Genomic DNA, 69,016 nt, shown 5'->3' with positions numbered 1-69,016 from the left:
TAGCATCAGCTAATCTGCTGTCTTTGCCACCCCAAGCTCCTGCCACTTGGTCCTCTTTCAGCAACTTGCTGGCACTTGTCACCTCTGACCTCTGTAGGTACGGTTTCCCTGTATCTTTTTTGTGGCTAATACACTCATTTGTCAGCTTGCTGGAAACATCCCTTAGCACCCGCAAGGTGAACCGCCACAGTGTTGCCTGCAGACATCTGCCTCTCCATCCTCCCTAAATATGCCTTTTTACCTCTTTGAGTCCTGTCTGGGGTTTTTTTCCCCCTCTCCCATCAGGTAGGTGCTGGGGGCGGGACCACCCTGTCCTTTTCTAGTGAGTTTCTCATCTAGGGAGTTTCTCCATCCAGCATAGTACCTCACAGGGTGCTAAGGAACCACAAGTGTGGTGGCTAGTCTTGGCTGCCCCCTTGACACATCCGGAAAGAAGGAACATCAATTGAGAAGTTTCCTCCGCCAGATTAGCCTGCCTACGAGTCTGTGGGCCATTTTCTTGGTTGCTAATTGAAGTAGTAGGGCCCAGCCCTCTGTTGTTGGTACCATCCCTAGGCAGGTGGGCCTGGGCTATGTAAGAAAGGTAGCTGAGCCAGGTGGTGGTGATGAACGAATTTAATCCCAGCACTCAGGAGGCAGAGGCACGTGGATCTTTGTGAGTTTGAGGCCAGGATGGTCTACAAGTGAGTTCCAGGACAGCCAGCGCTAGTAGGGAAACCCGGTCTTGAAAAGAAAAACAAACAAACAAACACAAAAAGAAAGGTAGCCGAGCAAGCCAGTAAGCAGTGTTCCTCTGCAGTTTTGGCTTCAAGTTTCTGCCTTGACTTCCTTCCTTCCTTCCTTCCTTCCTTCCTTCCTTCCTTCCTTCCTTCTTTCCTTCCTTTCTTTTCTCTTTCTCCTTCTTTTCTGGTTTTTCGAGACAGGGTTTCTCTGTGTAACACAGCCTTGGCTGTCTTGGAACCACCTCGATAGTCCAGGCTGGTCTCGAACTCATAGAGATCCACGTCTTGACTTTTGTAGATTAAATACGCCCTTTTATTGGTCATGGTGTTTATTATAGCAACAGAGAGCTGGGACGAGAGGGTTGAGGTCTGGGGAGATGGCTCGATGGATAATGTGCTTGCTGTGCAGGTAGCCACGAGAACCTGAGTCCGAGACTCCAGAATTCATGTAAAAGTGGGACGTAGGCGTGTGTGTCTGACTCCAACCGTGAGATGCGAGGCACAGACAGACTCTCCAGAAGCCCATGGGAAAGCTGGCCTGCGTATGCAGCGGTGAGCAACATGAAACTGTGTCTCAAATAAGATGGAAATTGAGATCTGACATTCAAAGTTATCCTCCACCCTCCACACACATGCATGTGACTACACAGACACATAGACACAGACAGACAGACACACAGGAAGTGGACTGAAAAAACCCAGAATGATTCATGGCCAGATGCGGTGGTGGGGTCGTAGGTCAGCTGACTTCCAAGTGACTTCCGGTAGCTCCTCTGCCTACAGCTTGTGTTCTCTGCTCATTTCCCCAGGAGTTAGAGATTTAGGGCCTCGGGCAGCATTTGTTAAGAGCTTTCTGGCCCTTTCATATGTTTTCTCAACTTTACTTCTGGGTCCTGGCCTGGGGGCTTCCCGTCCTGCGCATTTTTGGTCTGTTATTGACACACCTGACTACACCAGCCAGGTTGCTTGTTTTCATGGACCCTAAGGGAAATTTACACCACTCCCTGCCGTCTCCTAGCTGCGCTTTTCGAAATTACCACCAGGTGGCAGCAGAGGCCAGGAATCCGCGCTCAGACCAGATGCTCGGAGTGCAGGCAGGGGACGCTGCTGCCTTATCGACTGGGACCTGCTGGGACTAAGGGAGGTTGAAGCCAAGTGAACTTTGAGTTCTCCTGCCAGGCCACTGGGTGAGAAGGCGATCCCGTACTGTCCTTATTTGTGCAGAGCGTGGCGACTCCTGCTTTATAGGCCCCACAGACAGACTGTGAAGGGTCAGGGTGGTAAACAATTCAGGCTTCTGAAGCGATGCTCCGCAGGGGTGAAAGATCCCAGGGATGAGCTGTGAGGCTGTGGCCCGATAAGGCTTTGCTTTTGGGTGCCTACATTTGAATTCCATACACTTTTCACGGGTCACATAAATATCTGGAGCTGGGGATGTAGCTTGGTATGGATCACTTGCCCAGCATGCGGAAGGAGAAACAAACATCTGCAAATTGGCAAATGTTGCTCCTTTGATGTTTTAAGAGAACTCCCTTGCCTGTTCTTGGGGTCTTCATGGTGACACTCAATGCTAATCTCTGCGCTCAGGGGTTCAAGGCTAGCCTGAGCTACATAGAACCCTGTTCTCAGCAAACAAACAGCAAAGGGAGGAAAACACAGAAGAACCTAATAAAAGCTGGACTTGGTAATTTCCTGTTGTTGGTAGGACTTGGGAGGCTCAGCCGAAGCAGGGGGATTGTCAGAATTTGAGGCCAGTCTGGGTAATTCCCCCCCCCCCCACCTCCTTTAAAAAAGATAAACTATCTAAAACGTAAAAACCGTTTTGATTTTATTCACTTGTTTTAGGTGTGTGGATGTTTTACCTGCATGCATGTTTGTGCGCCACTTGTGTGTCTGGCACCCTTGGAGGCCAGAAGAGGGCATCAAACACCCTGGAACTGGAGTTACAGACGGTTGTGAGCCACTGTGTGAGTGCTGGGAATTGAACCCCGGTCCTCTGGAAGAGCAGCCAATGCTCTTATCTGCTGAGCCATCTCTCCAGCCCTGTAAACAGTCATTTTTAGCTGTGTAAAAACAGGCAGGGTAACCTTGGACATGTAAAGACTGAAATCAGGGCTGGGCACATAGTAGGGATCCAATTAGGTATTGGCAATGCTGATTGTCCAAGAGCCCAGTAGGGCTCTCTGGGCCCATTGTGGTCAGGATGCTGTTCTCAAAATCAAGTCTGGGGGACACGTGCTATGAGTGTTAGCGACCGTGGCTACCAGCAACATCTCTCTTCCCACCTTGTATTCTGCCTGTGCTTTCCACTCACAGGGAAGCCCTGGTTTTCCTCATTGAGAAGGGCCTGGTTTTACCTCTTTCTAAAAATGCATAAAACAGAAGGCATTTACTTTAAGTATAGTGTTCATGAAGTATTTTATTTTTGTTTAGACTTTTTCCCCCCCCAGATGGGATGTCATACAGGCCAGGCTGGCATTGAACTTCTGATTCTCCTGCCTCTACCTCCCAAGTGCTGGGGTGACAGATATGTCATCATGCATGGCTTTATGTGATGCTGGGGTTCCAAGCCGGGGTTTTGGGTATTGCTGGCACATTCCCAACTCCCCAGTCAGAGTTTATGAGTTTTGATGAATGATCACACCCAGGGAATCATCACTACAGCCCAGACGGAGAACATGGGCATCACCTCCTTCTTCCCAGTCAATCTGGTGTAAAAATATAAATGATCCAGACGGTGGAGGTGCGCGCCTTTAATCCCAGCACCTGGGAGGCAGAGGCAGGCGGATCTCTGTGTGTTCAAGGCCAGCCCGGTTTACAAAGTGAGTTTCCCAGCAACCAGAGCTGTTACACAGAGAAACCCTGTCTCAAAAAGCCAATGTGTGTGTGTGTGTGTGTGTGTATGCGCGAGTGCGTGCACGTGCACACACACACACACACCTAAACCCAATCTTTCAGAGATGAAATGCATGCAGAGTGGGTGCCAGGTCCAGGGCGGTCTAGACAAGTCTGTCACTCACTGAGAGAGGGGGCGGGTGGGCAGTTGTTGAGGCTGTAATGGGATGGAAAATGACAAATGCAGTACATTACAGCTGTGGCTGGAACCCGGGCCTCCGGTCCCCAGCCATGTTCCTTCAGCCCGTCCTGTTCTGCCTGCCTGTCTCCACCCTGTGTCTTCATGGGTCTGCCCTGCTCTCAGCTGCTCCAGATGCAGGCTGAGAGCGCAGCTGCAACATCTCCTGTTTTAATGCAGTCTTGGGTTAACCCCCACGTAAGAGGCTGAGCAGCTTGGGTTTGGCGGCCGCACTCTTCCCCTTCCCTGATGGTCCGGGAGCTCCTGGAAGGCAGAGGGCCTAGTCTCGGGTGACCTCTTTGGTACCTCCATCCTTCTGACCCCAGGAGAGCTGAAGTTGTATTCATAGATGAAGGAAGGACAATGGAGGCTGGAGGGAAAAGGGGACCTATGGGAAGAAGGGGCCAGAGGCAGGATGCTTTAAACTTGGGGTGTTTAGTCCTCTGCTCACTATGATGGCTTCTGGGATCATTTGCATATCATTTGCATCTGTCTTCTATTACCTTCAGTACTCTTCTCTAGGAGGAGTAGGTTGGATCTGGTGGGGGGGGGGGATTGGACCGGGCCAAGGACTGGGGTCATGGGAAGGCAGGGGCACAGCTCTCCATCCTTGTTGCTAAGCTGGTGTTCAGCCCTTCCCCTTTCTGGGTGACTCTCCCAGCTTGGAGCTGCCTAGCTGGCTCTGGGTTGGTCCTTCCTGCCAGAGCGTGTCCCCAACACAGCTATTCTTGTGCCAGGGTCTCTGTAACAAGGCGACAGAATGTTGATCTAGGAGGTGTGAGAGCCCATGGTGTGTGAATCTCTATAAGTTACAAAAGCAGGACCCATGAGCCTAGGTCGTTGGAAGTCACCATCGCCTTTGGGGACTAGGGCCTGGGAAGGGGCAAAGGGAGTTCTTGTTACCAGTTATGTTCATTTGTCCTCTGCATGCTAGTAACATGGGTGGGTTGATTCCGAAGGGTCATTGAGTTGGACAGCAGTTATGAAAGCATTTTTCTGCATAACAATAAATTATGGAGGCTGGAGAGATGACTCAGCCTCTTTTCCAGAGGATCCAAGTTCAGTTCCCAGTACCCACATAAGATATCTCACAACTTGAACTTGATTCGATGTTCATGTCCGGTCTCTGTGGGTGCCCACACACATGTGGCATACATAGACACATAGGCATAATTAGAAATAGAGTAAGAGTGGGCTGGAGGGTTGGCTCAGTGGTTAAGAGTGCTTATCGATCTTGCAGAGGACCCAGGTTCAGGTCCCAGCACCCACATGGTGGTTCCCAACCACCTGTAACTCCAGTTCCAGGGGACCTGATGCCCTCTGACCTCTACAGATTCCAGGCATGTGGGTGGTGTACACACATAGTTGCAGGCAAAACACTCAAACATATAAAATAAAATAAGTCTGGGTTTTTGTTTGTCTTGGCTTTTGCAGGGCAGGGTCTTCCCTATGTAGCTCTTGCTGTCCTGGAACTCACTCTGTAGACCAGGCTGGCCTTGAACACACAGAGACCCACCTGCCTCTGCCAATATGCCTGGCAGGGATAAAATAAGTCTTTAAAAAACAGCAAGCAAGCAAAAAACAAAGAAGGCGTGGAGCCTGAAACCAAGCTTCAAGAGGCGTCCCACCCGTGAAGGCCCTTCCTTCCAGAGCCTTCTGCCTCTCACCTCCCCTTCCCGCTGGCTAACCCACTCCTGCCAGTTCCTGTGGGGTTTTCCCGTGTCTACTCTCTTCTCCAGCTAGATTGTGAGGTGGCCAAGGGCCTGTGTGTACCCCGGTGTTTCCTGGCTTGGCATCTGAACACAGTGACTCCTCAACGTCTTTGGGGGCAGGGACCTCAGCAGCCTAGAAGAGGCCTTCCCTGGCCCTCAGAAGGCCAGCACCAAAACCCAGCTTTGGTGAAGGCCAGGAGAGGGTTAAGGGCTGAGGCGGCAGAGAGTGTCCGAGAATGGAGGGCCAGTTTGGGGTTGCGTGGATGGGGGATCCCTGTATCTGCGCCCTCAGAAGCCAGTTCTTTTCTGTGTTGATGTCCTGGCCTCTCTTCCTGGCCTCGTCTGCCGTGGGTGGCACTTCCTGTGGCCTGTGCGTCCACTGCAGGCTCCACTGATGGCAAACCCTTCTCTTCATACCCGGGGAGGAGGAAGCAGGGGCCTGGCTGTTCTGGACCTCTTTGCCTGGGACCAACATGGCCCTGCCACTACTTACCCTGCAAGTCAGGGCCTCCCTGCTTGCTTCCCTAGACACAGGGTCCTGTCAGCAGGTCCGCAGCCCCTCTCTGTCACTGGGTCTTGTGACAGGAGCACTGGTCTCTGGCCTCTGTGTCACCTTTTTGTGAGTAGAATAATTCAGGCAGGTGTAAGGCCACACAAGCTGATGGGTCCCCAGGGGGGACCTAGGACCTGAGAGATGTGGTTTGTGAGGGGCCAGCAGACTGTCACTTTCAGCTGACAGGTGTGTGGTGGCAATATCCTCCACAGTTCTGTCCCCCAGTTCCCCTGGGAGGCAGCTGAAGTGTTGGGGAGAGCCAGGGGGAGCCCAGAGCCTGAGTTATGACCAACTTGATCCTAACCTGATGCAGGCCTGATGTGCCCCGTGCCTCAGTTTACCCTTTTGTCAATGCACTCTCAACTTGATCGTTGATTGTGGAATCCCACCCCGCCCCCACAGGGGTGGAAACCAAGGACCTCATGAGTACTGTTGGGCTGAGCTACATTCCCTGGAAGTAGTTTACACTTTTGTGAAAGGACCCGTTGGGTTAGAAGATTCCTTGTGCCTCACAAACTGAGGCCTGGAGTCTAAACTTGATGTTGTTTGGCAAGCATGGATGTTGTTTTGGGGTTTTTAAATATCAGGCGAGGTTTTGGCACATCTACAGCTCTAACTCTCATGTGCGGATAGGACCGTCGCACAGCTCTGGAGCCCCAGCCAGCTGCCGGGTCCAGGCTTCATTTTCTATGTCAATCTCCTGGAGGCTCAAACTTGGACATTGGAGTGGGTATCTATTGGCCTCCAGTCTGGGGCTTGTTCTTTTTTTCTTATTTTACATATTGATTCCTCTCCGTCCCTCTCTTCTACCCTCCCTTGCTCCCCGACCACCCTCCTTTCCCATTCCCCCTTCCACTCCACATGTAGGGATCATCTAAATCCTTGCTGGAGGGGTCATCAAAATCTGTCAAGTCATTTGGAGTAGGGACTAGGCCCTCCCTCCTGGCTCTAGGTTAAGGGAGTATCTCTCCATGGGGAACGTGCTCCCAAAGTCCTTTTGTGCACTAGGATACATCCTGGTTCCACTGTCAGAGGTCCCTTAGACTGCTGGGGCCTGTTCTTATCCAGGACTCTTGCTCCTGGCTGCCTGAGCTGGGGCCCAGGATCCTCCCCGTGCAAGGCCCTCTGAGCCCACTTGCGGGCATGCCCAGGTTGTTTCTCTTTTGTTTTGCCAACATGAGGCTTTGCAAGGGCAGGTCTGGATCAGACAGGAATGAGCTCATGTGTTTACTCAAAGCAGAGAACTGGGTCTTGGCATTTCCTGGGGGAGATAAGGGGTACCTGCTTGAGTTGGGGAGAGATCCCTCTTGCCTTCCCTGCGGCAGTGACCGCCATTCACATTGCCTCAGGCTGCCCGCAGGGCCCAGGAGGCTAGACGCCATCCTATCTCTAGAATGCCCATGCTGATGGCACCGCTTGGCCACAGCCTGAATTCCTTGCATTTCTTCTCAACCCTTTGGTTTAAACTGCAGCTTTTCCCCAGCCCCCTAAACCATCCCTGCCCATCAGTGTGGGTGCCTCTATGCTGTCTGGCTATTGGCCACTGGCCTGCGCTAGGTCGTGCGCTCTCAGATGCCAGACAGGGCCTCTGGCTTGATCCTTCACCTCTAGCCTGCCTGTGGCTCAATACCAGGAGTGTAGGTTGGTTTTTGATTAGGAAGTAGGGACTCAGGCTGTGACAGTGACCTTGGTGGGCTGCCTGGGTTATAGCTGGGGTGAGAAGAAAGGGTAGGCCCTGCCTTCAGGGTCAGTGAGGTAACAGCCTGCTAGTCTTTCTGACTATAGCCCGGTCCCTCTGTCCTTAGCTCTGTCACATTTCGGCTGGGCTCAGAGACGTGGAACCGGCCTTTATTCCCAGGGGCTCTGAGGCCAATCACAGTTCCCTGTCTGGAGCCTGCCCTCACCACCCTTAGCACAAACGTGTCCAGCTCATGACAGGAGAGTGGAACATGGGAGCTTCCTCACCAACTACCTAGTTCAGCTCCTGACACTTCACAAATGGCGAAGCTGAGGCTCAGGTAGGGGCAGTGATCTGCCCACGGTCATGGGTCAAGGTCTTGAGTCCGAGTTCTGCCTGCATCCAGGAACCAGGTCTTAGGCAGAGTGGGGACAGGTGTCTGGGAAGCCCAGTCCCTCCAGATCTCTCCAGACCCCTCCAGCCCACCTCAGCAGCAGAGAGCTGCCCCCCCCTTGCACTTGACCGGCTCCAGCTCTCTCTCTCTGTAGCCAGCCAAGGCTAGGAGCAAGTCTGAATCAGCCCTGGGAGCTTCGAGTCCCAGCTGGCCCTCCCTGCCCCGGGGCTCAGGGAGTGGGACGTGAGCACCACACCTCAAATCCTTTTGCCCTTCCCTCCCCACCCACACTTCTGCCTGGGGCCCAAACATGGCAGGGAGCCAGGGAACCAGGGAGCCAGGCCCTCACCCTCTGGCCTTGGTAACCAAGGCACAACACCCAACACTGGAGACTGTTTGTCCTGCCAACACCACACCCAACCAACCTGGGCCTGCAGTTCAGTCAGCTGCGGGAGAGGCCTAGCTAAGGGCGGGATAGGGAGGCGTAGGGTGAAGGGCTCAAGGTCCACGGCCTGAAGACCCTCGCCCTACTACCACACTGTCCAGGAGCTTCCTAGCTTAGGGTCCCTAGCTGTGGCCTCAGCAATGTGGCCCCTACTTCAGCCCCAGCTTCCATCCTGGTAACCCTGGTAGAGCTGAAAGGAGAAGGCACCATATCAGAGTGTCCAAGCATGATCCAAAGCAGAGGAGCAGAGGCCAGAGAGGAGACGCCCCTTGGCCAGTGAGCTACAGCAGGGTCTCAGGGAGTGAAGCCATGGTCTCTCCCTCCACAGTCAGGAGACAGAAGACAGATGGGGCCCTGGCTCCTTCAGCCCTTGAGGGCTCAGCTTTCTGGTGCCCAGGGTGGCAGGGGCTGCTCTAGCTTGGAACCAAGGGTTGCTGGGTGGGCAAGGTGGCGGGATGTGGTACCTGGGGAGGCTGGGATGGCGTAGGGAAGAGGGTGGTGTTTCTGGCCTTTACCGGCTTGTGGTTTTCTGATGTCAGGGCTTGGGATCATAAGGAGAGAGGAAGCCTAATGGCTGTCCTGTCCTGATGATCTCTCTTCTGGAAACATCCAGGGCCTGGCTTCAGGGTATGCTTGGGCTGAGGGAATGGGGCTCCTGGCCTAGGTGACAGAGGATCTTATGCTGTCTATAGCACTGGGGAAGGAGGCCTGAAGGCCTTGGCCTGAGCTCTGTGAGTTAGGGAAACCAGAGAGATGGAGCCTTTCTTTTGTGATTTTCAACTTTTTCTCCAGCTAGCCTCTGACTTAGGGCGATCCTCCTGCCTCAGCCTCAGCCTCCTGAGTCTGGGATTGCAGATGAGAATGATCACACTGCTTGGTAGGCTCTCCTCCGGGTTACCAGGCCCACTCAAAGTCACCAGCAATTGGTGGCTGCCTGTTAAATGATGCTGGGCTGTGTTGGGTATCCAGGTAACACATACCTCAGTCCCACATGGTGGACACTGTGGGCAATATGCACTCCAGCTCCCTGTTCGTAAACTGTGGGACCCAGGCTCCTCAGAGAAGGCTCAGGGTGGGGAGCCAGGGCTCAGTGGCTGTATCTCTCAGGGACCTCTAAGGCTGCTGACGTTGGTGTGTATGTGTGCTTGTGGTGTGTGTATGTGTGCACGTGCTAGCATGAAGCCCAGTATGGTGCAGAAAGGTACACTGGACAGTGTCCTTGCATCTCCCCAGGGTCATGGGCCAGGTGGGTGCTGAGGGATCTCAGTCCCAATCTCAGGTCCTGTTCCCTGCATGCCTCTGGCCAGGGAGGAACTTCAGGCAGGTGTGTGGTGGGAGAGACTCTTGCTGAGGCTGCAGCTTCACAGACCCACCCAGGCTGAGTCAGCGAGCTGGCGGGAGCCAGGGGGGTGGCAGCTTTCCCAGGGCCGGCCTGGGCGAGTCTGCATTCCTTCCCAGCAGAGCGTCTGGGCTTGGCAGAGTCAGGTGTGTTGCTCCTGTCCCAGCCTCGCCTGCTGCCCGCAGCACCTGAGCCAGCTCAGCGCTAGGGCCCTTGTTAGGGACTCACTTGGCAGCTGCCTGGTACGGGGCGTGGGAACTGCTTGCCTTGCATGTCCTTGCTGGGCGAGGTGCAGGCCTAGGGAGGGTAGTCTTCTGGAGCCCCAGTTCCCACAGTGGCTAGGACAATGGTGTGGGCTCACCCTGTTGCCTCTGTTGTTAGTGACAGAAGCTGAGGGTCAACACAGCCCAGTTGGGGGCTTTGCCCTTGCTGGTGGCTAGGTAATAGTGGCAGAGGGCGGGGTGTCCTGCTGTGGTGGTGGGCCTTGCAGAGGCTGTGACGCTCCAGGGAGGCACAGATGTTTGCTGTCCAGCTCTATGAGAAGCCTTTGTTCTAACTAGCTGGCAGTTCCGGGTGCTAGGTGGGGTCCTGGGGCATAGGGCTTGTGCCTTGTAGATTTCCAGCTCTGGGGACTGCCACCGACATCCACCACCCTGGCCCTGCTCCTCCAGGTCCCAGCTGGGCTGTCTGTACTGGCGCCTGGGACTCTGAGGGGATCTACATGGGGCATGGTGCAAGGTTGGCTTTCACCAATCGTTTGTGTTAAGTCTCCCCACAACCTACTTCTTCCTGGCTCGCATTTTCTCTCTTATAGAATGAGTGCAGGAACCCTTTACCTTGCCCATATCAATGGGTGAAATGTGTTTTGTCCATACCTCCTTTCCCATGATGCTATCTATCCATGAACAGACCCTAGGGCCTATCTTTTCTCCACAAGTGTCTACTACTGAGTGACAGTCCCAGCCCAGAAAGTAGCCTTTAACTGAGTGTGTGCCCGGGATCTGATGGTCTGTGCTGAGACGCTCCCCACCCCCACGGGATCCTGGGGAGTTTCCTGTTGCCCTCTGTGGTCAAGACATACTCCCATATGGGGCTGGGCAGGAAACCTCAAGTCTGGGACTTGGGGATCTTTCCTTGTATTCAAGTTTTTTCTTGATGCTTTTGCTGGAACTCACCTTTCAGTCCATCTGCTTCTGGCTGTAGGATGGCCCCTTGCTTTGCTAACATCTTTTTCCTAGACCTCAGAAGGTTTGGTGACAACCTGTGGGGTCTGTGCTGGATCCCCTCCCCCCCCACCAGACTTTCATGTGAGCTGTTTGCTGGGAACCCTGTAGGCCCTGGCCTGGCCTAGGACAGCTTGGGCTACAGAAACTACAGGTCTGGTCCTGGGCTCGGGTGGGTGTGGGAATTCTGTCTGCACGAGAGAGGTCAGGGTAGGTGATGGCAGGGTATGAGGTGGGGAGAGGGGAGGGGTGGCACACTGGGACATTGGTCCAATGTCTAGCACATCCTCTGCTATGAGGACTGCAGGTGGCCTCGCTGGGCCTGGGTGGCTGTGGGGAAACAGAGTAGGTACCATATCTGGGCTCACCCAGCCCATTTTGGGCATGGGAACAGGACTAGTCTGAGATGCCCGAGTTGGGCAGGGAGCCCTCAGCAATTTTGGAGGGCAGCATTCCTTCCCAGCTTTTCTTTGGCTGAGCTTCAGGTGACATTCTGGAGTGACCGTGTTCCTGGGACATGTGTATGACTCTGGCTTCCTCCCCTCTCTCTTGTCCTGTGCTAGTTGGGGTGGAGGGAGGAGAATCTGTCTGGGGTGCCACAGCTCTAACAGCCTCGCTCTGTGTCCTGTCCTGGTGTCCGCAAGCGGAGGCTGAGGATGGTTGAGAGAGAGAGAGAGAGAGAAAGAGAGAGAGAGAGAGAGAGAGAGAGAGAGAGAGAGAGAGAGAGAGAGAGAGAGAGAGAGAGCCAGTAGGGGAAGCCCTTGATTTAGGGCAGGAGGGCTATCTATGGTGCATTCAGACTGTGATCTTTTGTAGTTGGGGTCTGGACTGCAAGGGACTCTGGGAACTGTCCTTGAGAGCTGGGTCCAGGGCAGTCTGGGTAATTGTGGGAACAGGTGAGAACAGGCTGAGGGGAGTGGCAGCTGCTGGAATGTGTGGGCCTGGTGCACCCCGCCCCCTCATTCAGGGCTGGGCCCTCTTGGTAGAGCCAACACTTAGCCCTTCTTCTAGCTGCCCCAGCTGTGCCCGAAGCACCCTTTCTGCTCCCTCTTAGGGCACACTCAGATCCTCTGCCTTTTGCTGGGTTACAATCAATTGGCCTGTCTGGGGAGGAAAGGCTTTGGGGGGACCCTTCTGGAACCCCCAGAAGCTCCTCTGGGGACCCTAGCCCTTTGCACACATAAAACCTCTGTCACCCACAGGGGCCCCGTTCTGAGGAGTTAGGGAAGGCCCAGCTTGTAGGAGGGTTAGTGGGCAGGGTTCTAGGTAAGCCCAGTTCTCCTGGTGATGGTTGAGGGCAACTAGTCAGTCCTGTGGATTCTGGGCCCCTGTTGCCACCTCTGCAGGAGAAGCATGTCCTTCTCTGTCCTGTTCCTATGGCCTTTAGCATCCAGGCCCCTCTTAGCGTGGTATGCAGGGACTCTCACGGATGGGCCCCCTCCCTGCCCACCTAGGCTCAGCTCCCATCTCTGTCTCCTGTCCTCTGGGCTGTGTCATTCTTCCCTGAGGATGCGAGGTCCTTGTGTGCCACTGGCCTTCACACATGACAGTCACACCTGTCTGGACAGTCAGTGTCTACCCGTGACTCATTTGTGCTTCTCAGACTCCCTCCCCTGCCTCCTGGGCTGGCCCAGGGTGTTTAGGGTAGCCCACTCAGGCCTCACGCTACCTCATGAGGTCCAGTGTCTCTCCCATAGTTCTAGCCCCAAGTGTGTCCCTGTTAGTTTTCCTGGCCAGGCCCTGATGCATACACTTCAAAGATGAACTAGCTAAAAGGGAACTGAAGTTTGGAGGTTTTCCTTGAGACCTAGGGACTTGAATGTGCCATCAACAGGCCTGGTCCTGATTCTGCCTGTTCTACTCTGCTGGGGGAGGTGGGGGATGACATCATTCTATCTTGGGATTGGGGTTACCTGGAAAGATTCTAGAAGTCTCTCCTGGGATCATGGACAGTTCAGGCTTGTCCAGAGGTAGCCAGCAATGACAGCTTTGTGTGAGTGTGAGTGAATGAGTGTACAGTGTGAGAGGCTATGGGACTGGAAGTATGGACAGAGTTCCAGTGCAAAGGTATACACGTGTGAGTCTAGTGTGAATGTGTGTTAGTGTGAGGATGTGTGTGCATGTATGATTGTGCATGTCTCTAAGCTGTGAGTGTGACTGTGTGAAGTATGTGTCTGTGTGTGAAGGTGTGCATATGGATTTATGAATACATGCCAGTGCAAGGGCATGTGGTTATATCTGAATGAAGCCGAATGCATGAATACCCAAACGTAAGTGGGTTGTGTGCAAATGTATGTGTGAGCTGTGAAAGTGTGCAAGTGTACGTAAACTGTATGTGTGAGTTGTGTGTGCAAGTATTGAGTGTGTGTGGGCTGAGTATGTGAACAGGAGCTGTGTGTGAACCAGCCACTAGCCTCGTGGAAGAGCAGAACTTGGACCCAGGCTCTCCTCACCTCCAAGGTCGAAGGTCAACTTGAGTGAAACCAGACCCTTTCTATGAATTCTGGGGACTTTCAGGGAACTGTTGCAGGCTCAGTTCTGCCCCAGGGGAGTTTCCACATTCTAGGAAGAGCTTGGAGGTCGTTCTTTCTTCTAAAGCAATACGGAATAAAGCCAAAATAGTACTGACAAAGTATATGTCAGATTTAAGAATAAATACAGAACTACTATGTGCATTCACATGAATATGTGTGCATGTGTCTTTGTGTGGGAATGTGCAAGTGTGTGAGTTACAAGTGCCCACAGAGGCTAGGTATGTTGAATTCCCCGAAACTTCCAGGTGATTGTGAGCTGCTTAACACAGGTGCTAGGAATTAAACTCTGGAAAGACAATACATACTCTTAATGACTAAGCCATCTTTGCAGGACCTTAGGCTCTGGTCTTTTGAGAGGAGTTTTCTCATGCCCCCTTTTGCCCTGGAGTCACCACAGCTCAGAGAGCAGAAGCCATTCCCAGGCCCAGGTGAAACAACTGGAATGTCTGCCCAGGTCTCTCTGAGCAGCTCAGTGCTGCCCTCTGCAGGTGCAGGCTCAGCGCTTCTTGCCTCTCAGCCCCAGCCTGGCTGAAAAAGAGCCTACCTGGTTCACTTAGTGAGACCCTCAGAGAAGTGGACACCCTTGCTGTTCACGAACACATGCAGGACATGTTTGGATTTGCACATAGGCTATCCATACAGGTGCGCACACAGCCGCTTCCGTCATTGGTTTGATCGGGTCCCAAGTCGGGGGTCATACCCCGTGTGGAATGCACACCAGTAGCAGCTACTGTTACTGAAGAGGTCTCAGCAGGAAGGGGGTGCTTCTTGTGATGGACGGTGACAGACTCAGGGACTCCCCAAACTCAGGGCAGGGGAAGAAGCTGGTTTTGGGGTCAGCAGCTTCACAGAGGGACCTGAGGGGGAGGGAGGGAGGAGAAATGTGTGGGAGGCAGGGAAACACTTGTCAGAGATGGCAACTGAAAGAAGAGGGGCAGGTGATGTACGTTCGTGTCTTAATGCACAGACCAGTTTGGGAAGAAAATGTGGCCACTGTGGCTTTGAGTCTGGACAATGGACTCAGTGGCCCAGCTCCCCCCCCCCCAGACTAGGGGACACAGATTAGGGAGGATGTACTGAGGGAGGTGAGATGATCCAGGCTCCAGGAGGAGAAGGGGTCTGAAGGGGCAGTTGGCAGATAGGATTCCAGCATCCCCTTGAATTCCTCCTCCCTAGGAGGAATTAGGCAGCTCCTCAACCTTGTATGCAGAGGTGTATGACCCAAAGTGACCAGCAGAGGGTGCTCTAGCCACAGGATTGAAGCTGAGGTTGAGCCTTGTGGATGCTTTCATTCTTGGAAACAAGCTGGAGCCTAGAACCCATATACAGATGCCGAATGACTTCCCTTTGGTAGAGGACCTCATTGAGGTGAGGTGGGACCCCACCAGGTTCCCTTTGCTTCCTGTCTAGTTTCCATTCTCTTGTGTTTCCTGGTGACTTTGAAACAATCCCCAGGAATGTGAAGATCCCTCTAGCTTCCCTCTAGACTCCGGGGTGGGGGTGGGTGGAGGTGGGGGTGGGGGGGGTGAGGGGTGGAGGGTGGGTGTCTATGGAGAGTCAGTGAGCCTTTTTAGGAAGCTCCTGGGTGTTATGTATGCCTGGGCCACCACTTGCATCTCTTGCTTCCCTGAATGGCCTGCAGGGGGAGGGCTGCCTTGTTGGCATTGTGTTCTGCCTAAAGCTTGTGTTCTCAGGTCTTGCCTTCTGCCACAAAGGGTTAGACTTCCACAGGGCTGGCTGGTGGGTGCAGCCCTCTTGCTAGCCAAGCTAGGGGCTAGGGAACTGTCCATCAACTTGCTGGGGGTGAGGGTGGTGGTTAGGGAGGAGAGCCGTTCAGTTGTGAATGTTTCCTCCTCTCCTGAGGGAAGTGGCTCCTCAAAGTCCGGCGACTTGTTTATTCTTCCGGTCATTTATTTGGCCCAGAGTAGTGTGTGAAACTCTTCACCAGTTGGCAAGGGGAAGACAGGCAAAAGGCATGGAAGGCCAGCTCACAAGGGGTAATTAGGAACTCAAAAAGAGATCCTGAAGGGAAAACCTGTGAAGCATTTTCTTAATTAGGGATTAATTGTGGAAAGTCCAGCCCATGGTGGGTGGGCTGGTGGGTTCTATGAGAAAGCAGGCTGGGCAAGCCATGAGGAGCAAGCCAGTAAGAAGCACCCTCCATGGCCTCTGCAACAGCTCCTGCCTCCAGGATCCGTCCTGCTTGAGTTCCTGTCCTGACTCCCTTCAGTGATGAACAGTGATGTGGAAGTGTGAGCCACATGAACCCTTTCCTCCCCAAGCTGCTTTGGTCATGGTGTTTCACCACAGTGATAGAAACCTTGACAAGCACAGGAAAAGATGCTCTGTGTCACTCATAAGTTAGGAATGAAAACTGAGGTGACCATGGAGCCTTTTCAACCATTGGGAAAGGTAACTATAGAACCTGTAGCAGTGGGAATAGCTAGCTCTCACTGGCTTCCAGGGCTGGCAGAAGTAAGTGAGGGCGCTCATTCCCATTCATGGTTGGGGGAGTGGAGGCAGGGGAATCAGAAGTTCAAAGTCATCTTCCAGTACACAGCAAGTTTGAGGTCATCTTCCCTCCCTCCCTCCCTCCCTCCCTCCTTTCCTCTTTCTTTTTACAAGATGGGTTTCTCTGTATAGCCTTGACTGTCCTGGAACTTGCTCTGTAGACCAGGTTGGCCTAGAACTTGTAGAGATTTATTTGCCCCTGCCTCCCAAATGCTGGGATTAAAGGCACCACACCACCTGGGTGTCTGTCTTAAAAAAAAAGAAATCAAAATCACTGGGTGTGGTGGCCTGTACCTGTAATTCCAACACTCTAGGCAGAGGCAGGAGGATATCTGTGAGTTCCAGGACACCCTGGTCTACATATTGAGTTCCAGGGTAGTACAGTGAGACTCTATCTTAAAAAAGAAAGAAAGAAGGAAAGAAAAAGTCTAGAGGGCGGGAGAGATGGCTCAGTAGGTAAGAGCACTTGTTCATTCCCATCATTCACACTAAATGACTTCCAACGCCTTGTAATCTCAATTTGAGAGCATCTGACACCCTTTGGCTTTTGTGGGCATATGCACACATGTATGTATGCACACACATATGTATGTATACATACAGATACATTAATAAAATAAAAATTATTAAGAAATGAAAAAACAAAACAACAACAACAAAAAAAAAGGATTTGGCAGCCATCTGAATGTTTATCCTCCTTGAAGGCAGGTAGATCATGTGAGCCCAGCAAGGCTAGTCTTGGCAGAACACTGTCTCCACCAAAAACAAACATTACCCTATAGCCCAGTAATTTCACTGCTAAAATCCCCCCTAAAATTTATTTGCAGAAGTTCACAATGCCATATGTTCAGGAATGTGTACTATACCATCTTGTGTAAACAAATGCTGGAGTCCAGGGAAGGAATGGATGAAAAGGACCCCTTCCTTCATCGGTACTGTTGCCTAAGAGACAGGCCTTGAGAGATGGACAGTGTTTCCTTCTGTGGAATTAAAATCTGTAAAGCGTGGGGATGGAGTAGAGTGCTTGTCTAGCATGGACAAAGCTCTGGCTGATTCCCAACACTATATAAACCAGTGTCTGTAACCCCAGCAATGGGGAGACAAGAGGATCAGAAGTTCAAGGCTGTCCTTCTATACATAGGAAGTCAGAAGCCAGCCTGGGCTCTAGGAGAACTTGCCTTCAATAAAGGCATTTTAATAAATGCACAGAGACATATTAAGATTAAGAAAAGGCTGGGAACACGTCTAAGCAGGGGAGTGCATGTACTAGGCCCTGGGTTTGGTTCCCAACATTGCAAGCAAGCAAGCAAACGTGAGAACGAGTGAATGAATGAGCCTAGACACAGCAACGCCCAGATAACATCTAAGATCCCTTCCTTGTGGGCTTCTTATCAGCCTTTGTTCCAGTAATTTCTCACATTTTCTGTGTGCCTGGAGAGTCCCCAAAGGAACTCTCCATCCACAAAGCTCTTCCCGGAAGTAGCCTGTGTCTAAGTGAAGCCTGGAAGCACTTCACACAGAGTCTCATACACCTTCACGTCTGTGGAAAAAGCTAGCCAAAGCTCTCAGCAGATTCTGCCTTGCCCGGCCCAGCAGACTGTGGATCCTGGTTCTAAGGCCTGACACCAGCCGCGCCCCCCTGCCCCTTGGCACCACTCGGCAGTGGTTCTGGACCCCTTTGGGGTTGCATATCTCATATCCTGCATATCAGATATTTACATGATGATTTATAACAATAACAACACTATAGTTATGGGTAGCAACTGAATAACTGTATGGTTGAGAGTCACTATCACAAGAGGAACTGCACTAGAGGCATGCGGTATTACCAAGGCCGAGAACCACTGCTCTAGGCCACCTCGGATTCCGGCCTCTGTCTGGTGGCTCAGCATGACTTTTCCCTACTTAGTCCATCTTCCTGCTCTCTGAGGAAGAGTCCAGCCCAAGGGCCTTTGCACCTGGAATGTTCTTCCCTGCACATTGCTGGCTCCTTCCACAGCTGCCCTTAGCTGTGGAAGAGAGCTTCCTTGGCCTTGGAGAACACGCCACTCTTTGGTTTGTCGATCACCCAACCTTTTCACGAGACTGATTGCTCCATTAGGATAGAGTGTGTATTCCCAGCATCAGGGGCAGTGTGTGGCACAGAACCCATGGTCAGCCAATAGAAGACAAGCGGCATCTCCTTATAAGCCCCGCCCCCATCACTCTGGTTGCTTCATTCTGAGATGCTGATCCAGCTTCCGGGCCTTCAGGTATTCCCCAAACACAGGCATGTTCCCACCTCTGTCTGGCTCATCGCTTCTGCCCAGGCTTTGAAACTCAGTCTCTCAGGCCCTCCCTCAGAAATTGCTCAGTGCCTCAGTATGAGTGACTGGCTCCTTCCTCACCCCGCCAAGGTGCTTGTCCACACATTCCTTTGTCAGGGCACAGTGCTATTGTGTTCGGATGAAACGCATGTCTGTCTCTCGATCTCTGCTGGTTCTCGTGAAGGGCAGGGCTGGGCTGACTCAGGATTGCATTCTGAGCACTCAGCCCAGTGTCCGCCACACAGTGAGTGCAATGAATGGGTGATGACTGAAGTCTAACTCTGGGCTCTCACCACCTGCCTGTATCCATTTGGCTCCTAGGTCAGCACCAGCTGGTCCCTTACCATGTGCGGAGTGCAGGGTTAGGTGGTGGGACCAGAAGCCATGTTTGGCTGTATATGTAGAAGAGGAGCAGATTTCCTTAACACATCTAGTACAAGTGAGAATGGTTAGCGCTCAAGGACTAGAATGGGCTTGAGGAGTGTATTAGTTTCTTTTTGCTGCTAAGACAAGTGATCACTTCAGGGGCCTAAAGATATACAATTACTCCCTTCCAGGACTGGAAGGTAGAAGCCCAAATCAAGGTGTCAAGATGGCTGTCTTTCTCTGGGGTGCCCTGAAAGGATCAGGTGCGCTCGCCTTTTCCAGCTTCAGTGGGCTGTTGGCGTCCTCCACTCAAGTCCCGGAATCACGGACATCTGTTTCTGGATTTGCGCTGCCTGACTCTGCCTCCCATGTCCTCCAGCGTGATGACACTAGCGTCCCATCTGCAGAGTCCCTTTTGCTTTATAAAGTATAGATCCCCAGGTTTTAGGGGTTATGGGTTCACAGACAAGGGGGCTCACCTTCCATGCTCTTGAGCCACGGAACCCACATCACTGTAGAGTGCCTATCTGACATGTTCATCAGACCCTCGTGGGTAATGGGTCCACAAGCCTAGCCTTCTTGTTCTGCACAAGAGGGGGGCTGAGGCAGAAAGAATGACTTACCCGAGGCCACACCGAGTCCAGCTTGGACATCATGTTCTTGGTCTTGGGGTCAAGAGCCTATTTCATGCACAATACAGGCAGGATTATAGATCAGGCCATGTTTGGTCTTGTGTGTGTGTGTGTGTGTGTGTGTGTGTGTGTGTGTGAGGATGATGAGGGACTACTGTTCCTCAGAGCCTTTTTTAGAGAAAGCACATGCCTGTGGCACACTGATGACAGGACCCAGAGCTCTGAGCTGGAGAACTGGGGGAGGCAGCTGGTTCCAGGGTGTGAGTGGTAGGAGTTGGGGGTGAGGGAGGCAGAGTGTTACATGAGTCTAGGACACTGCAAAAGGCTGTCCTGTCCTCACCAAGCTCCTAAAAGCAGGGATGAGGCAGTGGCTTGTGGAGCCAGGGCCAGGCAGCCGTGAGTGCTAGCTCAGGAAAGTATAACTTTTCCTTTTTCTCTTTTGGATCCTGGTCAAAGCCTAAGTGTGTTTTTTTTTTTCTAGCACTTTGTGCTTTCTCACTGTGTCTCTGAAGTGACCCTGCTTTTGGCATATGGCTGACAACAATGGATGGCCTCCATTGTTAAACACACCAGCCAAAGTCAAACAGGCTGGCTTTCTCCTTTTCTTATCTCTGTACCCCTCCTCCCAGCGCTGCTGTGGTCTTCCTGATTGTCTTCCCTTGTTCTCGTCCACTGTCTCCTGTCCCTCAGTGCCTTTCCTAGGCTCTTTGGGTCATTTCAGCCTTCCCTGATTGCTGTCCCTGTCAGTAAGGCTGGTGAGTCACAGTGAGATGGGCTGGGGAGTCAGCAGTGGGTCAATGGCTGCTACCCTGAACTAGCATCCACCTGGGGGTAGAGACGCACCTGACACACCAGCCCTGGACGATACCAGGTCATGAGGTCCAAGGAGCTAGCAAGAACAAACAAACTCATCCATGCTCAAGCAAATTTCTCTTTGCAACAGATGAAGGTCATTACAGAAACCACAACTAGTTAAAATGCAGAGCTGTGGAGTCCAGTCCCAATGAATACATCTAGAACACACCTCCCTCACCTACGGCTCAGGGAACATTGTGGAAGAGGGGCAGAAACATTGTAGAAGCCAGAGGAACAGGGAGTTTGCCGTGAGGCTGTGTCTCCTAGGAATATCAGAGGCTACAGCCAGAAAGTCTCACTAACATTGCTGCCTAAACGTGAGCTAAAAAAGGGCAACAATAGAGATGCTGGTGTTGATGGGGGTCTGGTGGGGGTACAGGGAGGTGGGCCATGAAGAACTAGTTACAGGCAACTAATGAGTGTGGAGAGTGCGAGAAATATTCTTCCCCAGGGGAGAGCATGCCAATCTGTCATCCAATGCCAAATAGTCATCCCTGAAAACATACATACAAGTAACATTATGCAGACCAAGCAGGTTGTGTGTGTGTGTGTGTGTGTGTGTGTGTGTGTGTGTGTATAGGAATATACATTAGTACACATATGCATATACGCATGTAACAACAATTAATGAAAAGTAGAGGCCATGAATTTGAAAGAGAGCAACAAGGGGCAAATGAGAGGATTTAGAGGGAGGGAAGGGAAAGGAAATGATGTAATTATGTTATAATCTCAAAGAAATGAAAAAACATATGGGGGAGGGCCCCTGGTCATCCTTGTCATTTTGGACCACGGGACATAATTCTTGGAAACTGGTTAGAGGAAGATGGTGGTGGTGGGGGGGGAGATTCAGAGTTAGCGGCCCCCACTGGAGGGATCCCCGGTGACTCTGAAGTGTTTAGAGGCCTTAGGGAACCCACTATCCCTGCCTCTTCAAACTGGGAGGCGACACATGGCACATGGCATGTCGTGGGCCCTAAGGAGGTGGAGGGTGTGGCTGCCTCTGGAGCAGCAGACAAATCATTAGTGGGTGGATCTGGGTGGGTACTGAGCCTGGAAACAAAACGGAGGAAGAAGAGGATTCCACCTGAGGGTGTGGCTGGCAGGTGTGGCTGGCTGGAAAGATGTTTTCTGAGGGGTGCCTGACCAGGGGTGGGTGAGTGGGGAGCCTGTGAGTGCCTGGCTGGCCCAGCTCATCTAACACCTGGCAAGATGCCTCCTGGTGAAAGGATCTCAGTGTCTAGGTTGGGTTGGAAGGAGCAGGTGGACCCTAGTGACAAGGGCCTGGGAGTGAAGCGATAGCTTCTAGGTCCTTTTCTCATCTTCCAAGCCAAGGTTGCTGTAGGAGACAAACTAGACGGGACCTTTCTCACTCCCAACCCTCAGTTTTAACCTTCACCCTTGGCCAGTGGAGGTTCCCTCCAGCCCAGTCACCTTCACAGTTCTACAAGCTCTTACTACATACCAGCCTTGATCTAAGATGGGCCTCATCCTAGGGGTTGGCCTTGGGGGCCTACAGGAGCCAAGGTCAGCTGGACAGATGTGGCATGACCTCTGACAACATCCATATGCATTTGTTAAACGTCAAGTGTATCCAGAGCCTGCCATTAACGGAGTGAAGGTGAGCAGGCCCAACGTTAGGAGCCACCCTTCCCCGGACCCCTGTGCTCAAGTCTGAGGCAGGCCTGCCCCGGTTCACTCTGGAGCCTGCTGGCTTTTCAGCGATCTTTGGAATGAGGCTGGGAGCCTTGGGTGGTAGTCCAGCTTGGAGCTGGCTCACAGGGTTCTGGGGGAGCATCCAGAGGTCTCCCATTCCCCCCGGACTTCCCCTTGCCTCTGTCTCCACCTGGACTTGGCCCCAGCTATCCTAGTCTGGTGTGAAGGAACCCCTTGGATTTTGTCCTCCTTCCTGCTCAGCTTCAGTGTGGGCCAGTTGTTGACAGCTGCGGGGGCAGCAGGGGCCTCTCCCTGCTGGGGCGGAAGGCAGGCCCAGGCAGGAGACTCGCTGGGCCACAGGACTTCTATGGCCCTTAGATGCCTGGACGGGCCTCCTCCCCTAGCAGGGAGAGTGGAAGCTGCTAATGCTGTCACTAGGTTGACCCAAATGCTGCCACTCTGCTACCTCAGTTTCCTCCTAGTGTTGTGAGGATCTGAGGAAGATCTTCTCATCCTTGGCCAGGGATTGCAGAGGGTTGTGGAGAACTTCCTGGGACTCAGAGCCATCTTGTGCTGTCTTATTTTTCTTTATATGGATCAGACCTAGGCCTTATACATGCTAGACTAATGTTCTCCCTCCAAGCCACATTCCAAGCCCCTTTGGCATTTATTTTATCTTTTAGTTTTTTTATTTTATGTGCACAAATGCTTTTCCTGCATATATGTCTGTATACCATGCATGTGCTGGTCCTTCAAAGGTCAGAAGAGGGACTGGATCCCCTGGAACCAGAGTTACAGATGGCTGTGAGTCACTGAATAGGTGCTAGGAATTGAACTCAGGTCCTCTGCAAAAGCAACAAGTTCTCTAAACTGCGAAGTCATCTCTCTAGCCCTTCATGTTATTTCCTAAAACTTACATTTATGTTGGACATGTGTATGCATGCCTTTAATCCCAGCACTTGAGAGGCAGAGACAGACTGACCTCAGTGGGTTGGAGGCCAGCCTGGTCTACAGAGTGAGTTATAGGATAGTCTGTACAGGACTGTATAGAGATACCCTGCCTCAAAAAACAAAAAACAAAAAACAAAAAACAAAAAACAAAAAAAAAAAAAAAAAAAAAAAAAACCCAGACAACCCAAAATAAAAAACTAAAAACGAACAAACACTATCAAAACCCCAAAATAAAACAAAAAAATTATTTACTTTGTGTATATGAGTGTGAGTGTATGTGTGTGTGTGAATGAGTGTGAGTGTGTATGAGTGAGTGTATGTGTGTTTGAGTGTGTGTGAGTGTATGTGTGTGTGTATGTGTGTGTGAGTAAGTGTGTGTGAAAGTGGTTTAAGCCTACCACAGCATTTGGAGGTCAGAGGAAGACCTATAGGGGTTGGCTCTCTCCTTCTACCATGCTGGTCAAGGAAACTGAACTCAGGCAGGCCCTCTTGCTTGGTGATAAATGCTTTACCTACTGAGCCCTCCTTCTAGCTCCCTGCTTTATTTATTTATTTATTTATTTTAAAATTTGAGACAGTCTCACTAAGTTGCCCAGACTGGTTGTGCTCACTCTGTAGCCTAGGATAGGTTATGCATCTATTATTCCCCTGTCTCTGCTTCTCAAGGAGCTGAAACATCAGCCATGCTCCACATCTTGCTCATGATGTCATTTTGCCTGTTACATGGGTAGGGAGGCTAGCTAGCCTGTCCTTCAGTGTGTGAGGCCTCCCTGCACTGTGGAATTAGAACAGAAACCAGGAAACAGATGTGGCCTAGAAGAGTGGCCTGAAGCCTGCTGTCAGGGATAAGGGACGCCATGGCACTAGCTGGCAGTTGGTGTGTTGGTGAGGGCTGGGGGTGAGGCTTCGGTTGGGGCTTTTGGAGGGAGACAGGAGGCTGACTCTGTTTTTCCAACTGCATCCTTGAAGCTGAAGTCTGGCATCACTAGAAGTAGAAATGGGGGACCCTTCCTTCCTCCCAAGATCTTTTAAGGAATGTGGAGAGATGGTGATCTTAGCCAGGCTTTGAGAAAGCTGAAGGCTGGGTGTGCTTGGGTCTGGAGCCCGGGTTGGAGGGATACAGTGACCCATTGGGAAGCAGAGGAGCAGGAAGCCTGGGGAGGGGCTGCAGGGACAGGTCTGGTGGGCAAGGTCACCTGTGGCTTGGTAGGCCACTCCCCACAGTAATCCAGAGAGTGGCCAATACAGGGAGACAGTCAGCTCCTAGAGGAGAGGAGGTTCTTGGAAGTGTGGCTCTGGCAGGGATGAGGAAGGGCCTCTACTGTGGGCCTTTTCCTGGGAGGGTGGCTGGAGTAGAAACTGCTTCTGGCCCACTCAGATGGATGCAGGTTCTGTGGGGTTCCTTTCCAACTCCAAGACAATCTAGATTGCCAGGACATCCTTCTCAATATTTAACCCTGTGGCCACTTGACATTCCTCTCTAGTCTTGGTTCCGTGCTTCCTCTACCAATAGCGTCTCAGGATGAAGCCAGTGCCCTACCCTTCCCTCCCACATAGCTTTCACAGCTCTTCCCCTGGTGCCTCAGGTGAGGGGCATTTTCCCACGAGAGCCCACCACTTGTAAGCAAGAAGTCATTGTAGCAGTCTAACCTCTTTCCAGGAGTTCTGGGCCATATGGGAAACCCAGCTCCCTCCCTGTCCCCGAGTGTGGGCAAGGAGCCCAGGCCACCCGTGTGCCTCCTGTCTCTGCCTGAGCCCTGGGCCGTGGCCACCCCTGGAGCTGCATTCAGACAGGCTCTGTTCAGACGCCAGTGTCCTGGCAGCACCTAAATCATTAGCGCCGCGGAGATTAGTCCACTAAGCTTCCTGTTGGGTGGAGTGGGTGCCAGGCTGTGGGACGGTACTACTCCCCTACAGGGTGGCTGCTGGCTCCCAGGACTGGGATGTACCATGGCTCCCACTCAGGGTCACCCTGGCAACAGTCTTGCTTTTCTGTGGTTTGCCCTCCTCTGGTGCTATCTCTGGGAAGCCTCTGGGTTAGCTTTCCTCAGTTGTGGGGCAGATGAACAGGGGTGATACCCTTACTCTCTGGTCTCAGGCCCTGTCTCCATCCTTTATGTCCCCTTCCCATTTTGTCACAGCTTTGCCTATGTCAGAACACCTTGGGAGATAGCAGTGATGATGATGATGATTAATTATTATTGTGTGTGTGTGCACATGCCATGGTGTGCACGTGCAGGTCAGAGGTCAACTTTGTGGAGTCTGTACTAAATCTCCCCTTGGCCAGTGGCCATGTGTCTTCTTTCTTAGTGAGGAGTCCCCAAGTCTGAGACTGTATCTTACCATGAAGGCTTGGAATAGTTTCAAGAGAGCTGGGGGCTCCCCCAACTTAGACTGGGGGGCCCTACCAGGACCATCATATACAGGAACAAGTATCCACATCTTTCTCCCTGAGATCCTGGAATGCCAGGTAGGGGGCCAGATCAGCTTCCTAGCTCCTGGGCCTGTGGAGCCTTGTTTGAGGCCCTTCCCTGCTCTTGGGCTAGATTCTTTGGACTCTCCCCCTCCCCTAAGAATGAGCTCAGCTGCCTAATTGAGGTTGAGGATGGAGGATCACCCTGCCCTGGGGCTATAGTTCTAATACCATCTTTGTTCTGAAACAGAACAATGGACCACTAAGAGGTCACTGATGCCCAGTCCTGGACAGACACAGGAGGGGGCCTCAGGATATGGGGATGTTTTACACAGGTCAAGCCCAAGCCTCAGGCCCTGGGTGACTATCTGGAACAGATACAAATTACAAGGTTGGGGTTTTGGCTTGAACTTCAAGGGCCAGCGTTTCAATGCTCCTTCATCCTGGCTATAAAGGGTAGCCCATGGTCTCTATTATCCACTCCAGACCCTGTTACCAGACTTGGAGATACCATGGCTACCACTACCAGCATCCGCCAATATTCAACCTCCAGCTCCGTTAAGGGCCTTTGTGCTCCTGGCGGGGGATTCTCCCGGATGTCCTCTGTCCGTGTTGGGGGTGCCTGCCGGGCTCCCAGCCTCTTGGGAGGTGGCAGCTGTGGCAATATGTCGGTCACATCCTCCAGATTCTCAGCAGGCTTGGGAGGCAGCTATGGTGGTGGCTACACCTGCAACCTGGGTGGGGGCTTTGGCTCCAGTTCTGGTGTGTCGGATGCTCTTCTAGGGGGCAGTGAGAAGGAGACAATGCAGAACCTCAATGACCGTCTGGCCACCTACTTGGACCGGGTGCATGCCCTGGAGGAGGCCAACACTGACCTGGAGGTGAAGATTCGTGACTGGTACAAGAAGCAGGGCCCTGGACCTGCTCGTGACTACAGCCCCTACTTCAAGACCATAGAGGACCTGCGGAACAAGGTGGGATTCCCCTACCTACCTTCTGCTGTCTGCTCAAGGTCCTGATCAGACTCACTCTGTCTCCATAGCAGAAGACATCCTCTCTATCATAGACCTCCATCACTTGGTCATTCATCTCTCCCGCTCTCACATCTCTGGGGATATCCCTGAACCAGTGGGGTATCTGGGCTGTGTATTCTTTTGGGAACTCTCCAAGGGTTTGGAGGAAAGAGAATTCTTCTCTTCCCAGAGAGTTTATCTGGGGTGGGTGGTGGAGGAAGAGTGGGGGTGACTTCAGGACACATTGAAGGCAGCTGCAGGCATTGCAGCTATAGAGAATAGCCTGGGAAAGGGTCTGGGAGGCGGGTGGTGTTTGGTATGGATGCTGAAACATGAGGCTAGGTACTACCTTTCCTCTGGAGCTATTCTCCTGCCTCCTCACCCTTCTCCAGATAGCCCTCCTCAACGGATGGTTTGTCTTCTCCCCCAGAATTTTGGTGTTTCTTCAATACTTTGTTCAGTTTATGCCTTGATTGTTACGCTGACTTCAGAGTCTGGGTGTTCTCAAGACTGTGTTAATTATAGGTCTCCCTCCTTCCCTCCTCTGATGGCTACTTTGGGGCTTGGCTTCCTTCCTTCCTTCCTTCCTTCCTTCCTTCCTTCCTTCCTTCCTTTCGTTGATTTTTCGAGACAGGGTCTCTCTGTATTGCTTTGGCGTCTGTCCTGGAACTCTTATCAGTAGACCAGGCTGGCCTTGAACTCACAGAGATCCGCTTGCCTCTGCCTCTCGAGTGCTGGGATTAAAGGTGTGAGCCACCAACACCTGGCAGGGTCTGGTTTTCAACTCCGGCTGCAAGCTAGCCTGACTGAAGAGGATCACATCTCTTTCCCCCATGTACTTTCTTGATCTCTAAGAAAATGGCTTCAGCATTCTGTAAATGTGGCTGCTCAGGTCTTAACACAAACATGCTCTTCGAGGGTCTTCCACTGAGTCTTAGTGGAAGGCAGGAACTGAGGGTCACTGAGAGACAGGATGGCCCCACTTTGGTCCAAGGCAGCTGCGAGGCCAAGTCTGGCTCTAGGTTAGAAAGCCTGCCCTACAGCAGCCCAGGGAGGGGCTTTGTCTACTCCTGCCCTACAGCAGCCCAGGGAGGGGCTTTGTCTACTCCTGCCCTACAGCAGCCCAGGGAGGGGCTTTGTCTACTCCTGCCCTACAGCAGCCCAGGGAGGGGCTTTGTCTACTCCTGCCCTACAGCAGCCCAGGGAGGGGCTTTGTCTACTCCTGCCCTAGTCCTCCACCTGGCAGGAGATTTCTGTAATCTCCCTTGGAAGCTGAGCTCTTGGCTGTGCCAGATCAGATTCCAGGCTTTGTTGGGGCAGCGGGGGAACCCAGGGGAGTCCTGATGAGTCACTGCTCTGTGCTTTGGGGTTAACCAGCACCTCCTCCTCCTCCTTACAGTGGAGTCCCCCCTCCCCTGGGGGGTTTCCACACCTTACTCTCAGTGTTCTGGTTAGATTTCTGGGTAGATAGTTTGGGGGTGGGGTTAGGCCTCTGCAGGCCACAGATGGTGAGGCAGGGGAGGGAAGCGACCTGACCCTTAGACTCAGCCTGACCAGGTCACTGCATGAGACTCAGAGCCTTGAGGGTCTTGGAGGGGGCCGAGGTGACCCTAAACACAGGGTGGCTCTGATGGGACATCTTCCTCCTGGGTCAGCCTTAAGCAATTTCCACCTAGCTCCTGCTACCAGGTGAGTTTTTCTCTGTGCCCCTCTCTTCTCCCAACCTCATGACTCCCCCTCACTGGGTACTAGCCTTGGGCATTTCCAACAATATTGATAGCAGCAGTAATAGTAAATGAACTTCCTGTATCTTCTTGGGCTCTGCCTTGGCTTTGAGGAGGGGCTGGTCATAACCTCAGCAATCAATTAATTAGTCACATAATTAATTAGACAAATATACCCTGGGGGCTGACTCTGGGCCAGGCACTGTGCCCAGGCCTGGGTAGTCCGAAGAGAACCAGACAGGTATGGCCTTGTTCCCTGAGTGTAGTGGGGAGAATCTAATAAAAAAATGTTGTGGAAACTGACATAAGGTTGTCTCAGAGATTGAGAAGTGTTGTGAGTGAGATGGGGGAGGGGAGTTGGCAGGGCCGAGCCTGGAAATGAATCAGTTGGGGGTACGGTCCAGGCATCTTAGACCCCATGATGACAGATGGATGCGTGTTTCTCTATGTCATGGTGGTTGTTCTTTCATTGCAGTTATGAGAATAAAAGCTGGAGAAGGGGGTGGGGGTCCTGAGTGAGGGTCCCAAGGTAAGGGACCACTTGGGAGAGCACAGCAGGTTCCGTAGCGGGTGAGGGTGACCGAGGCGGGAGGGAATAACAGGCCAGGCAGATAGAGCTTGAATGAGGAGTTTATTTAGAAACGGGAGTGAGGGAGAAGGGAAGAGACATAGAGGTACTGGGAACAGAAGAGGGAGGGGGGAGAGAGGGGGGAAGAGAAGAAGAAGAGGAGTAGCTGGTGGCCAACCGAAAGCAGGAGAGAGAGGAAAAGAGCGTAAGTGGGCAGGGGCCTGACTTTTAAAGGGGTCCTTTACACCTGCCTGCAGACTAGTACTTACGGAACCATGGGCTGGCCTGAGTGCATTCTGCCAGGTGACAGGGGCAGGCTAGCCTAATGCCTGAATCCTTACCATGGTGTCATGTCCCATCACTAGGTGAGAACTTGGTGGGGGCCGGGAAGCTCCTGAAACCACAGCTGGGTGTTCAAAGGAGGTGGCCACAGGGCCCCTCATTGCCCTTCCTGTGCAAGGCTGCATGCAAGTAAGGTACATCAGAGCCGTGTGGGGGCTCTGTGGTGGGTGCTTGCTTGCTCACAGAGCTCTCTGTCATCTCCAGATCCTGGCAGCCACAATTGATAATGCCAGCATCGTGCTGCAGATCGACAATGCTCGCCTGGCGGCTGATGACTTCCGCACCAAGTGAGTCTGTGCCTACTGGCTGGACCAGGGAGCCGGTGGTGGGTTCCTGCTCTACATAGAGCCCAAACGTGTGTGCGGACATGCCCTCTAACTTCAACCCTGCAGGTACGAGACAGAGCTGAACCTGCGCATGAGTGTGGAGGCTGACATCAATGGCCTGCGTAGGGTGTTGGACGAGCTGACTCTGTCCAGAGCCGACCTTGAGATGCAGATTGAGAGTCTCAAGGAGGAGCTGGCCTATCTGAAGAAGAACCATGAGGAGGTGAGGCCAGCTTTGGAGACATTGGAGAAGCCTGCTGTGGAGCTGGGACCACAGAACTTCTGTGGCTGGGTCTGTGTACTAGGTCCAGTCCATATCACCAGTGGGCTCCTAGCCTGGTGCTGACCCTTAGTGAGCCCTTCCTCCTAAGAGACTTCTGCTCATCCCTGCAGGCTTGGCTGACTGTGCGGGGACAGTTAATTCACTAATGAGTGAATCAGGCTAACACACAGTGCTAATTATTGTAATTAATTATAACAAGGCACGTTTGCCCAGCATTAAAACTGATTCACTGCAGCTACTGACAGTGTGGCTGGGAGGAAGAGTTTCCTGCCCTCTTCTTTTGGCAGCAAAGAAATGGAGGCTCAGAGAGGGTTAGGGACATATTCTGTGCTGCACAGTGGCCCCACCCTGTGCATGATTTGTATCCATCACCCATAGGTCTGACCCCACATCTCTGCTACTCCCAACCTTCTGACTCCTTTTTCTAGAGACTTCTGAGTTTTATGTCTGCAGAGTGCAGTCCAAGGATGGAAGTCTAAGACCCCACTTGGGCTCATGCAGCTGTTAGTCCTGCCTTGGTCGTTTCCTTCCCTGATTTGCAAGTATAGGACACCCAGAAAGGGAATCCCTTAACTTTGAGACTAAGTGCAAAATTGTGTTTTTCCAAGAGACCAGAATTGCTTAATGGGGTCTGGCTTTGATGGATGCCACCAAAAGGTGGCTAACCCCTTGCTTATGCTATAGGGTTGATGGCTAAGGGTCATGTGTCTACAGCTTTACATGGCAGTTGCTGGCCTGGCTGGCTGTTTGTTCCCCTGATGACCAGAGTCTCTTCCCAGAACGGCTTTGGGTGATCTTCCACTGTCCTCTCTGCCCAGGAAATGAATGCCCTTCGTGGCCAAGTAGGCGGGGACGTCAGCGTGGAGATGGATGCGGCCCCGGGTGTGGACCTGAGCCGCATCCTGAATGAGATGCGAGACCAGTATGAGAAGATGGCGGAGAAGAACCGCAAGGATGCCGAGGACTGGTTCTTCACCAAGGTGGGTGGCCATGTGGGGCAGGTGTGCTCATGTGTGGGTGCACATGCAACCTGTTGGCATGGCCTGGGTCACTCTCAGACTCTCTGGAAACCACTTAGACCAATGCTCAGGCTTTAAAGTTAATGTGATGTCTGGAAAAGCTCAGACATCCAAGGTGCTCCCCTGTGGCTATGGCTGCGGCCCGGGGAACTGATCCAGGCCACCCAACCTGGCTCAGGCTCCACCCACCACAGGTGTTAGCCGCATGTGTGTGCTTGGATATGTAGGTCATGCCTTGGATAAACACCTACTGAATGAACAGTGGGTTCTGGAGACAGTCACTAGCACACCAATAGTCTCCAGTGCCTGTGTTGAGCTGTTGCAGTTCAGCAAGGTTCCCTTGCAGGTGCTGAATCCGCAGCACGTGTTCCTTGTGGGCACAGACTCTGGATGCAGGCACCTGTGAGCTCTTCTGAGCCTAAGGAGGGGTAGTTGTGGGAGGACAGGGCTTAGGGACAGCTCCCATCCTCGGTCCCCTCTGAAAGCCTCCTTTAGCCCCTGTGCTCACTCTGCTTTCCAGACAGAGGAGCTGAACCGTGAGGTGGCCACTAACACGGAGGCCCTGCAGAGCAGCCGGACAGAGATCACGGAGCTCCGCCGCTCTGTGCAGAACCTGGAGATTGAACTGCAGTCCCAGCTCAGCATGGTGGGTCACCGTCCCTGTCCTACCTGGTTCTTGTCACTTCTGCTGAGCCTTGCCACATAGAACCCCCACCGGGAGAACCAGAAACAACAGGTTCAGTCCACCCCATGGGACCCTCTGCCCTGGTTACTGCCTAACTGTCCATGAAACACGTATAAGTCACCCAGGTGGGACTGCTTTCCGGGTGTGTCCTGTGGGGAAGGGCCCAGCTCTTGTCTCAGTGTCTACCTGTCCCCTGGGCCACAGAAAGCATCACTGGAGAATAGCCTGGCAGAGACAGAGGCACGCTATGGGGCGCAGCTGGCACAGCTGCAGGGCCTCATTAGCAGTGTGGAGCAGCAGCTGTGTGAGCTGCGATGCGATATGGAAAGGCAGAACCATGAGTACCAGCTGCTGCTGGATGTAAAGACCCGGCTGGAGCAGGAGATCGCCACTTACCGCCGCCTGCTGGAAGGAGAGGATGCCCAGTGAGTGGGGGGGGGGGCCTAGGCACCTACCAGGCTGGGCTGGACACCGCTTTGTTCAAGGGATGTCAACAGTCAGATGTGAATGTGGAGGTGTGTGGGGTGAAACAGAAAGGCGTGGTCCTGACCATGAAGACTGTCATCAAGTGCCAACAGACGGCCTGCAGGCTAGGTCTTGTGGGCCATGGGCAGCCACAGAGTGACACTGAGCAGAAGAGTGGTCACCTAGACCTTCGGGAATATTTGCTTTGGCTATTGCTTTGGCTATGGAGGGAGACATGGGTCAGAGTGGAAGAGGAGAGACATCAGGAGGCTGGGACAGGGAGTCTGGCCAGCGTCTGGAGAGCTAGGGGTGGGGGCTGTGTTGATAGAAGAGAGGTCTCCCTAAAAACAGTGGGATAGGATGCCCGAGTGTGTGTGTGTGTGTGTGTGTGTGTGTGTGTGTGAGCATGGCTCACAGGTTTTTACTCAATAAACGCTGAGGGAGCATGTGGAGGAGTGGGAAGCAATGACCCTGGGGTTCTGGTTTGGATGACTGGTTGGTGCGTTGGTGACATCATTAGCCAGGGCAAGGTGAGGTACAGGGCAAGTGACACGTTGATTTGGAGTTGGGACTGTTGATAAAAGTCTCCGCGGGAAGCCAAGAGTGTCCTGGGGTCTCCATGCTTAGTCACACATTCTAGCCTCAGTTTCCCAATAATGGTGAATTTTGTCTACAGTCTAGACAGTCTCTCTTGTTTAAATGGAGTCTTATTGGGCCCTGCAGGATATGGAAACTCCACGTGTGCAGCGTCTCCTTGTAAATTCTGGTTTAGTAGCCACAATATAGCCACAACGTGCCCTTGGCTACTTCTTTCCCCCCTCCTGCTTTGAGGAGCCTGTGGCATTAGAACCTTGGTTTTCTGTGAACTCTTAGCTATGATTTCCCAATGTGTGTGATCCCTCTCACTCTTGGGGCCTCCCCAGCTGCTGACCCTTCCCAAAGCGCTCCCAGGGCCCTGCTGGCTTGTGGTACCTCTGGGCTGACAGGTCCCCTTTCCCTACAGCCTGGCTAGTCAATACTCTTCATCTGTGACCTCGCAGCCCTCCCGAGAAGGTAAGACTATCCTGCCTTGTGTATGGGACATTGGGGGAGACTAAGGGTGCTACAGGCTAGGTGGCAGGTTTGGTAGGGGCTCCTGCCTGAGGCTCCCTATACCTCCCTCCTCTGCCATCTGTAGCCATGGTGACCAGCCGCCAGGTGCGCACCATTGTGGAAGAAGTCCAGGATGGCAAGGTGGTCTCCTCCCGAGAGCAGGTGCACCGCTCCACCCACTGAGGTCCTATTCTTCATGTGACAGTCCAGCCTCAGGGACGGAGGTTGCAGCTCCCTGCATCTACTGCCATGCCATGCCAGAGCTCCCGTGAGCCTGAGCTCCTGCAGGCCTGAGCTCCCGCGAGCTAACTGTGCTTCCTTGTGTCTGCTTTGCACGGCCCCTTACAGAGGGGCCTCCTGGGTTTACCGCGGGAGCTGCTAATAAAGCTTTAAAGAAGCCGGTCCTTGAACTCATCATTTGTCTGGTCATCAGCTCCAGCAGTGTGGGCTGAGGGGCTGGGGAGGGTTCATTAAGCGTCTGGTATCGCTTGTCACCTGCCTACTTGCTCTGCCCACTCCATCCAGGCCTGGGGTGCCTTGGAAGTCAAGAGGGGAGGAGGTGGAAGGATGGAGGGTGGATGTATGGAGCATCCTGTTTCTAAGAATCTGCCTCTGGGGCTGGCTCTTGGTGCTGGTCCCCAGGAGGGCCTGCAGACTTTATGGGTACCACACCTGTTAGAGGACACCCTCACTAAAACAAAGGAACAGGGGTCTGGCTGGGAAAGGTGACTTTCTCAGAGTGGTCGAGGGCCTTGATGGATGAGGGGGTGGCAGCCCGACAGTCTCAAAGCCAGCCTGAGAAGCCAGACCGGCTCTACCTGGCTCCCTGGGGGTGTGTGTGGGGTGGGGCAGTTGTGTTGTGTTAGTGTGGGGGGCGTCCTGTGTGCTTTGGTGGCTTGGCAGCTCCTGGGCTATTGGGGAAATCTTTCCCAGCTGCTGATGGGGGCTGTCTAGACCTGTCTGGGAGGAGGTACCCACTGGCAGCCTGAAACAAGACCACATTCCGCCCAGCAGGCCTGTCAGGACCCTGGGACCTAGGGCTGGGCTTTGGATGGCAGGCAGGGCTAGGTGGAGCCATGGGGTGGGTCCTGTGGCCCACCCTGGGCAACCATGTTGTGCTCTGTGTCGTGGGGAACCTGGCAGGATTTTAGTTTTTCTCTTGGCTGGGATCTGAGTTGTCCATTCCTCCTCTGGGATGTTTCAGGATACAGAAGAGGGTAAGGGATATGGAAGGAGACAGCCCCTTCATGGTTCCACAGATTCCCTTTAATAAGGTGCCCTTCCCATACTAGCTCTGTTTACTCTTGAACTGTAGCTGAACTCTATTCTGCCCACCTGGTCCTGGAAGCTGTATTGTAGGAAGGAAGTAGGGAAAGGTCTGGAGGAGAAGTCTGGCCTTCCTAGGGGACCCAGGGATGGGGACCGATCCAGAAAACTGGCCAAGGGGAGCCTCTTCCCAGGATGTGTCCCTGGGTGTTGGGGCTGCTTAGAGGCGTGACTTGGGTTGGGGGTGCTGTCGCTGAGTGAAGAGCAAGGAAGCCAGCCCACTCCTTGCGTGAGCTGGGCCTGTTTGGACACCACATTCCTTGTTAAGCTTCAGTTTCCTGCCTGTGTTGGCAACTGGAGTCTTGAGGTAGTTTCTGTGTTGTGTGGTGGGCCTGGTGAGTTTAGTCCCAGATCTCAAGTCAGGATCGGTAACCGGTCTTTCTGATTCTCCAGTTCCCAGACTCAGGCTTTTCACATGTATGGGGTGACATGTTGAGAAGGGCAGCTATTTTAAGTATGTGTGTGTGTGGTGCCTAACTCCCCACTTCATTTTCCCATCAAGGTGGGGTGGCAGCTGCCTGGGAGGGCTGAGTAGAGGTGACGTCGTCACTCCTCTTGTCCGTATTAGGTCATGGGAAAGCGTAGCTGGAGGGCCTGCCTGAATCACAGGTGACAGGCCCGAGACCAGAGACAGACACACGCATACGATCATGACACCCAGCACAGGGTTTGGTGAAATGAGGCAGAGCCCTAGTGGTGGGAGGGGAGGGGGCCCGCAGCCACCTGGGAGCTGGCCGATGGCCAGTGGTGATGAAAGCCCAGGGGAATGGAAACAGCAGAGAATCTGTTGTAATCGCTACGCCCACTGGCTGCCCTATAAAGGAAGCAGGCGAGCCCCAGCGCAGCACGCACCTTGGCGCCTCTCTTCCTCCCAAGCCCTCCAGCTCCACATCCGTTGCCTGCTGCCACCATGACCACCACCATCCGCCAGTTCACCTCCTCCAGCTCCATTAAGGGCTCCTCTGGCCTGGGTGGCGGCTCATCCCGCACCTCCTGCCGACTGTCTGGCAGCCTGGGTGCAGGCTCCTGCAGGCTGGGGTCAGCTAGTGGCCTGGCCAGTGCCCTTGGGAGCAACAGTTACTCCAGCTGCTACAGCTTCGGCACTGGCAGTGGCTATGGAGGCAGCTTTGGGGGTGTCGACGGGCTGCTGGCTGGAGGGGAGAAGGCCACCATGCAGAACCTCAACGACAGACTGGCCTCTTACCTGGACAAGGTGCGCGCCCTGGAGGAGGCCAACACTGAGCTGGAGGTGAAGATCCGTGACTGGTACCAGAAGCAGGCTCCAGGGCCGGCCCGTGACTACAGCTCCTACTACCACACCATTGAGGATCTGAAGAACAAGGTAGGGTTGTTGGCGGGAGGGGCACGGACCACCCACTTCCTGCTCTCATCAAGGCCAGGAGTCCATGGGGGGGGGCGGGGGCTGCCATAGGGCAGCTAGGCTCTGATTTAGATTCTAGGAGCTTGTGGGGGCAACTGGCTGGGCCAGAAACAAGCTGGCATCACAGGGCTCCTTTGGAGTACTGGGCAGTCCTAAGGCCTCGTGTCAATGATACCACGAGGGCATAGGTGAAGGGCTGGTTCCATAGCATGAAGCTGGGTTTGTGAGTGTCCCAGTGAGAAGGCATTTGGATAGTGAGGTCTGAGAGTGTGTTCCACAGCAATCCTAAGAGAGAAACGGGAGGGGGTGGGGCGGGGCTCTAGACTCCCATGGGAAATGATTTAGGGGATTTCTCTTTTCTGGCTTCCTTGGCTCTCCTTTGTTCTTTTGTCCCTCAAGATCTCCAAGGTGGGGCTGAGGAGCAGAGCCCAGATTTACCAGGGTTAGTGATTTCTGGTGTGGAGTTCCTGCAGGATAGGGCTCCTCTAGCCACCTTTTTTAGAGACACGCAAAGTGATGGCTTCTGGGGGGGGGTGTAGGCAAATAGGGGGTTCCTCACAGCCTGTCCACGCTTTCTGGAGTTCAGGGAGAGCTTTTGCCCTGAGGTTAATTCCGACATTCTCTAGCTCTGTCCCCCTCCCCTTCAGGTACCAGGCTTGTGTTTGAGGAGGGTCTGCATGAGCAAGCAAGCACTAGGGACAGCTTTCAAGTTTCAGCTGTCTGGCCTCTGTGTAGAGAATGGCTGGCAGGAGGAGGGGCTTTCTCTGACAGCAGTGAACCCCAGCCTCCAGTCAGGAAGCCCGGTTCAGAACATGGGCCTAGGCCGAGCCACTCTAAACTCAATGACCTAATGGTTCACCATCTCCCCAGATTCTCGTGGCCACTGTGGACAATGCCAGCATCCTGCTGCAGATTGACAATGCCCGTCTGGCAGCTGATGACTTCCGCACCAAGTGAGTCCCAACCAGAGGGTTACAAGCTGGGGGGGACTCTCTGGGGCCCCTTTCTTCATCCTGACTTCCCCGAAGACGGGGGTGAGAAGTCATGGGAGCTGGGAACTGACCCCTTAGTTGGAGGAGCAAAGACAGCAACTTCTGAAGAGGGTTGGGGGAGGGGGAGGCAGAGGAGGGTCAGGAAACCAGTGGGCATGGGGGTCTTGCCTTGCGACAGTCCCTGGGCTCAGGGTTGCAACTTGCTTCCATTCCACCCTCGGATTCTCCCTCATATGTCCTTCCAGCTCTGGCACAGGGAAGGCAGGGGTGACACCAGTCAGAGACCTGTGTGTTAGAGTAGCCTGGCCTGAAGTTTCTGGTTCTCACTGCAGGTTTGAGACAGAGCAGGCCCTGCGCATGAGCGTGGAGGCTGACATCAATGGCCTGCGCCGGGTGCTGGATGAGCTGACCCTGGCCAGAGCCGACCTGGAGATGCAGATCGAGAATCTCAAGGAGGAGCTGGCCTACCTGAAGAAGAACCACGAGGAGGTGAGGGGGCAGGGTCAGCAGGTCAGAGAAGATGAGGAGTGGGTGGCAGAGCCCTGGGGCTGGGCTACAGTCGAGGGCGTGGGAGGGAGTTCTTGTTGGGCTTAGTCATCCTATAGGGATGCCCTTTCTGGGGAGCCCTGGTTCCTGTGGTCCAGAGCTTCCATGCATCCCTGCATCTTAGGGACCTTCTGGGCCTCATAGGGGTCTTCTCCCCTGCCCTTGCCTCATTCACAATGATAGTAGAGGAGGGAGGGAGATGCTCAAATGCTCATTTTGGTTCCAATCCTTAAACCTGGGCTCCTCACAGGCATTTAGAGATTGGAAGGAAAGGCCTAGAATTAGATATTCCTGGAGAGTCTTTAGTCTAATGATGGAGGCACAGACTGATGGTGGGAATAGAGTCCATGCAGAACACACACACACACACACACACACACGCATACACGCATACACGCACACACGCACACTCACAGGAAGGTCAGAGAAAAGATGCTGGGCAGATCAAAAGGTCTTGGAGAAGGGGGTCAGACCTAGTTGTGGGTGTGGAAGGCTTGGGAGTGTAGAGCCAACACTGGTCCAGAGGACCACATCTTCATCCCCTCTTCTCATAGGAGATGAACGCTCTGAGAGGCCAGGTGGGCGGCGAAATCAATGTGGAGATGGATGCAGCTCCTGGTGTGGACCTGAGTCGCATCCTGTCAGAGATGCGTGATCAGTACGAGAAGATGGCAGAGAAGAACCGCAAAGATGCCGAGGACTGGTTCTTTAGCAAGGTGAGAGCTGTTGCAGTCCAGATAGGCTTCAGGCCTGAGCCCTGACAGCAGTATGTCATCTTAGGGATGCCCTACCCTGGTCAAACTGTGTGAACTCTACAGAGTCAGGATCGCTCATTGCATCAACAGAGCTGGTGTAATCCAGTCAGTCATTTGGGGGATGAGTGGGAGGCGCCTGCCTTGTGGAATCAGGGAGAAGGGTAAAGACCTTGGGAATTTCCACCTTCACTTAAGAAGCCAGGGGCTGGGCTACATGTCCTGGCTGGTTGTTTTCTATCACCTCCTGCTTGTAGAGATTAACTATAATGTTTCAGTGAGCATGTTTCAGGGCTTGGGATGTGGGGAGCTTGAGGGCAAGACCCGTACAGGCTCAAGGGAGGTCAGGAAGGTAGTCACAGCTGAGGGGTGGAGTATGAATAGATCCAAGATGCCTGCCTGGTCTCTGGGCTGAACATATGGCATGGGGGCATGGAGCATCTGACTTGGAGGAGGGTCCAGGCTCATCCTTTCAGTCCTGTGTCCTGTTTGTAGACCGAGGAGCTGAACCGTGAGGTGGCCACCAACAGCGAGCTGGTGCAGAGCGGCAAGAGCGAGATCTCTGAGCTCCGACGCACCATGCAGGCCCTGGAGATTGAGCTGCAGTCCCAGCTCAGCATGGTAGGGGTGCTGCTGCTATGCAGAGGGATGGGTGCAGCCCCTGGGAGGCAGACCTGCCAATCTCACTGACCACCACCTACTCTCCTGTAGAAAGCATCCCTGGAGGGCAGCCTGGCTGAGACAGAGAACCGGTACTGCGTGCAGCTGTCCCAAATCCAGGGGCTGATCAGCGGTGTGGAGGAGCAGCTGGCTCAGCTGCGCTGTGAGATGGAGCAGCAGAACCAGGAGTACAAGATCCTGCTGGATGTGAAGACTCGTCTGGAACAGGAAATCGCTACTTACCGCCGTCTGCTGGAGGGAGAGGATGCCCAGTGAGTAGAGGCCACAGGGTGAGGGTTTTAGGGATGAGGAAGGAACTCTCAGACTTCATCTAATCTCTCCAATTTTTTTTTTCAGCCTGACTCAGTACAAGCCAAAAGAACGTAAGTATCTTGGTGAATGAAGGCTGGGGTAGGGGGATTCATGAGGCAGGAAGCTACTAACACATTGCCCAGCCAGAGTCCCTAAGGAGTGTCAGGGAATGATGGCTAATCCTCAGTAGGCATAGGAGGAGTGAACCTGTTAGGGCTCAGAATTGATGCTCAGAAGAAAGATCAAAGGAGAAAGGCTGGTTTGATGAGGGCATGGAGAGAGGACTGGTTGCCCAGGAGATGATAGTGTGATGAGTAGACCTCATCTGATGGAGAGAATCTTTTTCTTCCTGATACCCTGTAGATGGGCCAGAGCTAGGTGGGAGGTAGAGCTATTGTCTCTGACCTCCAGATCTCAGTCTTCTGGGGGGGCTTATTATCTTAATTCTGGGGTGTCTAGTATAACAGAGATGATTAGCGCCTGGAATTTGTCTTGGGCATCTCCATGTGGTGGAGGCGTTGGGAACATAGTCTAAGCACTGGAGGCTACAAAGGAGTGGATATAGGACTCGGTTCATGCAGCACTGTCTACCTAGCTACTCTCTTGAAGGAGAACGTGGGTCAGAACCAAGCAGCCTATCCAGGAGACCACGGCTCACACAGGGATCCCATGGCAGGGAGGCAAGTGAGGGCAGGAGGGTGTATGACAATGTGGTGTTGAGAGATGAACAGAGACTTTGCAGTATTTAGGAGAGGATGGGGTAGGATGCTGGCTTCCATGTAGGGGACTGAGGGCCAAGAGTGGCTTTCTTCACCTGCTCACGGCCCAAGTGTCTGTTTGTCTTGTAGCTGTGACCACTCGTCAGGTGCGTACCATTGTGGAAGAGGTCCAGGATGGCAAAGTCATCTCATCCCGGGAGCAGGTCCACCAGACCACCCGCTAAGGACTCAGCTCCTTCTGGCCAGCTCCTTGAGGCCCGCCAGAGAGGGGCAGCTTCCCTCTCTGCTTGGTAGCCTGTAGCCTTCTCCAGCATCAGTCCCCCGCTTCAGCCTCTTCTTGGCATTCCCCTGCTTGATGCCATTAAAGCTTCTTGACCTGATGTGAACTGTGTCCTTTGTTCTGAACACTGAAATGACCATGGTGACACTGGGGAGGGGCACACTGGTGTGTGTGTGTGTGTGTGTGTGTGTGTGTGTGTGTGTGTGTGTGTGTAGGGTACAAGGGAAGCAGTCTGTGGACATCCAGCATCATTCTTGTAGATAAAGGGCATAGATCATCTTAGACTAGGTATAGAGAGCTTAGTATCACCTGAAGTCATCTCCCCCTGGTGGGATGGATGGTCCAGGCCAAGCCAGCCTTGGAGTAGAGTCAGTGCATCATGGGTGGCTTCTAGGTAGCCTCTCTCTTGTGATGTGTGCAGTCTCATGACCTCAGGCAGTCACACAGTTCCTTCCTTCCGAGCAGTTTCATTTCTCACCCATAAATGGACCGGAAGATCTCAGGTGCAGGAGCCGGATTCCCTAGGGATGACTCATCCAATCCCTGGCTCCTCCCTGAGAGAGGAGGTGGGCCAGGATGGAGAGAGGCACACCTTCCCATGTGGGTAGAGTAGGTGGGTTCAGGGCTCAGGTTCCTATGGGAGTCTTAGGAACCCACAAGAGGAGCTTTTATGTTCTTACTATGGGGATGAACAGGAGGCCCCTGCTTCTTGGAAAAGAAAGGCAGGTTCCTAGTTGGGATGGGAAGAAAGAATGGGCTCTTTGTTTCAATGTCTCCTCACATGAGCTATCAGCTAAGAATAGGGGTGAACTGGGGCCATGGCAGGGAGCATTGACCCTCTCCCTGGTGATGGGTACCCTTGATTTACCTGGGTGAAGGTGAGGGACAGAAACTGAATTCTGGGGAAGTAGAAGAGGGTCAGTTCCTGCCTAGGACCCCCCAGAGTGCCAGACCAGATTCATTCTGGTGGCAGCTATGAGCAGCAGAGTCAGGGACACCCTTGGTACCTGGGCATCTTTTTTTTTGGAGGGGGGGATGGTTTCAAGACAGGGTTTCTCTGTATTACGAGCCTGTCCTGGAACTCGCTCTGTAGACCAGGTTGGCTTCGAACTCACAGAGAGCCGCCTGCCTCTTTCTCCCAAGTGCTGGGATTAAAGGCGTGTGCCACCAACGCCCAGCCCTTAGACATCTTTGAGTAAAATCTGGAAGCCACTGAGCAAGGCAGCTGCTTCCCTGGTTTCCTTCAAGGACTGGGGGGGGGGGTGGCAGAAGTTGAAAAAGGGGTTCCCTGTATAAACTTATTAGAGGGGTTTGGGATCAGGGAATCTTGAACCAGCATCCAGAGATACCTTCTCTCTCCCAGTGCCGGGTGGTGAGAGTGGAACCTAGGGGCAAAGGCACTGTAGGGGTCAGAGTCCCAGAGGCCTGACGTGGTGGGAGTTTGAGGTCAGGGGAGGCTGACATGGAGCAGCTGGGGACAGTGGCAAGAGCTGCAGCTGCTGGACTTTGGGTAGGTCACAGGCCCCTCCGAGACCTTGGAGGGCACAGGAAATGAAAGGCGAGAGAGTGGTGTAGTGATCTGGGGTGATGAGAGGTGATGCTGATGTGGGAATGTGAGTTTTCTTTTTGGGCTGCCGCAGCATCCGGGAGCCTCGAAGGTGCTCAGGCTCTGTGCAATCGAGCTGGTACATCTCAGCTGCCTACCAGCAGGTACATTTCCCCCAGCCACTGCTGGGCATCTAGCCATAACCAGAAGAGCCAGCCTGGAGGAGTGAGTTCATTTATCTGAACCCCAGTCCCTGGAAGCAGGGAGACTGGAGAGAGGTGCCCAATTGTCTGGATAGGCACACTGAGGCTCTGACAAGCTGTGACTCAGCTATTTTCTTGAATCTTGACTTATCAGGAGAGGATAAGCAGAGGACATGGCTCTGTTCTGTGAAGAGGGCATGGATCCATCTCCTACCTCCCCTCAGTTGTAAAGCAGGAAGGGCTTTCACCTTCTGGAGGCCGAGGATTTGCTCTCACTGGTGTGAGGAGGAGCCAGTGTGGAGGGGAGGCCTGGAGACAGTCCTGGGCTGTGCTCCTTCCCCATGGAACAGCCATGTCTACAGCAGGAGGTCAGATGGCCACACTGAGTGGCTCACTAGGGGACTATGTAAGAAACTTCAGCAACTGTCCCAGAGCATCTCAGACAGGTTAAGGTTACTAGGGACGAGTGCCAGAGCCTGGGTTGGGGACTGAGTGCTGAGACTCCGCAGAGGGTTCACTGTTTGTCTGCCCACACCTCCAGATCCCACCATTGCAGTAGATGCTACAGGTGCGTGACTGCCCCAGCTCCCTTTCCTGTGGGAGACACAGACCTGTGTCACCGGTAGCCAGGCCTGCGATTCTCCTGCCAGCACACTAACCCCTGGTAGATTTCTGCAGAGAGGTGGATGTGATGTTCACAGAGCAGCATGCGCCTAGTTCTGCGCTCAGTCTAGGGGAAGAAGTGACACTGTCTGGCCTCCAGGGACTCTGGGGACTTCAGAGCTGCTCTCTCCCGGGGACTGCTGAACAGGGTACAAGGGTGAGCCTGACAGTACACTTGACCCTCATGCATTGTGGGTCTCACGAGGAGTTGAGGGGAACAGAGGTGTCAGAAGCAGGGTGATTCTGCCCCTAGGCCACATAGATAGAGCCTCAGGCTCCGGGCCTTCAGCAGTGGTGCTCTCCGTGGCAGATATCAGCCATGCACGAGGGAGAGGAGTGTGGAAAGGGCTTGACCCCTGCCCATTCCTCCTGGCCCAGGACTAGTCACAGAACCAGGGTCTGGAGTGAGCATTTGTTTTGTGATTGTGTAGCACCAACACTCAAACACACAACACTAGAACTGCCTTTACCAAATTTTCTCACCAGCCTGTACATTTGGAGAGCTTCTCTGTCTTGTTCTTCGAGTCAGCACACAGTGGGCGTTTTATAGACCCTATTGAATAACTGCAGGCAGTGCTTAGCAGTCTATTTGCTTTATTTCGTTTCCACTCTGACACGTGATGTGATTCCCACATTCCCAGAGAGGAAAACCCAGGCTCCCGAGGATTGGGCGGATTGCCCGGACTCCAGGATGCTCTGTTGTGGCTCACCAGGTTTCTACTAGGGGCTGGGGCCTCTGCAACTGCCCCTCTGTCTTATCAGGCTCTCTAGACCCCTTCATCTCACAGCTCCCAGAGCTGCCTCCTCCTTCTCCAGCCTGGGAATCCCTTGGGGAGCTTGTAAAAGAGCCCCAAGACCAGGCTTGTCCTGGGCAATGCTGAAGCAGGGGTTGGGGCAGGCAAGAAGTCTGTGTAGAGAGTGTGATGATCTGTTGGTTTGGGAACCTCTGTGAGTTGAGGTGTGGCATTGGCCAATGATGTTTCCTGGCCAATTCAAGTGTGACATGACTTCATACCTGAGAAGGGGTGGGGTGAAGGGCAGAAGTGGGGGAGGAGTTCATTGCCTGGAGGGATGCCACCTTGACCAGACTCAGTGCCTGTCTCCTGTAGCTTTATAGTCCTGATTCCGACAACTTTAGGATTAATGGGCATCAGTAGCCCAGAGGAAGTGTCCCCTACTCCTCTGCTATCTCTGGTCACCTGAGACCCAGTCACAACTTTGTCCTGCCAAGACCCTTCCGATGGTCAGCATCAATAGAGTAGCCTTTTCCTTTATAGTTAAGTCCCACGGGGATCACATTTCTCCAGAAGTCTCCTGGGGTGGCTATGGTCTGTCAGTCAAGCTTAATAGGATCATAGGACTTTATACTACAAGAGTGCTGTGTTCCTGACTCTGTGATTATATATATATGTTTGGTATGAACCTTAGATTTGCAGTTGGTGCTGGGTGTGAGTCTGCCTTCTTTCATGCTGTTAAACCTTGGGCAAACATTTCACCTTTTGCAGTTGGTGGCCTTTGGCGACCATGATCATGATGCCCAGTTCTAATCTTAAGGGAGATGGGTCTGTGGTTGGACATGAATTCCAGGCCCATCCAGATATCAACAGACTAGTTCCCTCATGATTTTGAGATCCCTTTGCCAAAATTTGGGGTTGGGTGAGTAGTACTGGCTTCTCCCTTCTAGGTCTGCTCCTCCAAACACATGTTTTAGCTTTGTGCTTACTAGTAGGAAGTTTGCTCCAGAAGAAAAAGGCTTCCCAAAGAGAGAACAGAAGGGACATGGGTGGGCCAGCTCAAGGCCCTAAAACAGGGTATAAAGATAATGGTGGTGGTTGACTCCAGATGGGCTAGCTCAGGGCCCCCCAAACAGATATAAGAGCTAATGGGTGGTGGTAGGCCCTGCCAGTTAGATTATATTAGAGAGACCTCAAGGGTTGGTTTCCAGGAGAGCTGTGGTCTGTTCCTCGCTATCCTAATAAACTTTTCACTTTAGGAGTCCTTAAACCTTTAACTGCAATTTTGCATATTATACATAGACTTCATTCTGGACAAAGTGGGCTTCTAAGAAAAGCACTTTTTATAGAAGTGTTCACCGGGGAGAGGCACATGGCAGGTGACAGAGTGAAGGAGAAAATATAAGCTCCATGCCTGCCAGTGTGGAGGCTGTTGCTGCAGCTCAGCCCTGTCTTGTCTAAAGTGTGTGTTCTTTCTTCCTCGCTTGCTCTGATTAAATTCTTTGCTGTTTGATCTACTAATGTCCCGTTTGAATTCTTCCTGAAGCCGGACACTGGAGGCTACTGCTGGGGTCAAGACCAGAGAAGATGAGAGACCTCTGCAGAGTATTTTAGCCTCTGTTTCAGTGGCCAACAGGCCATAGTGAGTTGTGATAGTAAAAAGCAAAATTTCCTGCCTTAGCAAAGCTCAGCCTCAGGCCAGCCTCTTTGAGCTCCTGTCACTTCAAGAAAGGAATGGCAGGGCAAGGACAGGGTCCAGTGCTGTGGGCGTTGCCCCATGGCATCCAAAAGACTGTCTCTGGGTCCAGACTCCATCCTTCTTCTCAGGCCAAGACTGTGGCCACCGTGGCCAGGACTCCTACTAAACAGGGAGGTGAGCATTGGACTTACTTGCTCCCTCCCTGCCTGCAAGGCTCATGGGAGCCTGGAGAGTTCTGGCTTTGTGGCTACAAGCCTAGTAGTGGCCATGGTTGACCCCCACCCTTTTCTTGCTCTTCCGTAGTCCTTCCAACCCACAAGGTTAGTTCAGGGATCAATAAAAAGACGAGACTCGAGAGATGACAAGAGAGAGGTTCGGGGTGATGCAGAGGCTTCAGGGGTTGATGTTCTGGGAGGCCCCTGAGCTCCTGTGTTCTCACACCTTCATCTGTAGATTGGTGGTGGGAATGACATCCTCCATGGGCCTGCCTCTCGGGCACCCTGAAGCAAGTGGAACACCAAGCCCAGCCTGCAACCATGGCTACCAGAAAGCTGCAGATCAGCTCCTGGGGCAAGATGGTTTCCACACGGGGACTCTGAGGCCCAGGGCAGGTGGAATGGAGGTGGGGGTGGGAGATTACAAACAGCATTAGGAGCAGGATGGAGCCCCCCCCCGCCCACTGCAGTCCACTATAGACAACAGAGGCGGGCCCTGAGTTGGTGAGGGCAGGAGGTGGCATGGAGGAGTTGTGCACTGGGAGGGAATGTTCTGTAGGTGCAGAGTCTCGTGTTAGAGGCCAGGATATGGAGGTGGGTGTGAAAGGCAGCCAGGCTGCAGAAGAAGGTTCAAGAGGCTGGTCACTGGGATAGGGTCCTCCAGGCATGCTTCTTTGTGACTGCTATGTATCCTGTAGGCCCAGAGAGGTGGCAAACTCCTCCTAGACTGGGCAGTGAGCGAGGCAGGTTGGGTGTGTGCCTGCATAGGCTACGGTTGCCAAGGTGTATGCCACAGTGGACATCCTGGTGTCTCAAAGGCAGCCTCCAAACCCAAATTAGATCCCACAGGAAAGGGAATCCTTTGATTTTTAGGACTTGAAAGGACTGCAGCTACTCAGCCCAGGCTTGTCCCTGTGGACGGAAAGCAGGCACAGAGAGGGGAGGTGAAGGGCTTCGGGCTCTGCAGTGAGCTCCCCAGCTCAACAGCATGGCATGTGGGAATCCCACGACGGCATCCCGAGACAGCCTGGGAGGGCATCAACGGGGCTTCTGCCACCCAAGGTTCTCACTGTGGGCAGGGAGGCTTGAGAGGTTGACTCACTGCCTGAGGACGCGGCTGCCACAGAGCTGCCTGCATCAAGGCCTTACTGTTGCTGTCCCCTCAGGCTTCAGGAACAGAAGCCGATTCCTGGTCACACAGCCTTAGTCAGTACTAGCTCTGATTCGTGTCTTTTTCTCTCGGCCCCACACCCCCAGAACTGGGTGGGAACTCTGAGCCAGCGCATGGAGGGGAGAGTCCACCCTGGGCTGAATAATCCAGAGTGGGGAGTTGGACGGGACTGAGTGACGAAATCCAGAGGGGAACCTAGAGTCAGCAGTCAGAGGGCCCCGCCTTCCCCAGGCATATATAAAGGAACCTGGTGTCTGAGGCACCCACAGCATCCACATCCTTCCTGAGCTGTTCTCTCTTCCCTCCGTGCTGACTTGCTCACGCTCTCATCTCTCTCGACAATATGACCTCCTGCAGCCGCCAGTTCACCTCCTCCAGCTCCATGAAGGGCTCCTGTGGCCTTGGCGGTGGCTCTAGCCGCTTTTCCACTGTCCTGACTGGAGGATCCTGCCGGGCTCCCAGCACTTATGGGGGCCTGTCAGTCAGCTCCTCTCGCTTCTCCTCTGGGGGAGCCTGTGGGATTGGGGGAGGCTATGGTGCTGGCTTCAGCAGCAGCAGCTTTGGTGGTGGCTTTGGTGGCGGTTTTGGTGGCGGTTTTGGTGGTGGCTTTGGTGGTGGTGATGGGCTCCTGGTGGGCAGTGAGAAGGTGACCATGCAGAACCTCAATGACCGCCTGGCCAGCTACCTGGACAAGGTGCGTGCCCTGGAGGAGGCCAACACGGACCTGGAGGTGAAGATCCGTGACTGGTACCAGAGGCAGCGACCCAGTGAGGTCAAAGACTACAGCCCCTACTTCAGGACCATCGAGGACCTGAAGAGTAAGGTGGGTGTCTCTGGTGGATGAGGTGAGAGGCCAGAACTGTAGTGGCTTTTAGGAAGCCACTTCTAGAGAGTCTGATACATAAGGAAAGAGACTAAAAACCTTTGGAGACTAATGTTCAGAGCTACCCAGAGAAATGGCAGAGGGTCCTTTCGAACACCCTGCCTTAGCTGCAACTGGGACCCTAACTCTTAACGCTCTTGAGGCTCCTTTATGTGGAATCTCAGCTCCTAATCTCTGGGCCCAGGATAGGGTGGTGGCAGATGTAAGTACACCCTGCATGCATACCCTGAGGTGGGTGAAGGAGTAACCAGTTGTCTGTGGAAGCCGTAGCAGCTGACCTGCCAGCCATGTGATTTGGAGAGACCCCGTTGCCCACCTCTATCCTTCTCCCTTGAGCAGAGGGTCCCTGGCTGGCTGATCAGACCACCTATCTTTTCATCCCCACTCTAGATCATCGCGGCCACTCTGGAGAATGCACAGCCCATTTTGCAGATTGACAATGCCAGGCTGGCAGCTGATGACTTCAGAACCAAGTGAGTAGCCATCATACTGGCCAGAGGGCAGAGGGTAGAGGGCAGAGGGCAGAGGGCAGAGGGCAGGTACAAAAGAGTAGGGCTGTCTATCTGTAGCTCTGATCTCTCTCCTCCCCAGGTATGAGCATGAGCTGGCCCTGCGGCAGACCGTGGAGGCCGACATCAACGGCCTACGCAGGGTGCTGGATGAGCTGACCCTGGCCAGGGCCGACCTGGAGATGCAAATTGAGAGCCTGAAGGAGGAGCTGGCCTACCTGAAGAAGAACCATGAGGAGGTGAGGCTGCTGATGGTGTGGGGATGGAGGGCAGGTTTTGGTGAGGCTCCCAGGAGAGATGACCACCCCCTTATGATCTTTCCTAGGAAATGCTTGCCTTGAGGGGTCAGACTGGTGGGGATGTCAACGTGGAGATGGATGCAGCTCCGGGTGTGGACCTGAGCCGCATCCTGAATGAGATGCGAGACCAGTATGAACAGATGGCAGAGAAGAACCGCAGAGATGCTGAGGCCTGGTTCTTTAGCAAGGTGGGACTTACCTCCTCCATACTCCTTCAGGACGCCTGGGCTGGGAGGCTTTGGAGAGCCCCATACCTCCTCCTCTCTCTTGTCTCAGACAGAGGAGCTGAACAAAGAAGTGGCCTCCAACAGTGAGCTGATACAGAGCGGCCGCAGTGAAGTGTCCGAGCTCCGCAGAGTGTTCCAGGGCCTGGAGATCGAACTACAGTCCCAGCTCAGCATGGTATGACGGATCCTGCCCTGCCCCAGTGAGGTTCCCAGTCACCATCCCTCAAGAGGGTCACCATCCAGTTCCACTTTTCATTTCATGAGAATGAGACTGGGAGTAGTGTCACGGTACCCATTATAAAAGGATGCAGAAATTGAAGCCAGAATGTTAGGAAAATATTTCCCCAATTACCCCCAGCTGGGGGTCAAGACCCATGTGTCTATCAAAAATAAAAAAAAAGTTCCCAGAAGTGCAGACACAGCGACCATCACCACCAACCTTTCCCCCTTTCCTTTGCTCACAGAAAGCGTCCCTGGAGAACAGCCTGGAAGAGACCAAGGGCAGATACTGCATGCAACTGGCCCAGATCCAGGGTCTGATCAGCGGTGTGGAGGAGCAGCTGGCTCAGCTGCGCTGCGAGATGGAGCAGCAGAGCCAGGAGTACAATATCTTATTGGATGTGAAGACACGGCTGGAGCAGGAGATCGCCACTTACCGCCGCCTGCTGGATGGCGAGGACGCCCAGTGAGTTGGCCCTTAGTCCCTGTTTGCAGCACCTCTGCCCGCTGCTACTCCCAGCACATCTAATGCTCCCATTTCTCCCTGCTTACCTTGTCCCAGAATCTCCTCCTCACAACACTCATCTGGCCAGTCCTATTCTTCCAGAGAAGGTAAAGCCTGATTCCATGACTTAAGGGCCAAACCCCTCCTCCCAGAGCCCTGGCCCTCCCTTCCCCTGAGTGCATGGCAGGAGCTTGCTTAGCTCCCAGAGCCCACCTCACTTTTCTCCTTTTTTGCAGTCTTCTCCTCATCCTCTCGCCAGCCCCGGTCCATCCTTAAGGAGCAAGGCTCATCCAGCTTCAGCCAGAGCCAAAGTCAGAGCTCCAGGAACTGATCTGCTTTACTCAGAGCTCCTGACCCATCCTGAAGGCCTGAGCCAGGCCTGAGCCTAGCGTTGTTCCAAGCTGTCTCCCCTCCCCTCTGCTGGTGATGGGCTAATAAAGCTGACTTTCTGGTTGAAGCAAACTTGTGTGGTTGGTCTCCATGTTTAAGCTGATGGGAAAAGAGTTGAAGGAACCTCTCAGGACCTCCTCTGGGGTCCCCATGTTTAAAGAGACGCAGAGAACTGATTGTCTTTCAGAAGATCTTTCAGGAGACTTCCAGAAGTTCTTCATGCCCTCAGGGAGTGGATAGGGGCTGGGAACACAAGGTGGGGAGATATTCTTGAGTGTGGATGGCCACCAAGTGAGGCCTTCTACAGAGGATCTCTAACTGTCCTCTTCTAGGGACCTGCAAGGCAGGTACAGTTAGGGACATTATGAGGTTAAAAACTCCTGGAATAGGGGACATTTGCATTAAAGACGCAGCATGTGGCATTTGAAGTTCTGTCCCAGGTCTTCTGTCTGGCCACAGTTCACGCCTTTCTGTTGGCACCATTCCACCTGTCTAGGTATTTCTTCCCAAAGATGCCTAAACTTGAGCTCTGAACTTTAGAGTTGTGCTTGGGAATGGCTCTTCTACACACAGACAAGCACTATGTGAGCACACACACACACACACACACACACACACACACACACACACACACACAGTGATTTTGGTATTGAAGGGAAGGCAGAGCTTAGGACCGGGTCATGGCCAAGATGAAAATCTTTCTTCTCTTAGCCTGTCTTTCCTCCTTACCTTATCAATTCCTTCATTTGGACACTGTTGAATCCCTGGGAAACATCTGCTACCCATGTTTCCTCCCCATCTTCACTCATCTCCACGGCTAGCACCATGTCTATAGCCTTTCCCCTCTCCCCCAGGAGCTGGGATAGGTGTCTCTTTCCATCTGTCTCTTGCATTCCCAGTTTCTACCAGTTATCCCTTCACACACAAACCTGCTCAAAGTCAGGAAAACGGAGATCAGCATTCCCTTCCTCAAGGGCCCGGGATGGTTTCTTCTTGCGCTTGGCCCTTCCCTGTGATGCTTCCATGAGTCAACTCTTCCTGACTAATTGCATGGCCCACACCTCTCAGGCACTGTTCCTTTTTCCTGGCTGTCTTCCTGAATTTAAGAGGAAGAAAGTTATGTATATAGTAGTATTATGTGTATGTGTGTACATGTGCACACATGCGTGTATGTATGTGTATGAGTGTGTGTGCATATGAGCATGTGTGTTACATTCCCCAGCTGGCTTCCAACTCCCTTTCTACCTCCCACTTTCAAACCCAACTCTTTCCTTTTGGTATTTTCTTGTTTGCTTTTAAATGACAATCTTCTACTTCCACTTTTTGATTATTTAGCTTCATTTTCCCCCCAATAAATGCTTCCTCCTCTGTCTGAAAGGATGAGGATGTAATTCTCATATGGCATTGACTTTGTCCATTTTCTTAACAGGTTTAGTTTTGGTTAGATAAACATTTACATTATTGTGACTATATATTATTCATAGTCAAAACATGTTTTTATAGTGAATTAATTTCCTTGGAACACACACACACACACACACACACACACACACACACACACACACACACACGAGTTGGTTTTTTGAGACAGGGTTTCTCTGTGTAACAGTCCTGGCTGTCCTGGAACTCACTTTGTGGACCAGGCTGACCTCAAACTTACAGAGATCTGCCTGCCTCTGCTTCCCAAGTGCTGAGATTAAAGGCGTGCGCCACCACTGCCCCTCCAATAGACATTTTTTTTTTTTACCCAATTTGTTCACCACTCACTTGTTTCCTAATTTACTGTTGAATATATGTATCCTCTTAATTTGTTAACATCCTGGGATTTTTATCAATTTCATTGCGAAGATGTGACCTCCTGTTTCATTTGCTATGTGAGCACTCTCTCCCTCTCTCCTCCCTCCCTCAACTATTTTAGGGAATCACATATTTTCTAAGAAGGGATTTGTGTGGGTTAGTTTCTTTTGTTGTTGTTGAACTTATGTCTGGAAAGATCTTTTGTCTATTCTCTAACAGATAGTTTGGTTGGGTATAGGATCCTAAGTGGGACATTGTTTGTCCTCAGCATCTTAAGGGCATCTTCATTGGCTCTTAGCGTGGCTATTAAAAAGTCTCATGCCACTTTGGATGTAAATCCTTTGTCCTGTTCTACTACCATTCTCTTTACTGGAAACTTTGTAGTGCTTTTTCTGTCTAGTGGAATGGGCTATCACATGTAGTGCCTTGAGGCAGCTGCTGTGCCTTCTCCCATTGGATTGGGCATGAGCCCAATCTAGAATGGGAACTTAAGTTCTTAAGTTCTGGAAAATTCCTCTTTTTCTTTTTATGTGTATCTCATACTACTTTCAATTTAATATTTGTCTTTTCCCTGCTACTTTTTGAAAAAAAGTTCTTAATTTTGTCAACAAAATGTATTATTTAAAGTTAAAAAAAAAAAACTGCAGCGTTTTTGGTATTCCATAGCTCTGTATATTTTGTTGTATCCCTGGCTGTCCTGGAACTTGCTCTGTAGACCAAGCTGGCCTCGAAATCAGAGATCTACCTGCCTCTGCCTCCTGAGTGCTGGCACTAAAGGTGTGTGCCACCTGCTGCCACCACCACCTGCTATCACCGCCACCACCCGCTGTCAGTAGTCTTTTGTTCTTGACTTAAGATGTTTTGTCCCTTTGGGTCTGTTAGCTGTGATTTAGACAACTCAATTTATTTTATTTTCTAGCTTTCTTCTAAGTGCTTTATTTATTTATTTATTTATTTATTTATTTATTTATTTATTTATTTTCTCCCCCCTGTTTGTTTGTTTCAACTCCATCTTTCACACCAGAAGCTCTTCTCAAATTCACCCTGGTCCTTGGTAGCCAATCACACTTAAGAGAAAGGTACAAAGGTACAGAGGCCCTGTCTTCTAGATTGTTTTATGGTGGATTGATCTGATGGCAAATGAAACATTTCATTGAAGTGTCCCAGATATTGTATCTGGAAGCAATTTCCCTTGAGATGGGTCTTCTTCAGAAAGGATGTCTCTAATTTCATGTGTGTGTTGTAAAAGCTACCTACCAACTTTCTGGGAGACATGTGGGAACAGGGGGATGGGAAGGTCCCAGTCTGTTAATTTGTAATGTTTTAACTGACCGTTTCAGTGTGCTACTTGGATTCTCAGCCCCAGCTGTAGTTTTCGGTTCTGATCCACTGGGGGTATTTCTTTCAGAGTTTATGTTCAGATTCTTCTGGTTCAAAGTGGGAGTGGTTGATAAGTTATCAGGTGTGCTGGGGGAAATAGAAATTATGGAGACTTCCCTACTCTGCTTAAGACCTCTAACCCCAGAGAGTTGGCTAACTCTTAGCTGCTCTTCCAGAGGACCAAGGTTCAATTCCCAGCACCCACATGGCAGCTCACAACTGTCTGTAGGTCCAGTTCCAGGGGATCTGACACCTTCACATCAATGCACATGAGATACATTTAAGTAAGATCTTTCACCCATCCTCCTGCTCTCTTGAGATACAGGGTCTCACCAGGTAGCCTAGGCTGGTTTGAATTTACAATCCTCCTGCCTCTGCCTCCTAGATACTAGGATTGCATGCATGTATCACCACAGCTGGCTACCAGCTTCCTGTTTCCAGCTCACCATTATTTCATTTTCAGGGGTGTCTCGGGTCTTTGCTGGCAGTGACTTTCTGGGGTGCTGATGTGATCTGCTTCATTCCTGCTGACTGGGTGAGTGCTCCATTTCCTTTGTACAGATTCAGACCCACTTGTCCTTTGGATTTTACTCTTATTCTTTGTCCTCATGGATTTTATCCAATTACAGGTATCCTAGCGGTGCTTAGAAGGCGAAACTAAACCATATACTTAGCTTGTCGCTTTAATCTGAAATCCCTGCTTTGTGTGGTGAAACCATATTCATCTTCCAAGGTTGCTGAGCCTGATTCATTATTTTACAATAAATAATTTTTGTTCATTGTCCAGCAAACATCTCTCTCTCTCTTTATGGTCACCAACCATATCCTCCAGATTATAGGGTGAACCTATGAGTCATACTGAACCCTAAACCCCAATACCCCAAAGCAACTACTGGTCACAAGTTTCTTATTTTAACATGCATACGAAAACACTTACGTATATAATTACAGCTACGATACACTGGATTCATTTTGCATTCGTTTTTTTCCCCATGGTGCTGTGTATCTACCCTGAGAGCCTCAAGAATGCTAAGCAAGCAGTCTACAACACAGTGACATCCCCAGTGCCAATTTTTATTAATATTATAAATGAAACGTGTTCCCGTATTATTAAAAGCTTTGTCCATTTTTAGGTTTCTTTCCACCATTTTTGGCTGCTGTTGCCACAGAAAGAGCACACTGTGAGTATCCTTCTCCATAACACTTTCATAAGTAAATCTTTTTGGATTGTTCCCTTAGGCTAGTTCTCGGAAATGTAATTACTAAATGAGCAGATAGAAATGTTTCAAGGTTCTTGATTTGGATTGCCAAATTGATTTCAAGAGGTGTTGTGCCAATTTGCCTATTTGCCAGCAGGAAAAAGGAGTGTCCATTTCAAGGCATGCCAGACAACTTTGAGCATTGTCTTCTGAACACTTCCTTAATCAAGTGATTCATCTGTCTCTTTTAGAGCTGGTGTCATTCAGGGACCCTTACACAGAGACTGAGATGTGAACCATTGAACAGCTGCTGGCCTGTGCACAGGCTCAGGAATTGTTCAGAACAAGATGTTGGAACACAGGCTGTGTGTGGATCATACTTTACCTGGGTGTGGGAGCTGCTGTAAAGAGCGGCTGGCACTACTGTCCTTAGACAGTTTACCTCTGATCAGCCGAGTCCCCCCCCCCCCCCCCAACTAGGAAGTTCATGAGAAAGGCAGCCACCGCATAGAGAAGGAAACAGGTCCATGTTAGCAAGGAATGAACTATGTGATGCTAGGTAACTTCATGAAGGTTATTATTTTGGTCCTTGGTTTTAGAGTGCCACTGGTTCAGGGTCCCTTTGGCTCAGGCTCTGGTGATGACCTTCTTGCAGGTAGAATCTTCAAGTGGCATAGGGCTTCACTGGGTAGGGCACACCAGAGTGCCTCGATTTATGTCTGTGTATCTTGTCTCCTTTTTCTTCTATAGCCACCAAGATTCAATAATGACCTTACTTAAACCTGGTCATTTTGCAAAGATGCCCACCTACAAATCCTGCAGTTGAGTTTAAGTGTCTGGCTTCTTAATACCATTGTCATATAACTGCAGGAGTTGATGAGTTTCTCAGGGTCAGAGGTGGCATGAACAGTATTCAAATCACAACAAAGCCTAAAATAATCAAGAATGGGAGGGGGAAGAAGTATTCACGGGGTCTGTCAGTTAATAAAACCCCTTGAAGAGCTGGGGCAGCATTTTATCTGTCCATTGCTGCACTTTGCAGACATAAAACAGTTGTTTTTAAAGGACAATTTGGGTTAGGGATGTAGCTCTGTTGGTAGAGTGCTTGCTTAGCACACATAAAGCCCTGGGTTCAATCTCAGTACCACATAAATCAGGGCTTTCCCTGTAATCTCAGCACTCTAGAGATGGAGGCCAAGAAGATCAGAAGTTCAAGGTTATTTTTGGCTATGTGATTTGAGGCCAGCCTGTAATTCGTGAGACCCTGTCTCAAAGAATAAACCACACACACAAATAATACCCAGCAATTTTAACACAGAAATGGGGCCTTGATTCCAGAAGCTTCCTTTAGACAAAGGAACCTGCTTTTCCACCTGGAAATGCCTGCTGATCCAAGTGCCAAACCAGCCCTAGCTACTTCTTGAGCTCCTGGGCCAGGATGAGGAGTACGCATGATGTGATATGCGTTGTCACTTGTCTACTTGAACACGCCCTCAGATTCCTTACGCCTGAGTTAGTGTCAACGTTTGTGAAGCACTGTTTTAGATAATTGCTAAGACAATGACTAGCGTAAGAGTTAATGACAGCCCACAACTCTCCTCTGCTGGTGCAAATTAATGAGGGGTTGAGTGTGTGATGTTTGCTTTCTTTGGGCCTTTTGTTTCCAAGAGCTATAAAAAGTTCAGCGTTTCTTCCCAGTGTCTGAGAGAAGCAATCTCTTATGCTAGACTGCCCACTGCTGTGGCTTAAGACCTGATGCTCTGTAAAGACAAACACAGGCAAAGCTTGGCGTTTTGCTCGTCAACACCCACCTTAGACTGTACCTAGCAAGTAAGGATGTCTCGGTGACAATGGAGGGTGTGAAGCCATGAGGCTGTGGTTTAGAAGTCTGTTCTCTCAGGATTTCAGGGAACCTTCTCAGAGGAGTTTCTGGAGGGCACACTCACTCATCCAATGGGCACAGGGCAGCTTCCATGGGGAGATACTGGTATTGTAGAAAACAAGTACTCTTTTGAGTCCTGGAAGGATGGAGCTCTTGACCTGGCCCTTCCTCTAATGTGTTCTCTGGGTTGCTATGGAGACAAATGTAGCTCTGTGACCTTTCTTCCAGTAGTTGCAAAACCCTGATGGGGATCTTGCGCAGATGAAGGGATGACAAGCAAAGATGGCAGCTGCTCTGGAGATTTCCCTTCTGATTCTATCTCTTGTTAACACATCAGGCCTCAACGGTCCTTCTTCTTCCAATCGTAAAATTGTTACACAAAGTGAAATTCCCTTTCCTCTCCCACTTTTCTCTGTGACCAACGAAAATATGAGAAAGAAAACCACTTATCCATCACTTGATGCCCAGAGTTTTAAATACCCCTAGGCTATTTTCCTGTCTCATTACATATGAATACATACAGAAGATGATTTTCAAGGGCTTTATTTAATGTGACAATAATGAAAAAAAAAATCAGCACAAAAAGACTTACAAGCCTGGAGCTGTGGCTCACCTGTCATTCCAGCTACTCAGGAGGCTGAGACTGGAGGGTCACTTGAGCCCCAAGTTGTTTGGTTGGTTCGCTGGTTTGATGTTTTTGTTTCATTCATTTTAATTTGGAGATGCTGGGATTGAACAGAGAGCCTAATGAACACTAAGCAAGCATTGGTCCCAGTCTTTGTTTTTTTTTTGAACTGGTCAGGAACTCAAGATTCTACTTCTGCCTCTCAATGCTGGAATTATAGGCATGAGCCATCACAGCTATCCTGGAAGTCCCGTTTAAATTAGGAAACTGATGTGGTAGTCAAGAAATTGATGCTTTTTTTTTTTTGTTAGCATTTTTGGAGACACGGTATCATGTAGCTGAGGCTGGCCTCACACTCTCCTCAGCTGAAGATGACTTTGAACAGATCCTCCTGCCTCCACATCTTAAGTTTTGATATCATAGAATGCATCATTCTGCGTCCTTAGCTGATTCTTTAGTTTTCCATTTTTTTGTTTAATTTCTTTTTTATGTTGTGTGTGTGTGTGTGTGTGTGTGTGTGTGTGTGTATGTGTATTTGTGTATGTGTGTGTGAGCCTATGTAGAGCTTTGAACATACTGGATTCTGCACTGAGCTCCACTCCTGGCCCTGTTAATTTCTGTAGTTCATATTCACACTCATGATGTTTGTGCATATGTAGAAACATGTGTTTACTTTCCTGTTTTACTTGGACCCCTTCTTCCTCTGTAGTTCTTTCCCTCCGCTCACATCAGCCTCCTGTACCATTTCCACATTAATCTGCACTAATGGCTTTGTGTGTCCTTTCATTCTTCCGTTGTTCATATAATCACATACATTCAATACACAGCTATATAAATGAGGCATCAGTTATTGTTTATTTCACACAGATAAAGTTAACATACCACAGGTGCTTTTCACAGAGCGTCTCTCTCTCTACAGCCCTTAGAAGAATCTCTCTTTGCCAGCTGACATCCATCTAGGGCTATCTGGCTGTACTCCATACTAAATCTCTCTCTCTCTCTCTCTGTTTATTAGTGAGGCTTATTAGCCAGTTTAGGCTACACATTGAGACTTCGGTATCAAAAACCAATCAAACACTGGGTGTAGTGCTTGCGCTGCATACACCAGGCTCTTGGTTCTATCCCTAGTATCTCAGAACAAACATAACCCAACCAAATCAATTATCCAGCCAAACAGAAATTCAACCAAGACCAAAAACCAAAAGAAGTTTGCATGAACTTATATTCTGGCTTGCCTATTTAAAAAATACATAGTTTTAAATTTATGCACATGCACGTGTGTGCATCTGAGTAGACGCATGTGCCAGCAGAGGACAGAAAGGGTGTTGAATTCTTGGAACTCTAGTTACAGGCAGTTGCGAGCTGTCCAGTGCATGCTGGGGACAGAAGTTGGGTTTTCACAAGAGCAAAAAGGGTTCTTAACTACGGAGCCATCTCACCAGCTCCTGCCTTGCCAATAGAGCAGATTTTAAATTTGTGTTGTACTCACTACGACTACACAACTTAAAAAACGATAGCCCCAAGAAGCAAGCAGAGCTGGGTGGGAAATGCAGACCTTGCCGGAGCTGGTGTGGAGCAGCGGAGTGACTGAGTGACTTAGGCAGGTGTGCATGGGTGGGTCCTGCACCTGTCTCAATCTGTCTTCTCACCTGCCACATTTACGTGTTAAAACCTAAAGGGGTTCACGTGAGGCGTCAAGGCTGCAACAGGTGGGCAAAGAACACCGCTTTGTTCACCCCTTCCTTCTCCTTTTCGACGGTTTCTCAGATGACGCAACCCGTTATTGCCTCATTTGATTCTTGCAGCAAGGCAGCAGATAGACATCTGTGTCCTGCCTTCTAATGCTGAGCCAGAGCAAGCTCCCCCTCCCTGTGGCCACTGTCAAGCCTCCTTGCCAACTCACCATCCTGATTCATCCTTTTCACAGGTGGTGAAACTGAGGCTCAACTTACTCTAGAGTTCATGACTGGTAGGCGAGGTGACCCCTGACCTTGCTTGACTTCATTAGGCTCAAAGAGAAGTTACGTCTGTAGAAGTAGCCTGGTGAATCTGGCCCAAGTCTACTTCAGGTTGCTCCCGGCAGGTGGTGTATGGGCTAGGACAGGTGCAGAGTAGGGCTACAGTGAGTGATAAATCAGGCGCCAGCCTGGCCTTAGGGAAGTATTTCCTTACAGCATCACACAGATGAGGTCCTCTTTGTCCTCCTGTGTCAGGTGCCTCCATGTATGGGGGTGGGCTGTGCCTGAGGTGGCTGAACTCTTTCTCAACAATCTCACCTTGCTTGGTTGCCTCTTTCCCACTTTTCCTCCAGGCAAAGTGGTGGAGGCTGGGCCCTGGAACCCACAAAGGACTACATGATGGCCACTGTTTGCTTTGCCTACTCAGAAGGCCACAAGAAGGCTTGCAAGCCTAGGTGGTTCAAGGTGGTGGGAATAAATGCCTCCTACAAGTTGATCTGCCTAGGCTGGGTTCCTCCCACCTGTCTTCTGGTGTGACTCTGAGGACAGGGAGGGCTGAGGAAGGTGAGACTAAGTATGGTAAAGTCTGTGAGTGCTCACATTTTTTTGAAGAGAGACCCCCAAGAGAGTAGTTTTATCTCTAAGCTAGCCTGAAGGAGAACTATTTAAGTTGGGCTTTATTTGCTTATCAAAAAAATTGATGACTAGTTTTCAGTTTTATGCTTCCCTTTCCCACCAACTCTACCATCACTACCATCCCCTAACCACCTGTCTAACCCTAGTGCCATTGCCATCACCACCACCACCACCATCATCACTATCACCCCCACCATCACTACCACCGACCACCATTGTCATCACTACCATCATCATCACTATCATCATCACCACCATTACCACCCCTATCGTCACCATCTCTAGTGCCTTCAATATAATCAGTATCACTAGCTGTAGCTCTTTCAAATGCATTTCCTTTTTTTTTTCTTTTGTTTTTTTTTGTTTTTTAATTTTGTTTCCTTCTCTGTTCAAATGCATTTATCTTTATGAGTTAAGTAAAGACGTACACAAAGTCTTGGGACACCAACACATCACCCACACTAGGATAGCTGAAGGACAGATGCACCATGGGTGTGACAGCAGAGGGACCATCAGTACATAATGACAGAGAAGGATTCTAAAGTCAGAGTCCTTTGAAAAAGACTCTGGAACCCCACCAACTCGCATGGGACTCCCTGGGGGCAGAGTGTATCTGGTGAAGGCTGGGTGATTTCTACTTCCCTTTTTCTTTAAGATTTATTTATTTATTACGTACACAGTGTTATGCCTGCATGTATGTCTGCACTCCAGAAGAGGACACCAGATCTCATTACAGATGGTTGTAAGCCACCATGTGGCTGCTAGGAATTGAACTCAGGACCTTTGGAAGAGCAGGTAGTGCTCTTAACCACTGAGCCATCTCTCCAGCCCCCAACTTCTACTTCCTTTCACTAGATTATCTTATAATTACCAAGGCCACCAACTCTTCTCCCTCCCTTCACCTGTACCTTCCCACTCTTTCCTTTATTTTGCTCAGGTGTAGAGTTGTTTCATTGTGCTTTGTTTCCCTCTAGTGTGTTTATGGTCTGAACGCAAGACTCCTCGGCATGCTGGAGCCTGCTTATGTAGACTCTTCAAACATGGTCAATACTAACAATTAAATATGTAAACATTAAATAAAATATACTAAAACTAAGGTAGGCAGTTCTTGAAACATTACTTCCTATCTATTTTACTAATATCTATGCTTCCAAGGGCATTTACAACTACTTTATCTGTATAGCAGAATGCTATATAATGGCATGTTACTGTACATCTCTTCCTAACTTTACCTTGGTTACATCAAATTACCCATCGTGGATGCATTTACACAGTGAAAACAACAAACAGTACACATTGGGACTCAAGTTATTATTTTATATTTTTTAGACACAGGAGTTGGATGGAAAGTGTTAATAATGAAAATTATTCTTTTTGTTCTGTTTTGTTGTTTTAAAGACAGGGTCTCATGTAGCTCATACTGGACTGGAACTCACTATGTGTCTTAAGATAACCTTGAATTCCTAATCCTCCTGCCTCTGCCTCCTAAGTGCTAGGGTACAGCCATGAACCATCATATCTGGCTTATTGAAAACTGATCTTAGAAGTGTGTCATGTCTGTTTCTATTAAATTGGAAATAATAAAAACAATTTTTTTCAGCATTCAAACTTTTCTGATTGCATATAGAAGTCATTCAGGGTCTCTTTCTTTATATGTGTATGTATGTTTTCCTGCATGTAGGTCTGTGCACCCACCACTTATGTGCATGCTGCCTGCAGAGGCCAGGGAGGGCATCAGATTCCCCGGGACCGGAGTTACATCTGTTTGTGATCTGCCACATGTGCTGGGAATCGAACCTGTGTCTTCTGGAGGAGCAGCCAGTGCTCTCAAGCTCTGAGCCATCTCGGCAGCCTCTTCACACAGGTTCTTGACAAATGATACATGTCCTCTGGCATTCAGGTCAGAACTACATTTGGTAACTACAATCATATGTTGCAGAAGTTTGGGAAGGAATGACACACGGATAGCATCCGCCCACCTCTTCTATCAACACGATTTACCATAAATGTATGGTCTAAGTATAGATTCCTTTCTTTCCTGGGTAACTGGTTGTTAAACATTTTTCTGACATGTAACTGACTTTATTGCAATTCAGGATCAGATACCTTGTTTTGGACTTCCCTTCAGTACCCAGCCTTGAACCCCAGCCTTTCTGACTATGGAAACCCTATTCCTCCCACATTCCCAAGAAACCTCCCTCAGTCTTGGGGAGCAGATGGACTGCAAGATGGTGAATTCACTCTCAAATGCCTGACTGGTGGAAAACCCTCCTTTACCTTTTCTCCTTGAGGAAGAACTACTGGGGTGGCTTCTATCTCTCTGTCCTCATCCCTCAGTCCTGGTGGCCCAGAACTCCTGACACAGCCATTCTAACCCTGGTGCTGACTCTCTAGCAACTCATCTTGCGGTGCTTGAGTTCCCACAGCCCCACCCCTGGCTGGAAATGCCCTCCCTGCTCCACCCTCCAGAGCTCTTCTTGCTTTCTGACCCTGAGTCAATGTTCTCTTTCCAAGAAGCCTCCTGGGGGCCACTTACTCCACCTGGCAACCTCCATTCAGTCAGTGGAATGAAGCTTGTTCATCCTCCACCATCAATGGCCTCAATGGCCAAGAATGGGGCTCCCCTATCAGACCAGAGTAATCACAGTGAATTAATATGCTAAGCACCTACCAGGGGAAGCACTTTTGCAGCTTTCTAGGGTATGAAGTAAGCAGCAGGAGGAGTCAGGTCACAGAGACAGTAGCAAGGCTGAGACTGGGGAAAGTCTGAACTGGTAGAGTAAGCCCTTTTGGACTGAGCCAACACCATTCCTTGGCTGGGTAATGGCAAATCTTCTTACCTTTTCCTTTCTGTCTGTCTCTCCAGGTATGTTCTGTGAGGACACCACAGACCTTTGTCAACAGCCCAATAGCACCATTTCCTAGGGCCCCTGGAGAGCCCCAGTGTGGAGACTGAGGGCCTCACGGCCTTCTTCATCCTCAGGCTTTGCTCTCATTTTCATCAGGTGGGTCCAGCTCTGAGCTGAGAGCTGCAGCCAGGCTTAGCTGCTTGCAGTTTCCACCAGATGGGTTTCTCATCTTTTCTCTGCTCAGGTGCTTCCGTGAGCTAACAGGATGTCATTCTTTCACGTCCTCTGCTGGGTTGGTATCCCACTAACTAACCCTCATTCCCCCTGCCCTGGTCTGGGCAGACTACTGCCCTTCCTTCATTCATCTGCTCACCCACCATCCACCTATCTTCTGCTGGTCCGTCTGTCTGTCTGTCTGTCCTAGTTTCATTCATTTACTCACTCTTGTATCCCCCCCCCCATCAAACCCAGAGCCTTACACATACTAGGCAAGGATTCTAACACTGAGCTAACTACCTGGGTACCCCCCCCCATCTCATCCTTCCATTTTGCTTCATTCCATTTATGCATCCATATATCCACCCTCCAATTATCTATCCATCTGACTGTCCATCCATCCCTCTGACCACTTATTTATCATCCATCTTATCTATCCACTTTTCTACACTCCCTTTTTTTCTCTTCCTTCTCGATACCTCAACCTCCGTCCCTCTGCCCATTTGTCCTTTATTGAGCATTTGCTTAATGCTCCAGTGTCTAGTGGAAATCATATCTTTTTTTACATTTTTATTCCTTCATTTTTTATTATCAGGAGTGAAATAAAAATGAAATAAAAATATGATTGAGTCCCATCATTATTGTCATTATGGAAATGGCTTTAAGAGAAAACTGGTCAGATGAATATTATTGCTTCCCACTGTTCAACTGGTAAATAGTTATCATTGATAAAACAGACAAGCCCAGAGAATCTGTCCAAAATGTTCAAGATATGGTGTACTATACAACATGCCTGCTCTTGGGGAGAGACCTAAGACATAATAATTATGTGTACTTCTTGATCTCATTATACAAGACAAGCACAAAGGCACCACCCATGCTCCTGAGAACGTTGGATCATGCACCCTTGAAAAAAAGCCTTGCTTCCTTCATCACAGCAATCTTCCTCCAGCAGTCAGTTGTGCCTGTGTACATGGTATCAGTTCCTTTGCATCAAGCTCAAGATTCAAAGTAGCAGGAACATGGAAATCATATCTTAAAGCTGTGTGGAGCAGAGGTTTGGTCCCGAGGAGTGTGAGGGATTTGGAAAGGGAGAGAAGATAGGCTGGGAGGCAGATATGTAAGTGCTTTCAGTAAGCCTGGCCTGTTGGAGGCTTGGCTCACAGAGGAGCATCATGGGTAATGGGCTGGAGAACAAAAAGCTGCATGTTTCCTGTACTGGCAGCCAGTGGGTGGTTAGCAACCAGATCTATTGTTGGATCTTAGTCATCTGACCACCCATGTTCTTAACCTGGATATGATCCTGGGGTGCAGACAGAGTACCCTGTACATATTCTTACCGTACCTCTCCCAGACCCTGGTGGCATTGTTAAATGCTTTTCACTTTTGAAATGGGGTCTTCTGTGTATCTTTAGACATGTTCCTTACCTCTCTGAGCCTTACATTCCCATTTGTAAACTTAAGAAGTTTACAGCCTAGAGCCTAGGCTGAGATTGTGTCTCTTGGGGACCTTCTAGCAGAAAAACCTGTCTATGACAAATGAGGCTTGAACCCAGGCTAAGCAGGGGTTGGACCTTATGAAGCAGTTCTCTCGTTGCAGAAGTTGAGAAGCTCCACACCGCATCTCCTTCCCATAGACTTTGCAGCATAGTTAGGCGACCTGGACAGGCTTCCGGTGCCAGCGTGCTTGGCTCAGCCCATTTGCTGAGTCAGGCCAAGCTCTTACAAAGGACACATGACCTAGCTGGCCAGGCTGGCCTGGGAGACCAGCAACCAGCCAATGGCAGAGCTCTTTGGAGAAAGGTACTCTAGGTTTCTGATTGGCTCCCCGCCTACCTCCTTGCCTGCTGGCCTGTTCAGGACCAAATGTTTTAGCTATCCCTGTCTTTTGTAGTAGAGGCTTCTTGGGTCCCAGCTTCCCTGAAAATGATATCCCGAGTGCTAGGAGACATTTCTCTGAGACTTGGCAGGGAGGGGGATGGTGGGGCATGGGGCCTGGAAGAGAAGGAAGGTTCTTTTATCAGGAAAAATAGGGAATGCCAGCCTTGGGAATGGGGATCATATGCCACACCTGTGACTGGGGAGGACCTTACTGTCCATTTCTTTCCCACCGGGCTGGAAGGGGCCAAGAAAAGACTCCGAGGGAGATGCTTGGACCAGACATGATAGAATGCCTGTAATCTCCAGAGCGAAGGTGAAGCTGAGGCTGGAGGATCACTGTGACTTCAAAGCCAGCTTGATTTGGGGTAAAGGAGAGAGCCCAAGAACTTTTTTCTCTAGGCATGGACCCCTGCCTTTCCTAGGCCTCTCCTGGAGCCACAGATCCTTGAGCCCAATGGGTGATAAGAGTTCGTTCCCTCTATTGACATAACCATAGCTAGAGGCTTAGAGATGAAGGGGAAATCAGACTTGTATGTAGCCTCTAGGTGTCTCCTTCCCAATATTTATTAGGGTAAAATAGAAATTTAAGGTAGAGAATTATAACCCAGGGCTGTCTTAGCCGGTGTACACCATCAACTCAGCTGCAACAGACACAGCAATGTTTCTATCTGTCCTCTGATCCAATGCGATGCTTGGAAGGATGCAGCATCATTTGTGTGGGTTTCTTGGCAGATGCACATGTCTGATCATGAGAAAGCAGAACTGGAACAGAGATATTCTACTAGAGAACCAATCAGTACTGTTCAAAAGTGTGATGGTCTTGGAAGACGGGGAGGTGGAGGAACAGCCCTGGACTGGAGGAGGGCGCAGGGGACCAGATGAGTGAATGTAGCAAGGAATCCCCAAGTATAGTCTGTAGCAGAGCTGGAACACAGTCAGAACACCCAGTAAAATTCCAGGAACACCTGTGGTTGACTAATGACATTGTTTGTGTCAGTGTTAACTGTTTTGAAAGCTGTGCCATGCTCATGGGATGGGTTGGGTATGAATGTATTCTCTGAACTCTCTTTGCAATTTTAAAATTTATTATTATTGTTGTTGAAGAGACAGAGTCTTTAAGTAGCCCAGGCTGGCCTCAAACTCACTAGGTGGCTAACAGTGACCTTGAGGCTGATTCCCTTGCCTCCATCTCCCAAGAAAATTATGAGAATCTAAAATTGTTTTAAAATTTAAAAAATTAAGAATAGCCAGGCACTGTGTCAAAGGATGGTAATCCCAGTACTGGGAGGTAAGAAGTAGATACTGAAATTATAAATTTGGGGTCAATCTGGGCTAAATAGGGAGACCTTGTTTAAAACAAAACAAAAACAAAAGAAAACAAACAAACAAAAAACCCGGCCAAAATCAAAACAAAAATAAAAATAAAAACAAAACCAAGAACAAAAATGGCTCTGTCTCAGAGTAACTGTGTTTGTGAAGGAGCTAAAGGAAGCCTTGAGCAGTACCGAGAAGCCTGCCCTGCCTGCCCCCAGCACCCTGACATGTACAGCCCAGAGCTGCTTTCTCCAGAGAAGCCTCCAGACTGGCCCTGCCTTCCCCTTATCATAATTATCTCTGCCAAGTGTTCCCTGCCTCCTCCACAGCCGGCTCCCGGCACCCAGCCTACTAACACGGTGGAGAGAGTTTGCACAGTGTCCTCTCAAAGTCAAGGCTACTTGTAAGTAGGGTCGCTGCAGGAACAGTTAAGGTAAGGGCTGAGATGACGTCACACTGGATTGTCGGGGGCACTAGATCCAATAAGCGCAACTGTGAGAGACAGAGCAGATGAACTGGCACACAGTTAGGCTCTGGGGAACAAAAGGGAGAGTTTGGAGTTTTATTGCCACCAACCCAGGGACTCCAGGAGAAGCCAGAAACTGGTGGAGGTCTGGAAGGCTCCTTCCCTATTCTCTTGACCTTTGAGGGGTCTGTGGCCCCCTGCATCTTCCCTGGGGACCTCTGGCTTCCAGAACTGTGGGGATAGGCTAGCATTGTTGAAGCTGCTGAGTCTGTGATGACTTGGGACAGGCAGCCCCGAGAAGTGGGTGACCCATTTTCTCAGGCTTGCTCCTATATGAGGCAACTTTGAAGGCCATTTCTTTTTCTTTGGAAGGCCAAAGACTTCCGAAGGCAGGGACAGTCTCTTCTAGAATGTCTCTCAGTAGACTGTGGGCTTTTAGGGCAAGGTTTTATGTCTCGTCTCAGCCCGACTCCTTTCTGAAGGAAGATGCAACCCCTTAGCTCCACCCAGGGCTCAGCACACAATGAGGCAGTGTGGGGGCTGCCTGGCCCAGTCCCCTCACCTGTTTGGATTGGCATGGGTCTCCCCACAGCAGGGAGGTGTAGGAGACTCACTAACCACAGAGTATTAGCTGCCCAGGCTGCTCCTTCCCTCCCTGTTCCCCGGGCAGGCTGGAGGGAGGGGCAACTATGGTGCTCACACTGAACATGATTACCGGAGGTAGGGTTACACCAGGCCCAGCAGGCAGGGGTGCCTACCTGACATCCATTCCAACTCATTAACCTTTGCCTTCTCAGAGACTGCTTGTCCTGAAAATGTCATTGTCAACGCCATGGGGACAGCAGAGTGCTGTTTTATTTCTATTCCCCAACTGTCTGGGCCTTTGGCAGCTCCTTGACCATGGAGTCTGTCTGCTGACCTTGCTGTAGTCTACCTGGGGGGGGGGCAGAGCCTAGGGTGGGGAGGGCTGGCAAGGGTCTCCTACTATCTTTATGTTTGTGTTCCCCTTGGAAAAGATGGAGGAGCAGGGTAAAGATGAGGATCAGGGGAAGAGGGGGAAGAGCAGAGGGAGGAGAGGCTGGAGGAATAGAGTGGTGGGGAAGAAGCGGAGGGGGAGAGGTAGGATGATGGAGGAGGAGCATGGGGAGGGAGGATCCTTGGAGTCCCACCGACTGACAGGGGATGCAGAGCTTTTCTTGGTAGACAGTGTTAGGTCACTAAAGATGCCGGGGTTGGACTCTGCGTCCTGCTCTTCTCTGTGGATCTCCCTTAATTCTGTCTTCTTCTCCATGAAGGAGACCCTTACTTCTTACGCCATCCAACAACTACACAGTTTCCAACAGAAGTACCAGTCCCTCAGTCCAGATCCCCTCTGCCTTGTGCTGGGGAAATTGGAGGGCTGGGCCAGGGTTGTGGAGAATATTCTCTGGAAGGAGATTAGAAGTGTCTATCAAGGGCGGGTGGAGCCGGGTGGAGCCCCAGGTTACTCATATCTTTGCTAGTCCTTAGCGAGGCAGATCTGGGGGGAGCCTTCCGCTCAATAGTCTGCCCTAGCCTTGTCTTTTGAGCTCTTAAGCCCTGTTGTGGGGAGGGTGTTGACTTCTGTTTTGGTGGCTGGCAGGGTCAGGTAGGGTTGGCTGTCTGAGGTGCTGCTTCCCTTCTGGAAGCAGATGATACTAAGGAGAGGGTAGGAGGGTTGTTGGGGCCTGTCTGGGAAGATGGGACATACCAGGCAGTCCCAGACACGACCACATTCCTCCCAACATGCCTGCTGGGGTCCACAGGGCTGAGGGGCTGGCAGGAGGGTGTGGGGGACAGGAAGGGGGTGTTTTGCGAGTTTTCCAAGCACATTAGATACGGGATAGCTGAAGCTTGATGTATAAACTCTGAAGCAGAACTAACTGGACTCCTGGGAGATGTCCCCTGTCCCTCGGGGACTCAGGAGTCAGGGACCCTCATGTCTACTTTGCCTGTGCCCTTTGTGCACTCCCTGGTGCCTGTCTTGGGTGACCTTCATGGGGGATCAAAGGCAGGTGACTGAGTCAACTCTCTGCCTCCCACCTCAACTTTCCTGGCATCTGAGGGGACATCTGGGGCTGGAAACAAAAAAGTCTGGCTTGTTCCAGGCATGTGGCCTCACATGCTTTGAGACCAAAATAAGCTCTAACTCTCTGGTCAGACTCCATGCCACACGAAGTTGACAAAAACCTTCAATATCACTGTCCCATTGGGCCCCCAGAGCGCGGACTGCAGTAGAAACAGTGGGCGGGTGCTCTTTGCTCCCACTTTCCAGAAGGACAAACTGAGGCTATGAGAAATGATATATCCCAGGTTGTACCTGACTCTAGGCTCTTTCTCAGTGTCTCTGCCTGAGTCTGTGAGACCTTTGGTGACCTACTAGCTGATAGCACAGGTCTGTGTGAAAGTGTGTGGTGGATATGAGGATCTGAAGCTAGGGTTGAGGGGAACTGCCTGGATTCTGAGCTACCTGGATGGCTGAGGCTGTGGCAGACCCTTAGCATGGTTGGTCCTTAGCAGGTAGTGCTGAGGGCGGCCATGCTAGTGTGCCTCCGCTAGATGCCTGTTTCCTGCTATGGTGGGCTTGCTCTATGTGTAATAAAGGACCCCCCCCCACACACACTTAATGGGAACTAACAGGTCAGCAGGTTTATGGTGTGGTAAGGCCCTACTCTGTCATCCTAGGTGAGGCCAGAACGCGGGTTCCTAAGGGCTGTGGCTCCCAGGGCTTCATGGGAAAGTGTAGCCTGCAGGCCCACCCCTCCCTCCCCTGATGATTCACGCCTGGCGGGACGAGAAAGCCCTAAACACTTCAAACAATGAGTTTCCAGTAAAATATGACAGACATGATGAGGCGGAGGAGAGGCGGGATCTGATGGGGAGTTGGCACTGGCCTGTGGGTGATGAAAGCCAAGGGGAATGGAAAACGCCAGGCCCGCCCCCTACTCACCACTATAAAGCCCCATCGCTCTTTTCTAACTCACCTGAGCAGCGCTCGCTCTCTTCTCTCTGCCGACAAATTTGCTCAGTGCTCATCTCTCTCGACAACATGACCACCTGCAGCCGCCAGTTCACCTCCTCCAGCTCCATGAAGGGCTCCTGTGGCATTGGTGGAGGTTCTAGCCGAATCTCTTCTGTCCTGACTGGAGGATCCTGCCGGGCTCCCAGCACTTATGGGGGCCTGTCAGTCAGCTCCTCTCGCTTCTCCTCTGGGGGAGCCTGTGGGATTGGGAGCAGCTATGGTGGGGGCTTCAGCAGCAGCAGTTTTGGTGGAGGATATGGTGGTGGCATTGGTGGTGGCTTTGGTGGTGGCTTTGGTGGCGGTTTTGGTGGTGGCATTGGTGGTGGCATTGGTGGTGGTGATGGGCTCCTGGTGGGCAGTGAGAAGGTGACCATGCAGAACCTCAATGACCGCCTGGCCAGCTACCTGGACAAGGTGCGTGCCCTGGAGGAGGCCAACACGGACCTGGAGGTGAAGATCCGTGACTGGTACCAGAGGCAGCGGCCCACTGAGATCAAAGACTACAGCCCCTACTTCAAGACCATCGAGGACCTGAAGAGCAAGGTGGGCCAACAGAGCAGCAGGACCTGCCATTCAAGTTTCCTCCAATGCTTCAGATAATCTTTAGACTCAGATAGCACAGCCACCAGTCCCAGATCTTTCTATGGTCCTGAACATCCCCAATA

The 69,016-nt window shown here is 51.3% G+C and overlaps 4 protein-coding genes across 4 annotated transcripts in view; all 4 read left to right on the top strand.

The window, feature by feature from the left end:
- The first annotated feature begins 25,872 nt into the window (after positions 1–25,872).
- On the top strand, positions 25,873–33,125 carry LOC127216168 (keratin, type I cytoskeletal 42). The gene is made up of 8 exons (XM_051176763.1): positions 25,873–26,334; positions 29,212–29,294; positions 29,400–29,556; positions 30,435–30,596; positions 31,156–31,281; positions 31,525–31,745; positions 32,789–32,838; positions 32,963–33,125. The coding sequence occupies exons 1-8, from the start codon at positions 25,873–25,875 to the stop codon at positions 33,058–33,060; spliced, it is 1,359 nt and encodes a 452-aa protein (XP_051032720.1). The 3' UTR covers positions 33,061–33,125.
- A 1,916-nt stretch (positions 33,126–35,041) lies between these two features.
- Positions 35,042–39,945, top strand: Krt17 (keratin 17). Its single transcript, XM_051176749.1, has 8 exons — positions 35,042–35,545; positions 36,455–36,537; positions 36,909–37,065; positions 37,677–37,838; positions 38,370–38,495; positions 38,586–38,806; positions 38,892–38,917; positions 39,695–39,945. Exons 1-8 carry the CDS (start codon positions 35,114–35,116, stop codon positions 39,787–39,789), a joined length of 1,302 nt encoding a protein of 433 aa, XP_051032706.1. The 5' UTR covers positions 35,042–35,113; the 3' UTR covers positions 39,790–39,945.
- A 6,445-nt stretch (positions 39,946–46,390) lies between these two features.
- On the top strand, positions 46,391–49,180 carry Krt16 (keratin 16). The gene is made up of 8 exons (XM_051176706.1): positions 46,391–46,899; positions 47,350–47,432; positions 47,551–47,707; positions 47,794–47,955; positions 48,044–48,169; positions 48,459–48,679; positions 48,776–48,825; positions 48,955–49,180. The coding sequence occupies exons 1-8, from the start codon at positions 46,420–46,422 to the stop codon at positions 49,047–49,049; spliced, it is 1,374 nt and encodes a 457-aa protein (XP_051032663.1). The 5' UTR covers positions 46,391–46,419; the 3' UTR covers positions 49,050–49,180.
- A 19,149-nt stretch (positions 49,181–68,329) lies between these two features.
- Krt14 (keratin 14) overlaps positions 68,330–69,016 on the top strand; it is a 4,148-nt gene continuing 3,461 nt past the window's right edge. Inside the window, exon 1 of the mRNA XM_051176994.1 lies at positions 68,330–68,894. Coding sequence (XP_051032951.1) covers positions 68,379–68,894 — 516 coding nt within the window. The 5' untranslated portion in view covers positions 68,330–68,378. The remainder of the gene's footprint in view (positions 68,895–69,016) is intronic.

Source organism: Phodopus roborovskii, unplaced genomic scaffold, assembly GCF_943737965.1.
Source record: "Phodopus roborovskii unplaced genomic scaffold, PHOROB, whole genome shotgun sequence".
Classification (NCBI taxonomy): Eukaryota; Metazoa; Chordata; class Mammalia; order Rodentia; family Cricetidae; genus Phodopus; species Phodopus roborovskii.
Note: the sequence above shows the minus strand (reverse complement) of the source record. Positions and strands in the feature narration are given on the sequence as shown.

Excerpts from the sequence above, each read along its gene's own strand:
- Krt17 (XM_051176749.1), top strand. The coding sequence starts at position 35,114 with ATGACCACCACCATCCGCCAGTTCACCTCCTCCAGCTCCATTAAGGGC. Across the intron at positions 37,066-37,676 it reads TGAAGAAGAACCACGAGGAG|GAGATGAACGCTCTGAGAGG; the intron begins GTGAGGGGGCAG and ends CTCTTCTCATAG. Across the intron at positions 38,807-38,891 it reads CTGGAGGGAGAGGATGCCCA|CCTGACTCAGTACAAGCCAA; the intron begins GTGAGTAGAGGC and ends TTTTTTTTTCAG.
- Krt16 (XM_051176706.1), top strand. The coding sequence starts at position 46,420 with ATGACCTCCTGCAGCCGCCAGTTCACCTCCTCCAGCTCCATGAAGGGC. Across the intron at positions 48,170-48,458 it reads TACAGTCCCAGCTCAGCATG|AAAGCGTCCCTGGAGAACAG; the intron begins GTATGACGGATC and ends CTTTGCTCACAG. Across the intron at positions 48,826-48,954 it reads GTCCTATTCTTCCAGAGAAG|TCTTCTCCTCATCCTCTCGC; the intron begins GTAAAGCCTGAT and ends CCTTTTTTGCAG.
- LOC127216168 (XM_051176763.1), top strand. The coding sequence starts at position 25,873 with ATGGCTACCACTACCAGCATCCGCCAATATTCAACCTCCAGCTCCGTT. Across the intron at positions 30,597-31,155 it reads AGGACTGGTTCTTCACCAAG|ACAGAGGAGCTGAACCGTGA; the intron begins GTGGGTGGCCAT and ends TCTGCTTTCCAG. Across the intron at positions 31,282-31,524 it reads TGCAGTCCCAGCTCAGCATG|AAAGCATCACTGGAGAATAG; the intron begins GTGGGTCACCGT and ends CCTGGGCCACAG.